Source organism: Salvelinus sp. IW2-2015, linkage group LG14 (genome assembly GCF_002910315.2).
Source record: "Salvelinus sp. IW2-2015 linkage group LG14, ASM291031v2, whole genome shotgun sequence".
NCBI lineage: Eukaryota > Metazoa > Chordata > Actinopteri > Salmoniformes > Salmonidae > Salvelinus > Salvelinus sp. IW2-2015.
The window spans coordinates 21,892,599-21,948,701 of record NC_036854.1 but is presented as its reverse complement, the minus strand read 5'-3'; the positions used below and the strand labels follow the sequence as shown (position 1 = coordinate 21,948,701).

Here is a 56,103-nt window from a genome sequence, read left to right as displayed (position 1 = left end):
AAGTTATTACAGGAATTATAACGCGTCGACTATTTCTCTCTAAACCATATACCTTTGACTAATCCGGAAACTATCACCTCGAAAACAAAACGTTTATTCCGTTCCGTATTTTATCTAACGGGTGGCATCCATGAGTCTAAATATTCCTGTTACATTGCACAACCTTCAATGTTATGTCATAATTACGTAAAATTCTGGCAAATTAGTTCGCAAAGAGCCAGGCGGCCCAAACTGTTGCATATACACTGACTCTGCGTGCAATGAACGCAAGAGAAATGACACAATTTCACCTGGTTAATATTGCCTGCTAACCTGGATTTCTTTTAGCTAAATATGCAGGTAAAAAATATATACTTGTGTATTGATTTTAAGAAAGACATTGATGTTTATGGTTAAGTACACATTGGAGCAATGACAGTCATTGATTGATTGTTTTTTATAAGATAAGTTTAATGCTAGCTAGCAACTTACCTTAGTTTACTGCATTCGCGTAACAGGCAGGCTCCTCGTGGAGTGCAATGTAATCAGGTGTTAGAGCATTGGACTAGTTAACTGTAAGGTTGCAAGATTGGATCCCCCGAGCTGACAAGGTTAAAAATCTGTTGTTCTGCCCCTGAAGAGGCAGAACGTTCCTAGGCCGTCATTGAAAATAAGAATGTGTTCTTAACTGACTAGTTAAATAAAGATTAAATAAAGGTGTTAAAATATATATATATATTWATTTTTTTATCAAATCGGCAAATCGGCGCCCAAAAATACTTGAAATCGGCCCTAATTAATCGGCCATTCCGATTAATCGGTCGACCTCTAGTCTACACCCGTTGTATTCAGTGCACTGACTTGCCTAGTTAAATAAAGGTTGAATACAAATAAAAAAATGTGATWGGGGCATAGAGGGACATTTCTGGGGGCTCAGACACACACACACACTCTCTCTCATTGAAGGGGATCGAGGCTGTGCTGGGCTGAGTGCAGGGGGTGGGGGTGATATGCTTTTATGTGGTGGCCTCAGGCACCATAGAGAGTGAGTTAAGATAACGGATGGGGATGGGAGGGGGAATGGGCTGTGGGTAGGGTTTGATGTGGTAAGGATGGGAGGGGTGATGGGGGGGAATTTAGTTCAAAGGTGAAAGGTTTAAATTCAGGATGAGTGTTTCATCGTTTAGGCCTCTGACACACATTAAGGCACACAAACTTACTGACATACACACACAAATAGACCTATATACATTTTCTAACTCTCACCAACACACATGCAAAAACCACAAATACTCATTCCATCCTCTAGAACAGACAAAAACCACAAATACTCATTCCATCCTCTAGAACAGACAAAAACCACAAATACTCATTCCATCCCTAGAACAGACAAAAAACCACCAAATACTCATTCCATTCCTCTAGAACAGACAAAAAACCACAAATACTCATCCCATTCCTCTAGAACAGACAAAAAAAACACAAATTACTCATTCCATTCCTCGAGAACAGACAAAAACCACAAATACTCTTGCCATCCTCTAGAACAGAAACAAAAACCACCAATTACTCATTCCATCCTCTAGAACAGACAAAAAACCACAAAAAATGACTCATTCATCCTCAGAAACAAAAGACAAAACCACAAATACTCATTCATCCTCTAAACAGACAACAAACCACAAATACCTCAATCCATCCTCTAGAAACAAGAACAACAACCCAAACTCTTGATGGAGGAATCATATCTTCAGTAATTATAAATATGTGCCTGAAATCACTGCTGCCAAACACCACCTGTAACCTTGGCAGTTAGTGACACACACACACACACACAACACACCCACACACACCACACACACACACACCACACACACACAACACACACACAACACACCACACACACACACACACACACACACACACCAGCATTGGGCTCAATTCCATTTAGTTTCCTGACGCTTTCTCAAAGGTTCAGTTTCAATACCGGACAGTTCCTTTTTCAATACCGGACAGTTCCTTTTCAATACCGGACAGTTCCTTTTCAATACCGGACAGTTCCTTTTCAATACCGGACAGTTCCTTTTCAATACCGGACAGTTCAGTTTCAATACCGGACAGTTCAGTTTCAATACCGGACAGTTCAGTTTCACCTTAAGACAACTCCTGACTTAAGTGGAACTGACCCTCATTCTACACAGAAGGAAACACCTGAAGTCTGAGAGTCCAACTCAAACAAATATAAACCTCCACTGAGGCAGAGAAAGAAAGAGGGGAAAAACTGCTGAAATAAAAAAGAGCCAGCTGACTCAGAGAAAAGCACAGTTTTTATTTTTAGTCAAACCCATTCTCATCCCACAGAATCAACCAAGGGGATAAAACATCTGGGAGACACAGAAAGTCTGGCCAAGTTCAAAAGACACACACACACACACACAAACAGCTGGTCATATCTCAAAGCTACGTGAGACAACTACTATACTTAAACCGCCAAAAATGAGACACGCCACTTTCACATATTGTCTAGCCTGGGTTTTTGGTGGAAACAGTTGTTGGTTACTTATTCTTGTTTTAACAAGCAACTCTTGCCTGTACTGAACACACCTCTCAAAATCAACAAATAGGAGCCATCACCCTAGAGCAACAGCACTTCACCACACCACTTTTCCACAGGTAAAGAATGAAAGCCCATTCTAATGCCTCTGTGCCATGCCATCCTCAGCAACATGCTGTAACAGGACTTGTACCAGGGCTTAAGTCCTGGAGATCAACAATACTCTGCTCTATAGAATCATATTCATAATTCCATCCACTGGCTCTGAAAATCCCCACTTAAGGCCTGGAAGGGCCCAGCTAAAGGATCTCACATATGGCCTACAGAAAAACAACAAGCTGTAGGGTAGCGCTGTGTGATTGACTGTGTAGACCCAACCTTCAGTGCACAATGAGGGAAAACATTTCCATTGTAGAGGAAGAACCATTTCGCTACTGCCTATTATGAATATGAACCAGCTAGCAGCATACACTTAACAGGATTTATTATGATACAGTAGACTTGAGACATTTTGTGAGTTATGACATGGATCACTGCATATGCAATGTGAGTTATTACGACACGGTCCTGCTCTGTAAATGCTGTGTGTGTGTGTGTGTGTGTGTGTGTGTGTGTGTGTGTGTGTGTGTGTGTGTGTGTGTGTTAGCCACGACAGTTCAGTATTATAACCACTATGTTTTCCTCTGCGGTTCTAAGCCTCCACGGTCCTTTATGGTCCCTTCATGTTTAATAAACTGCATCACAACCATAAACGTTCTCCGCTTACATCCTATAAAGTCCTGTTTCTGTGTGTCGTTGCCATTACAGGGAGCAGCAGGTGGTTTGGATTTTCCTCTTTCTTTTCCACACTCATCAACGACGTGTAGCGCGCTAAAGTTACGCGCCAGACACCAGGGCCTTAGCAGCAGAGAAGAGATTCACAGTGAGTATGTTACACACTCAGTAATTAGGGAAACTCCTAAACAAATACATTCAGTCATCTTCTAGCCATTTGGGCATGCAAGTAAAGACAGAATGAAGAGTTCTCTCTCTCATGTGGTTGTTGTAAAGAACAGGACAGGGGAAGCCTGAGAATAATGGAAGAAAGGAAAGAGAGAGAGAGAACGAGAGCAAGCAAGAAAGAGAGAGGATAGTGAACATCTGGTTGTAGTAAAGACCAGTGCTTGGATAGGGCGGACTGACAGACATCTGCTTTCATCGTCACATCACTCAGTCAGTAAACCCCTGCAGAGGAATGACCACTGATCTGGGGCCAGTTATGACAGCCAGACCTGCCAGAGACATGACATAACCATGGTCTCAGACCAGCTCCTACAGACACACATGCCAAACATAATGTAACATACTGGTCAATCCTGCCAGATTGTTAGGAGCTCAACAAGTCAAGCACATAGAGATCAAAACAAATCTCCAGATTTAATCAGACCGTTTTCTCTCTATTGTTGAGGTCAAGCTGTTTCTAGCTAAACATGCCAACAGGTCAAAATAATTCCTCTAGGTTTAAGCAGACTTCTTTTCTGTGGGTTAGCTGCCAACGTCATGAAAGCAATGTGCATGCTTCCATGGGGCAGAAGTCAGAGTGTTGTTGTGATTCTTGATGGCCAGATTACTAGCAAGATGGTATCAAGAACAAGATGAAACAATGTCTTGTTTTCAGGTGTTGACGGATTTCTTGTCAATGCTAATATGGCTCAAATTCACTAGCTAGCTAACCAACAACAGTAACAATCTACTCATTGAAAACAAAAATTCATTTGCACAATGAAAAAATTGGAGACAAAATATAGTTTACATGTCAACAATTTAAGCCAACCCCGTGTGTTTTGCCCCATAGCTGCGCACGCCTCGCCAACTCGTCTATGAGCAAGGTGCAGATTTGACATTGACAGAATGGTGCACTATGTCAGTGGCGTTGTAGAGAGAGACAGAGCTGGGTATGATACATGGGAAGCAGACAAGAAGCACACACAGAGATTCCTGTGTAGAGTATGTCATATAGCCCTATTCTCTCAGCAGAGATACGAGGTAATACACACTGGAGCGCACAGAGTTCTCAGTGTTCTGGGGGGGGGCATGATGGACGACAGGGACAGTTTCTGCCTCAGGCCAAGGAATTATCAACAAAAGAGTTGGAAACAAGTATTGTTTGACTCTATTTAGTGCAGTCAAAGCATATTGTAAACTGGATGGTTCGAGCCCTCAATGCCGATTGSCTGACAGCCGTGGTATATATTTCTTTACATTATTTTATTTTTGTTAACCTTTATTTAACTAGGTAAGTCAGTTAAGAACAAATTCTTATTTACAATGACGGCATACACCGGCCAAACCCGGATGACGCTGGGCCAATTGTGCACCGCCCTATGGGACTCCCAATCATGGCCAGTAGTGATACAGCCTGGATACGGACCAGGGTGTGTGTAGGTACGCCTCTAGCACTGAGATGCAGTGCCTTAGACCGCTGCGCCACTCGGGAGCCCAGTATAATAAACCGTATACCACAGGTAATGAAGTGTGCCTGGGAGATCTTGTGGTTTAACTTCAACTATTGATTACCAGCACTTTTATATAGCAGCTTAATCTATCCTGTTCTATATTGTCACCAATTTCCCTGTTCCATCCTCTCCTAGAACACGACAGCGTCCAGCTGCAGTCAAAGAGCTCCAAACAAAACACACTCCTCAACCCCTCCAGTATAACACACAGGCCAAGGAAACAGAGAGAGTGAGGCCAGTGAGATGGAAGAAAGAGAGAGAGAGAGAGAGAGAACAGAGGGAAACACTCACATAAAACAACACAGCAGAGAGAGAGAGAGAGAGAGCGAGAGAAAGAGAGAGAGAGAGGGAAACAGAGGGCAAGCTAGTATTTTATTTTTAGTCCAACCCATCCTGATCCCATAGAATAGAAAGCAAGGGAATAAAAAAGGTCTGAGACAGAAAGACAGGAACTGGCCAACAGAAATGCTGAAAGGGATCTCTCAAACGTTATCTCGCTCAAAACACACACACACACACACACACACACACACACACACACACACACACACACACACACAGCTGTGTTCTGTGTCAGAGAGGACCTCCGGAGGATGTTTTCCAGGAAGACTTGATAGTCAGTGAAGATGCTTTGCAGAGCTGCCAATACAAACCTATTACAATCCCTTTTAGTTATACTCCAGTCTTCCTCAACCCTAACACATTACTAACCCCATTGTATAACATTACAATTACATATACATTACAATGCGTTACTGCTCAAATTACCCAGTCCATGACGACACGACAGCCTACTCATCACTTTAGTGAATGAGAATCCATGACATGCACTGTTAACACAAAGGCAGGATCCCATAAAGCTATAGAGCCCTCAGCCCAATGCTGGTTTATGGTGTGAGGGCTGGCCTACTACTCTTCCTAACATCATGGCTGACCTGGAGAAGTGGAGGCATTCAGATCACACTGGGTGTTGTCCTGGTTGACACACAACCGTTTGGTGTGGGGACTGTTTAAACACACACACGGGTCTGGGAGAACACTCCACAACTACTAACCCCCTGGCACTGACTGTCATCATGTCATGTCACTACACGGGAAAAAGGGGGAGGTTATAATGTTACCCTCTCCCTCTGTGGCCAAAGAGGCCCATCTGACCCACTCATTGACAAGTCAGCGAGAGCTGAAATACCAAAGTTACGAGAGATGGAAAAACATACATTTTCAACCAGGAAGTTGATCACAGCTGAACCAATTCAGTAATATCAACGGAACACTGGAGCTCAAGCTCCAATGAAGTGAAGACTGAAGACTAAAGCATAGTTCAATAACGTGTACAAGAGGAGGAACTGGCCTTACAGCCTGTCCATAGACTGTGGTGTATGTAATGGTATTTCCTCTGACTGAGGGCACAGTAGGACGAGGCTCACTACAGTGTGTTTATACAGGCTCGAATGCGAATCATGAGGATATGATGTCTCTCTCTCTGTGTGTGTGTGTGTGTGTGTGTGTCAGAGTTTGAGGGAAAGAGGGTAGGGGGGGGTCATAGCACTAGCGACAGATGTGGCAGAAAATCCCTGTTTATTTATCCTGAGCCAGTCCTCATTCAGCAGTGTGTGTGGGTTGTCACGATACCAGTATCCCGATACTACAATCCCAGATTTTCCTTGGCAAAGCAGACTTAACTTCATGATCCTTTGAAAACCTACTTTATGTCAAATATTGTAGAGCTATACCTTGCAAAGGTAGCCTAGAGGTTAGAGAGGCGAGCCAGAAACTGAAGGGCTGTCTGTTCAAATCCCGGGTCTGATGGGAAAGATCTGGCAACCAGTGTTGCTGTTATCAAATCCTAGATGCCATTGCGCCCTTGAACAAGGCACTTAATCCCCCACAACTACTGCTCCATAGGCGCCCTGTGTGGCAGCCCAGTGCTCCAACCTGTACATGTAGGCGTGTCTTTCAGAGGGGTTGGGAAAAAGCTGTAGTCAAACTTCAGTTGGACCTTGTTTACAATTGAGGAATTAAGTGATAAGGCCCAACTAAATTAGGCCCAATGCAGCTGTTTTTATATCAATATAAACATATTTTCTGGGTAACAATTAAGTACCTTATTGTAATACGTTTCATTAAARAAATGGKCAAAAAAGGCTTTTTAGCTAAAAAAACTCTCTCAAGCAAGAATTTAGCTAGGACTGTCTGGGAGTGGTCAGATTTGGGAGGGTAAAACTGAAAACTAACTGTTATTGGCAGAGAGGTTTGGATCTCTTTGCTTTTGGTCTATTAACCAATTGACTGCATGTGGATATCACCATGGAAAGCCCAAACTCCCGCCCATGCAAACCTGCTGATCAGAAGGTCCTGTGTAGATTGTATTATTTTTATACCAGCAACTATCAGGAAATAACACTGATCAAATGTTTTCACACTTTTGTTTCATGAGCTGTTGTACAATATCACACAAAAGACAGGGATAGGGAATTGACTGCACTGGGCCTGAAATCTGAATAATAAACTAAATGTGACAACATAAGGCTGGTGTTTTCCAACATAAGGACTGTTTAGGACCTTCTTTACATCTCAATACTGGTATTGTGCCAACCCTAGTGTGTGTGGTGTACAGTAAGTTCCCTTGTACATCAAATCTGTAAAGTATAGAAGCTGGATGACAACAATAAGCTTTGTGTTTCCGTAAAATGAGCTTCCACCTGCTGTGTATGTGTGTGGGTGTGGTTGTGTGAAGAGGATCAATCACAGCAGGGTGTGGTCAGAGTCTAACCGTGTTTGCGCTTATTTAAAGGGTAACTTTATTAATAGCAGGGTAAGCACTTAGAGAGATAACACACAGACAGGACTACAGGTGCCAGTGTTTGGACTTCTGAGAGCACTGTTCACCTCCATGTGGTCAGCCTCTCTTTAACATRAACACAGGACAAATGAGCTACATCAGTAGTAGTGGGTATGGACAGAGGCACACACACTGGAGAAACAATAAATACAAGATGCAATGTCACAACACGACAACTCGGTGTGNGAGCTACATCAGTAGTAGTGGGTATGGACAGAGGCACACACACTGGAGAAACAATAAATACAAGATGCAATGTCACAACACGACAACTCGGTGTGGTCACTAATGGAGCAGCAATCCTCTGTGTGATACCATTATCAGCTGTCAGTCGTATTGTGGCTCTCGGTTTAAAGTCAAATGCTTTTATTCATATGACTGAACATGTTGTCGAGGAAACAGTACTTCTGTTATTTAGCTGCTTAGCAACAAAATAATGAAATCCCTATTTTCTGAACTGAGTTGTAGGCAGGACAATAGTGTTTTCTGTACAAACCAATGATACATACCATATATACACACACACACACACACACACACACACGACTTGTTGCTTTATCAGTGTATCTTAAAATCAGTAGGTATCATTTCCCTGATCCACTTGTCTATTCATGGGTGACAATCCTTTATCATATCTCATGTATTATGTACAGACCCTGGCCGTGACCCCGCTCTCCGACGGTGTCTCTGGGGGAGTTGGGACATGCAGGAAACACATTTCCAATTCACACATGCTTTTTAATACATACTTGTAGATGTGTGAAATCGGACAAATACTATACCAAGAAGTGCCCTTCTTTGCAAGCCATTGGAAAACCTCCCTGGTCTTTGTGGTTGAATCTGTGTTTGCAATTCACTGCTCGACTGAGGGACCTCATAGATAATTGTGTGGGTTACAGAGATGGGCAAGTCATTTAAAAATCCTGTTAAAACCCCATTAAATAAACACTGAGTGAGTCCATGCAAGTTGTGACTTAAGCACATTGTTACTCCTGAACTTATTTAGGCTTGCCATAACAAAAAGGGTTGAACAGGTACTGACTCAAGGCATTTCAGCTTTTCATTTTTTATTAAATTTGTAAAAATGTCTAAAAACAYATGACAATATGGGGTATTGTGTGTAGGCCAGTGATACAACATCTAAATGTAATCAGTTTTAAATACAGGCTGTAACACAACACAATGTGGAAAAAGTCCAGGTGTGTGAATACTTCCTGAAGGCACTGCTACAGAGCACAATGATGAATGAGTGAGCACTGAGTCAAGGCACCAATCAGCATCCCTCAACACCTTGAGACAGGTCACTGGTCCAGAAGAGAGCTCAGGGTCACAGCTATGGAAAAACACACTCATGTTGTCTTTGAGGGGAAATAAAAATGGAGGAACGTGGGCGAGTTTCAGCTGTAAAACAGTCGGTCACAATAGCCAGGGTTAAGAGGTGCTGAAACACATGCTGGTGGAAACAGGCGAACACACACACAGGCAAACACACACACCTAAGTTAGAGAACCTTTCCTGCTACCAAACGTCCACACCTGACAAACAAACAGCACCTGGCAGAGAGAAAGAGAGAGAAACAGTACATTCAGTGCCTGAACAGATGAAGGGGAGGGAAGAGTGTCCTGTTGTTATGTCTTTGTAGTGGCCAGAGTGGCTGTATCAGTTCTGACGTCAACGCKCCAGGCAGAGGGAGGGATGGACAGACACAGCTGAGACAGGCCTGGAAGCCAAATGAAAGAACAGGGAGAGGGGAAGAGAGGCTTCAAAACAGATCTGGATAGAGTAAAGAATAAATTAGATTTATTGACGATTGATGCACTTAAAAAAAAGGACACTACTGAAGAAAAGGAGAGTGTGTTATACACATTATACACTGTTGACGAACAACAGTCAAAATATTGTATTTACGGGAGCAGCATAGCAGTTATGTAATACAGCTATACACTTGAAACAATGTTCTTTCTACATTCTGGTATTTGTTTGTTTCTGTCTTCATCCCAAATGTTATCAATTTGAACATCTGGACATTTTGGTTTTTCTACTTGTGTCGGTTTCACTAAAAGACACTAGTTCTAGAAAAGGGATAAGAGAACAAAGTAGCCTGAACCCTTGGTGAACTAACACCAACCCTTCAATGAGCTGTGTGTGTGTGTGTGTGTGTGTGTGTGTGTGTGTGTGTGTGTGTGTGTGTGTGTGTGTGTGTGTGTGTGTGTGTGTGTGTGACAGTGAGTATGATAAACGCGAGAGAAAACATTGACGCTGTAGTGATTGTGGAGACATTTACATGTTAGTCATTTAGCAGACGCTCTTATCCAGAGTGACTTAAAGTAGTGCGTGCATACATTTACATACTGGTCCCCCGTGGGAATTGAACCCACAACCCTGGTGTTGCAAGCTCCATGCTCTACCAACTGAACTACACGGGACTAGATGGAAGTAGACCGACTCCCTCACTGGCTCCTACCCCAGGGACAGGCCGCCCTAGAGGGGATTAAATCATGCTCATCTCCCCTGGGCTGGGTAAAGCCCCAGATTACACACTGGTCAGCATCCCTTCTAGGTCTGTCAGCCTGGCTCTGGTACTCCAACCACGGATAGAACCAGGGATGAGTGTGTGTGTGTGTGGTGTGTTGTCCTGCCGGATGATGACACAATTTTGATGTGCACGCATCTGACTGGATGATGGCCAGAACACTTTGTTAAAGTTTGGCTGTTGTGTGGTGTGTGTGTGTGTGTGTGTGTGTGTGTGTGTGTGTGTGTGGTGTGTGTGTGTTATCCATAAAATGTGTGTAGGCACTACGTAATCTCTCACCGTAAAAGACCATCTCCTCACTGACAGAGTTTGACAAGACGACTTGGATCAGAAAGATACAGGAGAACGTTCAGGAGAGAGAACGTTCGTTCAGGAGAGAGAACGTTTTCCAGGAGAGAGAACGTTCGTTCAGAGAGAACGTTCGTTCAGGAGAGAGACGTTCGTTCAGGAGAGAACGTCAGTAGAAACAGCGATAGAAAGACATAGGCAAGGCACCTTCACTCTCTACACTATACATGTTTTAGATCCAACCCTTAATCCTACAGCTCTCACAGGCTTACCACTATACCTGTTTCTACTGACTGTCTCCACACACACACTAGGTTTAATACTTACATCAAAAAGAAGAAGGGGGGAAACGGCTTTCCGTTTACTTTAAGTCTTACAATACAGTACAGCGTCACGGTTCAGCCATTCCTCGTAGCCCATAAAATCAATTTCCGATGAGACAGATTAGGAGTTTTTTCCCGTTAGGAACAGGAAATGTCACATGACAAAGTCAAAAGATTAGCATGTGAAGTGAGAGAAAAAGTCATTGGGTCACTTCTCCCTTTTACCAGTGGTGACGGCTGGGTTTCTTTTCCACATTGTGACCCATTGTACACACACACCACACAACACACCAACACACACAACACACACACACCACACAACACAACACACACACACACACACACCACACACAGACACACAACACAGCACACACACACACCCACACCCCCACACACACAAACACACCTCTTTCTAACTCCATGTCTCCTGCCTCACTTCACTCCATGCTGTACATTGCTCTCTAATGGGACAAAAGACAGTCAGACCGTTTTGAGAATACACAAATCCTTCCCCACCGAATGGAATGTCAATGGAAGCAGCCAGACGGGTTCAATGCAACCATGGTCCAATGACAGAATGGAGGGAGCAGCAGAGCCATGGCTCTGGGGGCAGTGGGAGAAGAGTCATGTGGCATCTCACGCTACCTCAGACCCCCAGGGGGGTGAGAGAGGGATCCAGGCCATGCCAGGGCACAGAGGGGTGAGAGAGGGATCCAGGCCATGCCAGGGCACAGAGGGTGAGAGGGATGCCAGGCCATGCCAGCACGAGTGAGAGGGGATCCAGGCCATGCCAGGCACAGAGGGGTGAGAGAGGGATCCAGGCATGCCAGGGCACAGAGGGGTGAGAGAGGGATCCAGGCCATGCCAGGGCACAGAGGGGTGAGAGAGGGATCCAGGCAGTCGCCCATGCCAGGCACAGAGGGGGTGAGAGAGGATCCAGGCCATGCCATGCAGGCAAGAGGGTGAGAGAGGGATCCAGGCCATGCCATGCCAGGCACAGAGGGGTGAGAGAGGGATCCAGGATGCCAGGCACAGAGGGGTGAGAGAGGATCCAGGCCATGCCAGGGCACAGAGGGGTGAGAGAGGGATCCAGGCCATGCCAGGGCACAGAGGGTGAGAGAGGATCCAGGCCATGCATGCCAGGGTACAGAAGGGTGAGAGAGGGATCCAGCCATGCCAAGGGCACAGAGGGGTGAGAGAGGGATCCAGGCCATGCCAGGGCACAGAGAGGGTGAGAGAGGATCCAGCATGCCAGGGCACAGAGGGGTGAGAGAGGGTCCAGGCCATGCCAGGGCACAGAGGGGTGAGAGAGGATCCAGGCATGCCATGCCAGGGTACAGAGGGTGAGAGAGGGATCCAGCATGCCATGCCAGGTCAGAGGGTGAGAGAGGGATCAGGCCATGCCAGGGTACAGAAGGGTGAGAGAGGGATAACATCGACGAATTACCTCTGCTTCGTTTCCCAATACTGTAGGTCAACAGGAGAGAGAAGGAGCCCCTTAACCCTCGTTCTGGTCGCGTTTGTGTGTGTGTGTTGTGTGTGTGCTGTGTGTGTGTGTGTGTGTGTGTGTGTGTGTGTGTGTGGTGTGTGTGGTGTGTGGTTTGGAATGTGAAACCAGTTGGACAGGTGGGCGTACAGGACTATGAAAACAAGGTTCACAACATGAACAACAAATTAGAGCCACATCAGTGTTCCTCTCTACTATGTTATAACCATTACTTTAGAGAGCACTTTCATCTCAATCTATCAAAAACACTTACGTTATTATTACCATTAGGCAGGTATGTGTGTACTATAGGCCACAGTGTGTGCACACAGTAGAGACGCAGTACAGTAGCTGTCTAAACTTAGACTGAACCAGACTGAGCCCAGACCTGCTGTCATGTCCTTCAGCAAGAGTGATTCCATGACAAGAATCAGACACACAAAGGTCCTTGAGAAGCACACAGGCAGACACACGCACTCCACATGACAGCGTGTGAGAGATGAGAGGGGCGAACGAGCAAAGACATACACATCTATAAATATCAGATAGGGATAAGGGGAGGAATGTGACCGCTTTGGTGTGTGTGTGTGTGTGTGTGTGTATGTGTGTGTGAGATAGTTGTGATCAGCAGGGCATCTGAATATGTGTGTGTGTCTAGGCAGTCTAGTAGAGTGTGTGTGTGTGTCCTAAGCTATCTGAAAAGGGAGGCCCTAACACTGCCTACACTCCAATTAACCTTCAATACTGTTTGACACACTTTCCATATTAAAATAGCCCACACAACTCCCTACTCAAAGACAAACCCTCTATATTCGGCCGAGCCGTTTCTAACGAATGACAGAAATTGGCTTATTATGTGGTAGACTTAAAGGAGCTAGATGTAGAATTTTTGCATTGTAATTTCAGTAAATATCCATAATGTATCTGGAGTAATAGTAGAATTATTTTCTCACAAATAAAAATTATTTTGGACCAATGCAAAATCGCAATCTGAAAATGAAGACTTTAGATTTGACAACAAAAGCCATGCCAGCTTCTGTTATCAAGATGGGAAAACTGCACCCTCCCTCTATAACATGGGCTTCACTAACAGGCCTGGTCATCTCCTAACCGAGCACATCGAACAATGGCAGACCGGCGCAAGCGGCCAATGTAGACATCGCTCTGTCATTTCCTGGTTGCTAAAATTCTACACGCCTCGCTCAATTTCAGTTTATGTGAGAAAACAAGCACTGAATATTGTTGGGAATAATTGCACCATCTAAATCGATGTGAAATATCKTTTCAATAACAACAAMATCTTTTCAATAACAACAAATATTGTTAATATTCACAAATATTGTTTATATTCAACCTAAGTGTTGTTCAAATTTCCCTAGCTCCCACGTGGGTGAGACATTCTACATGTAGCGCCTTTAAAGAAATAGTTCTCCCTTAAATCACACTCAGAAGTCTCCATAAAAAGTAGTCTACGGTTAAGAGGAGTCCATTTCCCACGCCATCTGTGGTGTCGTTGATCTAGCTAGATGCATGAGGGGAATGAATGGGAAAGATATGCACTATTTAATTCCATCTAATTACATGGTGCCAATTTCAGCACAGCTCCAAAATAATTCCATGTTCATTAAGCAGATGCTTTTATCTTTACCCAACTTGGGCCTATAGATAACATATCATTGAGTATAGCCCATGTGGGAATTAATCCAACAACTCCATGTCTACTGAGCCATCAGAAGCGACAGAAGTTGTTATTGTGTTGGTTGAAGTTGAGGCGTGGCAGTGACCTGTTTGAAGGTTGAAGTTGAGGCGTGGCAGTGACCTGTTTGAAGGTTGAAGTTGAGGCGTGGCAGTGACCTGTTTGAAGGTTGAAGTTGGGCGTGGCAGTGACCTGTTTGAAGGTTGAAGTTGAGGCGTGGCAGTGACCTGTTTGAAGGTTGAAGTTGAGGCGTGGCAGTGACCTGTTTGAAGGTTGAAGTTGAGGCGTGGCAGTGACCTGTTTGAAGGTTGAAGTTGAGGCGTGGCAGTGACCTGTTTGAAGGTTGAAGTTGAGGCGTGGCAGTGACCTGTTTGAAGGTTGAAGTTGAGGCGTGGAGTGACTGTTTGAAGGTTGAAGTTGAGGCGTGGCAGTGACCTGTTTGAAGGTTGAAGTTGAGGCGTGGCAGTGACCTGTTTGAAGGTTGAGTTGAGGCGTGGCAGTGACCTGTTTGAAGGTTGAAGTTGAGGCGTGGCAGTGACTGTTTGAAGGTTGAAGTTGGGGTGGCAGTGACTGTTTGAAGGTTGAGTTGAGGCGTGGCAGTGACCTGTTTGAAGGTTGAAGTTGAGGCGTGGCAGTGACCTGTTTGAGGTTGAGTTGAGGCGTGGCAGTGACTGTTTGAAGGTTGAAGTTGAGGCGTGGCAGTGACCTGTTTGAAGGTTGAAGTTGAGGCGTGGCAGTGACCTGTTTGAAGGTTGAAGTTGATGGCGTGGCAGTGACCTGTTTGAAGGTTGAAGTTGAGGCGTGGCAGTGACCTGTTTGAAGGTTGAAGTTGAGGGCGTGGCAGTGACCTGTTTGAAGGTTGAAGTTGAGGCGTGGCAGTGACCTGTTTGAAGGTTGAAGTTGAGGCGTGGCAGTGACCTGTTTGAAGGTTGAAGTTGAGGCGTGGCAGTGGACCTGTATTGAAGGTTGAAGTTGAGGCGTGGCAGTGACCTGTTTGAAGGTTGAAGTTGAGGCGTGGCAGTGACCTGTTTGAAGGTTGAAGTGCTAACAGGTATAAACTACTTGACTTTGCTGAACCTAACTCTTGATTCACTCAGGTGTTTCCCTCCAGAAAGAGAGACAGAGGCTGACCACTGACCATGCCACTACAATGAACTCTGACCCTCAGACAAACTCAGGAGCACGTGTCCGCACGCACATACAAACACACATGCCCTTCCCTAAATGTCAAGCACCAAGCAGCTAGGGGCCCCGCTTGTTGCTATTCTATTGCGCCTGACGAGTAACATGATTCATTCCCATGCAGAGATTCTGTACGCAGACCTGCACCCAGAGCAGGGTATGGGCTAGCTTTAGCATAGCAACAGTGGCTTTGTGTCTTTACAAAATCATTCTCGTAGCATAAATGCCTACCTCAGCACTAAATGACTCTAGAGTTTCCTAGCGAGAGCACAGACTATGGTCAACTTTATTCAGTCTAATATTTCAATAATAAGAACTGTCATAACGAGCCTATTTTAATATATGTACAAAGTGTGTGTGTGTGGGNCCTAAGGCAGGCATTTAAAACATGCCAGTGCTTCTCTTGGACACTAAAGCTCCCCTATGTAACCACATTCCAGTCTTCTCTCTCACAGCTTGTCTAGAACTTCCTGGCTCAAACTAGAAAAGACCTGCACTGGCTTCACTAACCTCTTAGTTGGGCTTAAACMCCACCACAGGTAGACTGATGTAGGGCCAGGTGTTTTCCCATTAGGAGCGGCAGGTAGCTTAGACTAGTGTTTCCTAACTCCAGTCCTCCAGTACCCCCAACAGCACACATTGTTGATGTAGCTCTGGACAAGCTCAGCTGATTCACTGGAGGACTGGAGTTGGGAAACACTAGACTAAAGGATGGAAAGGGAGAGGCTGGCCAGCAACTGGAGGTGTTGTCAGACGCGGTTGGAATTCCAGGTTCTATGGGAAAATCTGTTGGGGATTGAGCTGCTAACAGGGGACTATAAGCCTCGCACCCTGGGAGAATGAGGTTGGGTTATAACTATAAACCTCCACCCTGGGAGAAATGAGGTTGGGTTATAACTATAAACTCCACCCCTGGGAGAATGAGGTTGGGTTTATAACTATAAACCTCCACCCTGGAGAATGAGGTTGGGTTATAACTATAAACTTCCCACCCTGGGAGAATGAGGTTGGGTTATAACTATAAACCTCCACCCTGGGAGAATGAGGTTGGGTTATAACTATAAACCTCACCCTGGGAGAATGAGGTTGGGTTATAACATATAAACCTCCACCCTGGGAGAATGAGGTTGGGTTATAACTATAAACCTCCACCCTGGGAGAATGAGGTTGGGTTATAACTATAAACCTCCACCCTGGGAGAATGAGGTTGGGTTATAACTATAAACCTCCACCCTGGGAGAGATGAGGTTGGGTTATAACTATAAAACCTCCACCCTGGGAGAATGAGGTTGGGTTAAACTATAAACCTCCACCCTGGGAGAATGAGGTTGGGTTATAACTATAAACCTCCACCCTGGGAGAATGAGGTTGGGTAATAACTATAAACCTCCACCCTGGGAGAATGAGGTTGGGTTTATAACTATAAACCTCCACCCTGGGAGAATGAGGTTGGGTTATAACTATAAAACCTCCACCCTGGGAGAATGAGGTTGGGTTATAACTATAAACCTCACCCTGGGAGAATGAGGTTGGGTTATAACTATAAACCTCCACCCTGGGAGAATGAGGTTGGTATAAACTATAAACCTCCACCCTGGGAGAATGAGGTTGGGTTTATAACTATAAAACCTCCACCCTGGGAGAATGAGGTTGGGGTAGATAACGTGGCTATGTGGTGGTATTTAGTATCATGTGGTATCTGAAGTTTATTAAAAGTGTCTCTCTGGTGTGTTGCCTTAACCAGTGAGTAGAGTATCTGGTATCACAGGCTGTGTAAAGTGTTAATAAGGTGGGGTATCTGATAGAGGTTTAATTAAGCAGGCTTTCTGACAACAAGTTGAATCTGGTCTTTGGTATTAGGGAGTGAATATGTTATATGTCAGTAGATTTATACCAGCTGGAGCACTTGCCTTTCAGTATCATTATGATGACTGATTCCATCAAGTTCAGCATGTAACCTACCGTCTGTTACTCATCATACATACTCTATAAACTGTCTAACTCGTGTGTGGTGTGTGTGTGTTACACTGGGGCGGAGGACACAGCAGAGCATTTTGAGGGGAAGCAGTAGGCTACAGTCAGTCTACAGCTGTTGGTGAATAAGTCCTCCTCAAAAGGAACGTGGTCATGATGTCTGGTGTTTCAGTAGATGAAGTCAGACAAAGAAAAGACTGTTAAACTGTACTTCCTCTTGACTAAGTTTTACACTGCTGGGAGGAAATTGAATTAGGATTCACCCGGGATTTTGGCATGGGATGTAGATTCAAACATAAAGAGGTGTGTGATGTGTAAAAGCCAGGAGGAAATTCATCAACCTGACAACGAATGTTTCCTGAAGTGGTCAACTCTGTTCCCCAACAAGCTGCTGAAGAAATGTAAATGAATCAAAATATTTGCCTTTTGGTAAAATAATATAAATACAAAACAGGGATACAGTTCCCTGGCAGATTCTAAAACATTTACACACTACTAGTAGGCAATCWATCAGGTAGTTTGCTGTGATTAAAAAGTAGTGTTACAGCAGTTTGTTTACTCAGTGGATTTCCTCCATATCGGTGCAGCAGGATGGCAAGTATCTTTGCAATCGTGACATAGCTGCCTGGCTGGCACAAGGCAGCAAAACATGCCAAAGTGAATGACAAGCATCAGCACGAAAAAGTACGAACATGTATGCACTCACTCAGTACCTTAAGTCGCTCTGGATACGAGCATATGCTATTTAAAAAAAATCGAAGATACAATTGAGTCAGCTTCAACATAAGTCCCTACCCTCAAAATAAGATAGTGTGTGGATTGTGGAGAGTCAACAATTAGGCTATCAAAAAGGGAATTGATTTCAAGTTCATCTTTGAGGACTAGAGACAGAAGGATTCGGCTTGTGTGAAGGTTGGTCGTTGCCGCTCCCGCCCCGAGGTCCAAATGTCGTTATGAAGCATGCTTTGAAGCCCCCACGCCACAGGCGCCCCAGCTCGCGCAGATGGCCAGTGCGTTGCTGGAAATCGATCACATATGACAGGACTCACGCCCGTAGAATAACGGTATTAGCATAACTTCAAACTTAACTCAAACACACGCCATGTGTTTACTCGACAGTGGCACGCCCTCCTCTTGTTTTTACCAATACTATGTGACAATCTGTTATTAATTCATTCAAATATGAACAAACCCGTTAGCTATCCTCAAGTAGCTTGCTGCGTTAAGAGTTTAAAGTAACACTTCCTCATGATTAATTAAAATACCTCGTTTTAATGGCTGCATTTTGTTACAAAACTATTATTATGATGCTGTACACACAGCATATGGATACACGTATTACTTTTGAACAATTAATCTAAACTACTATATACAAAGACTGACCAATTATTTAAACATCATTAGGACTGACTGGGTAGTCAAAAAAAAAATTGCTTCAACAACAAAAATATGTAGTGTCAAATGCACGACAACCAAAAAAAACATCACAATCACACTTACGGATTTTGATTTTCTTGTGATCGAACTTGATGACAGCATTGTGTAAAGTTTCCAGGCGCACTTGAATCCTGCAGGATCTTTGAAATACCATTCCAGCCTCCATCTCAATCCCCAGAAATATGTCGCTTGCATTTCGTGATAGGTCAGAAAGTTGGTGAAGTATGTTTATCATTGTATGAGAGCAAACCTCATCCAAGGCTGTAAATAAAACAGGCTTCCGAAGTTTGCGTCCATCCACCACTATGAAAGTCCCATCTTCTTCGCCCAAAGTTTTGCCATCCCTCCTGGGCAACCGAGACAAATGCCGCGGCTCCACGATTCTTTGGTGGAACGGCATTTTTACGAATTCCAGGGAAGACAAAACAATAAAACTTCGGTCACAAGGTCTCTACATTAAACCTCAAGAAACRGATTCAATGCTGCTATTGTTTGTGAAGCTACATGATCCTGACATCCCGCCATATTWTTCAAAGATGCGAAATTCCGCCGTACGGAGACGTTGCTCCCAAAGTCTATTCAAATCCAACGAGATCCAGCATAGAAAAACAACTCGCCGAGCAAAGTAGGGGGGAAGTACGAGTAAAGCACGGAAAAATACAACCACCTGTGGCAACTGGAGTCTGCTTTCTGTATCTGCGAGATGTGTAAGAAACGTTTACCTGCCTCCCCTGCTGCCAAAGCAGGACGGAAAATCCGGTCTGGATTCCCTGTACAATGTGAAGGACAACAGTATTTATTTTCCACGGAAATGTGCATTTGGTTTTTGCCCGTTTCAAAGATGAATGTGAAGATAGACATTGGACACTTGAAAAATTCTAAACATTCTCGGAACATTGTTTCACTCACATACTGTATGTCCAGGGCTATTGTAGGCAATATTCCTACCATCTGGTTTCCCTAGAAGGTTTAAGCCCAAACTCACATCCAACAATAATTCCAAGGCTATTGTTGATAAGAGTCATTCAGATTTGTCTGAGTCCACAGAAGAAGTAAAATATCTAGGTTGACTTTAGACAGGCAGCCCAATTCTGATATTTTTTTCCACTAATTGGTCTTTAAACCAATCATATCAGATTTTTTTCATATCAGATTTTTTTTCAGTGCAGATCTGATTGGTCAAAAGACCAATTAGTGAAAAAAATATAATAATTGGGCTTCCCGAGTAAACGCAGCCTCAACTGAGCAGCGCAATGTCCAGTTGGCAGTTGGCAATCATTCCTATCACTATTTAAACATGAGTTGTGTCCACCTCATCCGCCCCCTTGTGGTTTCAAGCAAACATAACAGCATAGAGAACCATCTTATTTTTGACTGGCACTATGGTAGATCAAGTTGCCATACTTGTTCATGGTATGTTGCCAAATGTCGACTTTAATTCTAAATCAACCAACAAACAATGTTCAATGCTGTGTCTTCAACATCAACATGACTAATTGTGCAAAAGTTGCCAACCCAACAAGACAGGATTTCACAGGAGGCTTACTCTGCACTTCTCTTTCCTGGTGACATTTCTATCTATGTAGCAATTTCCTAGTTGAATATGGAAAGGATGTCTGAATGGCTCTAATGTTAGTCACTTCCCCTCCTGTATCCTCCCTACAGTAAAGGAGGTTTAGCTGGAATACAGAATGTGGATGACGCATCTGTCACCGGACCAGAAACATGCTCCAAGGCCAAACCCAATGAGCGCCATAAAATACCAATGTACTGGGTGACAATTACACAACTCCAGTAGCCTCGTTTATAACCATTGCGTAAATTTAATACAACATATCTGCGTGCGCCATTTCTGTAAAAAACTGCGCAACCACAAAAATACCCATGTTTACCATTATAAATCAGACCTGTCGTAAAACTGCGCGAGTGAACGAGCATTATAACTCTGCCTGAAAAACGCCGATCATTCACCTTTTATGGTGACAATAACTCCCTTATTTGCTGTATACTTTGGAAGTATTGGAATTAGGCCAAGACAATATCTAAAGGATGGTGAACTTGATCAAATATCTGTGGAGGTGTTGGCAGAATGTTCTTTTGCAGTGACATTTGCTGTATCTGACAGTTTCTGAAAGACAAAATCAATTGCAGATTGTCGTGAACCTGTAAACAGATCGATTGAATGCAATGTTTTGCATTCACTTTTTCCTGAACCTAAACATGCTGCACTGCCTGAAACATTGTCTACTCGGGGGGGGGGGGGGGGGGTCAACTATTCTACAATGGTTGTGAAATACAGTCGTGGCCAAAAGATATCTTACAAATTTCCTTAAAAATAAGTTGAAATTGACCAAAGAATTTGTTCTCCACAATTCTTTATTTCACTGTTAATATTACAGAACCTTAGTTTTTGATTCAGAAGTTAATATATCAATTTAAAATCAGAAAATAAACAGAAATGGCATTGACAAAATGATTGACATCCTAGACTTAATATTTGGTAGCAGTCTTTGGTCAAAATAACTGCAATCAAGTGCTTCCTATAGCCATCGATGAGCTTTCTGCACCTCTTTACTGGCAGTTTGGCCCACTCCTCTTGTGCAAACTGCTCCAGATCTCCTATATTTGAAGGGTGCCTTCTCCCARCTGCCGTTCTCAGATCTCTCCACAAGTTTTCAATGGGATTTGGATCTGGACTCACTGCTGGCTACTTCAGAACAGTCCAGCATTTTGTCTTGAACCATTCCTGGGTTCTTTTTGAAGTGTGTTTGGGGTCATTGACCTGCTGAAAGACCCATGACCGTCAACGGAGAACAAACTTTCCAACATTGCGCTCCTAAAATCAAATTTCAAAATCAAATTTATTTATATAGCCCTTCTTACATCAGCTGATATATCAAAGTGCTGTACAGAAACCCAGCCTAAAACCCCAAACAGCAAGCAATGCAGGTGTTAGGCACGGTGGCTAGGAAAAACTCCCTAGAAAGGCCAAAACCTAGGAAGAAACCTAGAGAGGAACCAGGCTATGAGGGTGGCCAGTCCTCTTCAGGCTGTGCGGGTGGAGATTATAACAGAACATGGCCAAGATGTTCAAATGTTCATAAATGACCAGCATGGTCAAATAATAATAATTACAGTAGTTGTCGACAGTGCAACAAGTCAGACATCAGGAGTAAATGTCAGTTGGCTTTTCATAGCCGATCATTGAGAGTATCTCTACCGCTCCTGCTGTCTCTAAGGAGTTGAAAACAGCAGGTCTGGGACAGGTAGCACGTCCGGTGAACAGGTCAGGGTTCCATAGCCGCAGGCAGAACAGTTGAAACTGGAGCAGCAGCACGGCCAGGTGGACTGGGGAGAGCAAGGAGTCATCATGCCAGGTAGTCCTGAGGCATGGTCCTAGGGCTCAGGTCCTCCGAGAAAGAAAGAGAATTAGAGAGAGCATACTTAAATTCACACAGGACACCGGATAAGACAGGAGAAATACTCCAGATATAACAGACTGACCATAGCCCCCCGACACATAAACTACTGCAGCATAAATACTGGAGGCTGAGACAGGAGGGGTCAGGAGACACTGTGGCCCCATCYGATGATACCCCCGGACAGGGCCAAACAGGAAGGATATAACCCCATCCACTTTGCCAAAGCACAGCACCCACACCATTAGAGGGATACCTTCAACCACCAACTTACCATCCTGAGACAAGGCCGAGTATAGCCCACAAAGATCTCCGCCACGGCACAACCCAAGGGGGGGCACCAACCCCCTTGGTATTCTCCTGATTTCATGATGCCATTCACACTTTCAAGACACCCAGTGAGAGGAAGCAAAGCAACCCCAAAACATCACTGAACTGCCTCCATGTTTGACTGTAGGGAAGGTGTTCTTTTCTTTGAAGGCTTCATTTTGTTTTCTATAAACAGAGATGGTGTGCTTTACCAAAACCTCTATTTTGGCCTCATCTGTCCACAGGAAATTCTTCCAGAAGGATTTTGGCATGTTCAGGTGTGTTTTGGCAATTTGCAGTCAGGCTTTCTTATGTTTCTCTCTCAGCAGTGGGGTCCTCCTGGATCTCCTACCATATAACTCCCTTTCATTGAGTTGGCGACGGATGGTGCGAGTTGAAACGGTCGTACCTTCTGTCTGAAGGGCAGCTTKAAACTGTGTGGCTGTTGATCGCGGTGCTTTCTCCACCATTCGAACAATCCTTCGGTGCAATCTTCCATCAAGTTCTCTCTCGTGGCCACGTCCAGTGCGGCTGGCTACAGTGGCTTGGGCCTTAAACCTTTTGATAACATTACGTACGGTGGAAACAGGAACATCAAGGTCTCTGGTGATGTACTTGTAGCCTTGAGATTGCCCATGCTTGGCTACAATCTTGTGTCTGACCTCAGATAATCCTCTATTTTTCTTTCTTTCTCCATGCTCATTGCAGTRCACAGTGACACAAAACAGGAGAATGAGTCCTTTTCTCTGTTCWAACTGGTTGAATGAGTGATGTTTATATTGCAGGCACCAACTCACCACAGGTGAGATCAATTCCAAGGTAAAGGAGAATCACATGCTTGAAATCWAATTATTTCTAACTACTTCTAGAAGGTGCCAATAATATTGTCTGGGCCATTTTAGGATTTCTTTGTGGAATAAGCTAACATTTAGTCAGTTATTCCTATTTGTTTGGTTTAACTGCAAAGCTAAGACATACATATGTGGATACCCAAAGATTTTTTAATTTCAACAGTTCTGGAAGAAATGGGGCATTTATTTGAAAAAAAGTGCAAGGGTGCCAATATTTTTGGCCACGACTGCATATAGAATGCATATAAATTAAGAAATGTCACATTACATTATTCAGATGTAGCCTACAAATGTCAATGGAAAAGCTGAACCGTCTGGTCTACCATTAAACTGCACATAGATCAACAACAACAAAAAAAGCCTGCTTGAAATAGCTCATCTATTTACTGTGAAGTGGGTCACTTAAATGAGAGATCGGATACCATTTTTCCGAACTTGTAGACTATTTTTTAAAGTAGCCTATGAAACCATCTGTCAGAAAATGTGAGGAATTTATTCTGCAACGATCATGGAAATTAATTAGGAAATAATTCTAATTATTTTAGAACGCAAAGATAACTTTTTACTCTTCTCACTGATAGAAAGTTATTATATTTAGCTAGGCCTATCTGTTCTTTTGTTATAAATAGGAGTTTCATCCTGAATTCCCCATTTGCACAAGACTACTTTTGCCTTCTTGCAATGCAAGACCTGAACCACTAGAAACTATGCACATGCATTGTCTAAAGGGAGGATAAGCACATTCACCTCAAATTTCATTTTTATAAATGACACATTTTGCATGAAAACTGGCACACATGTTTTGGGACAGAGTGTACGCAACGTTTATAAAATGATAATTTCTAAAAGATTGCAAAAAAACCATCTGTAATGACACTGATGAAGGTCTACTACATAATCTTAACACCTGGACTGTAACAAAAAGTAGAACAAACTTACCTCTAAAATTTAACATTTACATTGTGTAAAAAAAAGAAAARAAAARAAGAGAGAAGACATTCAGGTAATAGAGATGAGCATAAATGTAATCAAGGTTAAATATATGCCCAGATTCTTCAAACTCATACAGATCAATACAGCTCATACAGTCAAAGCAATACAAAAATGGATGAGCATTTTTCCACATTTCATTGTCTTCCAGTTTACACTTGAGTTTGACTTTTTGGGGAAACAATATACATAATCTCATTCACCATACTACAGTGCATTACTTCTCAACCCATTGTCTTCCCCCCCTCCCCCATCTCTCGAACCCACACTTAAACTCCATTTATAATTATTTACATACAAGGCTCGAACAATCTGTATCATTAGGCTACTAGTTGGTGAGCAAAAGTACTTTAAACAAATGAACAAAACAACCAGGAGGAACACCCAACTAGGAGAGGGAGTTGTGATTAGAGTCAGGCCTACCGACAAGCCAAAGTCTGACCCCTGTACAACTCTCATTTGAAAGGAGACTTGGTAATCCATCAGAAACCAAACAGTATGATTCATCGAAAAGTCTTTCAAAAGAAGAACAACTCAACAAACCCTGGTGGCCATCTGACTTCAAGTGAAACACAAAGCATGCAGATGTAAGGTAGGTGAACAGTCTGAACAATACCAAATAATGCCAGCAAAATAAACTGAGAAACCATAAGAGTTAAAAAACACTTTGAGCTCAGTCTGAGCTCAATAACTAATTAGTCTGAACCAGAGACATGAATGACCAGAGAGCTAGACGTGATCAGAGTTCATTAGCGATAGTCCACAGCCATATTTGAGATGACAAATCAGAATCAATCCATCAAATTATGACATATAAATACAGCCAATATTGTGTTTGGCTGTGGACTTCTGAAAGATAGAATGCTGGAGATGTAACAGTGAAATGACCAAAACAAAAGGAAAAAATCTTATTGAATTGTTAGCTGTCAGCTCGTATGTATGAGTCAAATCAAATTAGTTAAAAACTCAACACACAGAAGGGTAAATAGGACAGTGTCCAGTCTCCCTCAGAATAGACATGCGGTATGTCCCAATACTCTTTACTGGCTTGCTTTCCTTGCTCTCTTATAGGGAAAGAAGAATAGGTTTCCATCCTTATTTTCACCTGTCATGTCCTGAGACCAGCGGCCATAAAGAAAAGCAAGCATCTAAAGCAGGGGTCCCTATTACATTCAGCCATTGGACAAGTTCTCCTTGAGCGGATGGTCGGGGGGCCGAACATAGTTAGAATTTGTACACTGCAAATTGACTGCAAGAATCCAAAACAGATAAAGTATTTGACAAACTGAATATTTTCAACCTTGATTACATTGGCATATGTGATCGTATCCCTTTCTATATTTGTGTGGGAATACTTGGGAACAGATTTCCTAAATTAAAAATCACTTTGAGCTGATTTCCTGGTGATTTTAGTCTTCTGTCCTACAGCAGAAAAACTTAGGGGACAAAATAAAAATCATCTGCAGGCCGCCTATTTGGGAACCCTGATCTAAAGACTAGAGACATGTCTCCTGAAGCAGGGAGGCGACTGGAGATGAAATACACCCAAATATTATACAGACAAAAAAATTTATCCTACTCTACAAGAATAGCAAGGGCAAATAAATAAATCATTTTTAGACAATCAAATTTTTTCAGCATTCCATTTCGATGCCCAAATTTACAAGGCCTCAACCATACTTTCCAATGTACATGTCATATCCCCTCTTCCACCACCAATACCCTTTCCACTTTTAACCCTATCCCCACTTCTCAATGATCCCTCGTTCAGTAGAATAGCGGCCAATCTACCCCTAGCCTCTTCTCCCTATGCACTTGTGGAGATGTGTACGGTTTGCACAGATAATAACAATACGATAACCTTGCTCTCTGATAGGCAAGCCGTATTGCTTATGCCTATAATCCAACCGTCTCAGATCCCAGAAGGGTGTAGATGGTAGGGGCTAGGCGTTCATGTGGATCTGGGTGTAGCTCTTTCCGCAGCAGTATTGCCACTACAGGAGCGATTGACTGTGTTCAGTTGAGTGTGTTACTCAGTGTTGGTCTATAAGGGACTCCTGCTATAGTACAAAGGCATGGTGCTGTAGTGTAGCGTGTCACTCTGTTCGGACTCTATTTGTCCATGACTTCCTCATTGGACAAAACCCTGTATGAACTTTAGCTCTGTGTTAACCCATGGTGGGCTTGAAAAAGGTAAACTCCGATTAAGAAGTGTCAGATAGATAGTCAGATAGAAGCACAGCCATAACAATGACATGACAGAACATAGACTGTGGGTTAGATGACGTTTGGGCAGGGAAGACAGACATTAATACAACAGAGTCCTAGAGGTGGCCTCTGAGAAAAGACAGGTCGGCAAATAGACTACAGCGTTAACTCCCTCCCAAACTCCGACAAGGTGTATGCAAACACGCACAGCACACAGATAGAAGTCCCATCTCCAAACTGAGTCTGACATGTCGCCCTCGGGTGGTCTTGTCCAGAACAGATCCTCTCACCCCCCCCCCTCCTCTCTTAACGTACAGACACACCCCACCCTCCCCAAGTCCATCTCCAGGCTTATCTGGTGTAGTAGACTCTGTAGTAGACGCTCTTGGACCTCCAGAGAGAGTAGGAGTTGTCGAACTTGAGCAGGTAGACACCACGGCCAGGGTATTGGTGACTGCCGGCGTAGACCTCCTCGTGACAGTCCCGCCGGTACACCGGCACGATCTCATCCACCTGGGGCTTCCCTGCCCCCTTCTTATGCTTCACCCCMTCCCTGGGAGGCTCCCCTGAAGATAGAGGGAACACAGACCGTCAGGAGGGCTGTCTGTAGCTACTGAATATTCATAATGTCTGAGGTGGCATTCAAGATGTGTGAAAGGAAAGGACCGTACACATCAACAATAAGGAGGAAACATACAAAAAGAACATGAGCCCTGACAAACAAGCAGGAATAACCCCATTAAGGTGAGGACTAACTAAATGGTTATATTAAGCTAGGACAATCATCTCAGTAGAAATGCATCCTGGGTCTCTCACTAAACAACACGTAACATCCTATTAGAACACAAGCAGCCTATCTAACAGTGCTCCACCTCACCTTCCTCATCCTCGTCTTCGTCGCTTGACTCGCTGACGTGCACGCTGACCGAGGCGTTGGTGGCATCAGTCCACTCGAAGAGGACTCCGAAGCCGATGTCGTAGTGGTCCGTGGCGAACTCCCAGAAAAGGTAGGAGCCCTCCTCGTGGGTGGGCACGCGTACCGTCACCACCTCGCCACGCCCCACCGTGATCACACTGTCCACGTCCTGTCGGATCTTCTCCTTGAAGTCCTTGATCTGGGGCCGCGTCCACATGGAGGGAGCCGCGATGACCGGGGGAGAGTCTGCTGGATGGAGAAGGGAAAGTGGGGGGAGGAAGGTATCAGAGGGGTGTGTAAATATAACAGGCAGATTGAGCACCATGTACATACATTTCTCAGGTAGAAATTTTCAGAAAAAGACCAATCTGATTCAGTGAGGATAAAAACATATAGTTTTAAAATTCTGCTTTTGAGTACTTCCAAATAAAACTTCCTTTCTCAAATAGAGTGGCATCTTAAGAAACTCGATGAGGCAGTAATGGCTTTCGGGCAACACTGGCATACTGTCTCCTTGTTCTATCCCGCATGAACAGAGTAGAAAGAGATACTCTGCTGTTACAGATTAATGAATTCCATGGCTTGATTCCAAACCAGAAATTGGCCTCCTCTGTCCTTGAGAACTCCATCAGAGACCTGAAAGAACTGTATCAATGAGAGCACAATGGGCAGGAACTCCTCTTAGCCAATCGGAGGGTTAGGGTGGAGTCATTCACCTATCCCTTACACCTATGCCTCCCTTTCTGATGCCCAAGGACAGAGTGTAAGGTATCACACATTTACAGGTTGAATGAAGCTATACCGGTTGGAATGAAGCTATACCGGTTGGAATGAAGCTATACCGGTTGGAATGAAGCTATACCGGTTGGAATGAAGCTATACCGGTTGGAATGAAGCTATACCGGTTGGTCTGTGGGGTGTGAGTGCTATGCATGGACAACACCAGGAAGGTCCAACCACACCTCACCCCTGCACCAAAATGTGTGGCTCCCACATCAGCTTTTACAGCCATCTGAAGACCCACAAATAGAAAAGCGCATTGAGGACAATCATACTCGACTCGAGTGATCGCTGATGATACCTGGCCGGTGTGTGTGCACGTGTGTGTTGGTACCTGGTCGATGCGTAAGTGTACCCATGGGCCCATTCTCAGTGAACTCATCGGCAGGCTGGAAAGGTTCTGGCTCTTTGTCCATGCTCTCAGAGTGGGAGTCTGACTGGCCGTTGAGCATGGGGACCTCTCTAGCCGGGGGCACTGCAGCTAAAGGCTCACTGGTGACCTCCAGGGTAGCCTGCACCACCGCATCCTCCTGCTGCTTCTGTAAGGCTGCCTGGAGGGGAAGGACGAGGGTCAATGACTTGGAAGACAACATGACAAAGACATTTCTGTATAATCTCTACATTGAATTCTCCTCATGAAAATAAAAAGGTAAACCCTGGTTGACATCTCTAATGAAAGACGTAAAGGAGCAACAACTTAATGAACACTTAAAATGGCTTAGTACTGCTTATTACCTTATATCTGAAAAATATGTGTTGAGATGTGGAGTGCATAGGACATTGTGGGGTGTGTGTGTACCTGTTGCTGAGCCAGCTGGACTTGGTAGAGCTGCTGCATGTACTGTTGGTAGTGTTGTTCCTGCAGCTGGCGTATGAGACCCAGCTGCTGCTCAGGGCTCTCTGGATACTGTTGGGCAGCATACTGCTGAAACTGCACCGCTGTCTGGGCATTCAATGCTGCCATGATCTGCTGTCTGCAGACAGGGAGGGGGAGGATGGAGGAGACCATCAATGCAGCACCATTCAACAAATAAAAAGCTTCCTACACACAGTAGATAGAGGTAAAGCTGAAGCTAGAGATCTAGATCGTGAGACTTATCACACACAGTACTCACTTATGCTGCTCCACCCGTAGCCTCTCCTCATCCAACTGTCTCCTTTCCTCCTCCTCCCTCTTCAGCCTCTCCTCCTCCTCAAGCCTCCGCCTCTCCTCCTCCTGTCTCTGTTGTTCCCGCTCTTCATCCTCCCGGCGCTGTCGTTCCTCCTCCTCCCTCCTGAGGTGAGATGAAGGAAAGAGACAAAAACAAGACAAACTTGAGAATTCCCTAAATCCTAAACTAGGGTAAAGTTCCCATCATGTCTGTCTCATGGGCAGAAATGTCTGTCTTCCTGGGCATCTTACCGTTTCCTTTCCTGCTCCTTCTTCTCTATTTGGTGGGAGGTGATGTAAGGAGCGAATAAATTACAGCATTTGTTCAACAGCTTGACAAACTCCACCATGGCCTCCTCCTTCTCCATGTTACCCAGAGCAGCCCACTCTTTCCTACAGAAGGAAGAGAGGTGGCGGCAATGGGACAATGACTTAGGACAAATAACAAGAAAAAAAAGTTCAGTCCAAGGTTTGCTTACGTGGTCTGCAGTAAGGGGTAAAGAGTTCAACCACTGAGCGTCAGCATGGGCCATCAATTATGCAGTAAGGGGTAAAGAGTTCAACCACTGAGCGTCAGCATGGGCCATCAATTGGTGCACATTTACAGTAAAGGCAGTAGATAAGTGTGTGTTGAGCTGTGAAAAAACTTGATAAAATGTAGGGAGGAAAAGATCTGTTCCACAATCTGTTCGCTCATATTTCCTGTTTACTGGAACACAGCAGCAGCACTAGGGCTGGAGCTGCTGCTGGAGTTCAAAGGTCATACACACACAATGGGGAGGGTGGGGGGGGGGCAGGGGGTTACCTGCGGTCATTGCCCAGGACGTCAAAGAAGCCCACCTCTGGAGAGGCGTCGAGGTTGTATGGCCCCAGTAACACCTGCTTGTGGAGGGCCACCAGACGAAGCTTCTCCTCATAGGTGGGGTGAAAGGCCTTCCCATCCTTATCTGAGGACAAACTAATAGTCTAGATTCCATACTGTAATACACTAGCAAGGCAAATACGTCATCTGTTGATCATTTAACCAATTATTCATTGCTAGACACTTAGGCCTATATTGGAAATGGCACTCTATAAAATGGATCATTAAAAATGAATGTTCTGTTTTGTTTTCCTCATTCCAGAATAGATTGTTGCTTGGTGTGTTGCTGGCGAATGATGACTGACAAATGTCCCTTTTATTGTGTACAGTCAGCGAAGGAGCTACTTAGCCATGTCTGAGCTTGGTCATAAAGCATGTTTTTCTACCTTCTCCGCCCCTTATATTGCAAATGCATGGAGAAATCAACAATGCATGCAATGCACAACTTCACTGAAGAATAGGAGGAGTCCAGTTTTAGAACCAGTTTGCACAATGCCCAGAGTCACCTGGAGGGCTCTCACAATAATCCAGCAGTAAAAATGGATTGGATGTTTGAAATGGTGGATGCAATTCAAAAATGTTTACTTAGCGAACACACCCATGTGGGAGAAATAAACTACTCTTTCAATGTTTCCTTATTCTTTCTCTTCCCTCTACATATCTAGGCTGCATTTCATTCCAGAAATGTATCCCATCCCCTCTGCCATTGTTCACTCCACAAGCGTAGATCTGAGATGATTGAGTAGGTGTGTAGGTAAGTAATAGCTTCACCTTGTTTCGGTCACACTGTTTTAGCTATTCAGTCCTGTCAGAGGAGCAGTGAATCAGGGCAGAATGCATTCATGTGTGCTTTAAAAATGTCAAATTATTGTTACTCAATTGAAGGTGTACATCTGAAGTGATGGTGATAGCATTTGCACAGACTCATTTCCAAACTAATCCATTGGCTGTGAAATGTGTGTGTAGTCTGCAGTCTATGGCCCATTAAAAGAAACCTAAGCACTTTATTTTGATGGAGCCACGTGCAGTTAATGCATGTGAATTCTGAAGATTGGAAGGCAGTCATCCTACAATTAAGCAGTACAAGTAAGTAAACTGCTTGCAAGCTGTGTACTTTAGCTGATGCCTGAATGACTCGTCTTGTCTGCTTTAGTTCAGTAATCAATAATTCAAGATCTCAGAAATGACAGGTGTCAACATGTGTGTATGCTGATCGCAATGTTTATTTAGTATGAATCACTAGCATAATGTAGTATTATGACGTCTACAAATCTGTGTCTATGAGCTGTATGCAAATCTGCCTCCCTGCCCGTAGCGAGAATAGATGTATTAATAACAGGGTGTGTGCTACATACCAGTCAAACTAGCTAGTTACTGGGTTGTCATTCACTAGAGTAACGTTAAACTGGCAGTTAGTAGCTACGTGGAGGAACCACATGACCATATCGACACATGACATGTCAAGTTAAATGTCGCCTCATCTAAACTAGACATAGCTACGCCGTTATTCTTTCGATGTCTGAATAACTATTCTGTCAACGAGAGACAACCTGAAAGAACATCCAGCAATCTTGCAGATATATAATTCGGAGATTCTGTTAAAATCTTCAAGTTGCTGTGGCATTTTGACAGCTAGCTAGGCATCATAGTTAAGCAAGTGGCTAGCTGGCTAACATTAGCTAGTTAGCTAATGTACCGCACAAAAAAATTAACTGGGATGAAACAGCTAGCTAGCCACATCATGTAATACCAAACCACAATTTCAATTCCATTACATTGTTAGCATCAAATACGAATAAATATAAAATACCTTTGAAGAATTTCAATGCTAGTCCGTATAGCTCCAGCAAACCAAAGCCCCATTTCCTCTCTATCGTGGTTTTGGCAGACTCGCCTTCCTGCCCATCGTCGGTGGCTTCGGCGGTGCTCTGGTCCTCGGTCTCCTGCTCCGCGGGCACGGGGTCCGGTTCAACGACTTGCTCCTGCTCGCCCTCGGGATCCGGACTGAGGGTGAGGCCATCGATTGAAACTTCGAGCCGGCTAGAACTGCCATTGTTGAGGTCGCCGCTCTGAACCTCTGTCGCCATCATGCAGAATATGAGCTGCCTGAAGCGGCCACGTACTTACTTCCGATTTAATTTAGCGGAAGTTCCTGGAGATTCGGGGTCGTCACTAGTTACCACAGACACAAAGTTATAAACCCCGCCCATTTCTTCAATTTCTCTTCTTAACTCTAAAATTAACCACACTGCTAACCTTATGCCTTACCTTAAAGTAAGACCAAAAAGCTCATTTTTGTTTTCAGGAATGTTTACTATATAGCCATTTTTTACTTTGTGGCTGTGGTGAATAGTGGAAAGAGATTCTCCCTTACGAAAAAAATATTGCAGAAAGAGTGCAGTATAACTGCAGTATGCTTCAAATATTGCGTCCAATATATATATATATAGATATATATATATATTTACTGCAGTAATTTTGAAGTGTAACTGCGCAGTTACAGTGAAGTATAACTGCAGTACACTGCCGTTACTGTGCAATTACTGCACCAAAAATAACACAATCGACTGCAGTTACTGCACTTTTACTGCAGTTTCAAAACTGCAATCTTTTTTTGTAAGGGCTTTTAGAAGATGTAAATAATAATGACGCAAGACCGGGTAGCTAAACAACAGGGCACTTGCCTTACTTTTTTAAATGATTTCTACCTGGGAACCTTGGGGCTATGAATTCGATTTCCCGCAACCAGACCTCCCAAATGTCCATCTCCATTCAAACTGGAAAGCGTAAACGACACAACACACACTTCCAGTTCTACGAATCCCCCGCCCCCCTACCCCAAAAGCAATAGGCATCCAAATTAACCCCATTCAAGAACTTTTGGATAAAATGACATCAACTGTCCTCTTTTGGTTGTACTGTTTTAGATCAAGAATTGCAGTGGCTACGAATCCTATCATCCTATGTCATCACCCACAGGTTACAGGCCTAAATAGAATAGACAACAGAACATCAAGATGCTTGACATTTCCTTGTAAATCTCTGTGGTCCATTTCCCAGTCTGTCTGGTGACAGGGTGTTAATGGGTCTATCTACAAAGGCTGCCTCCTATCACAGCTCAGCTGATCACTGCCTTGAGCATGATGCTCGGACCAGCCAGCCGCTCTCTGCTGTTTGATGTTTGAAAGAAAAAATAGTTAATCAACTTTCTCCAGCCTTTAATCTAATTTAACAGATCTTATCAGCAGTAGGGTCAGTGGCAGTCTTTGACTATGCTAGACATACAGTCAACAAGAAAGAACACAATTGTTAAATCTCCCTTCATGGGCCTCCTTTTTTTCATTACGAAACACTTTCACAACCTAATTAATGTATGACAGTTAGGTCTGTTGTGAATAGTTAGCCTACATATGGCTGTGGGGTCTACATCTGCATCAAAAGCAGACAAAGTATTTTAGCCTTGGGGTGTCTGACTCTTGCATGATGCAGAACACCAATTTTGTAATGTCTTGTGTAGGTACATTTTTGGGTATCTGAAATTTGAATTATTCAAAGATTTGCAAGCAAAAGAAACATGATCTGAGACGTTTTGAAACATCTGAGATATGTCCCTCACGAAGACTATAGATTATGCACAAGAAGAAGCCTGAGAACATTGACTCAGGCCATTACACAAAATCAGGAACCTCAACAGCCCAATGTTAGCATAACACTCTAGAGGCACACAGACAGACAGTAACCAAATGGAGTTGGAGCCCTCAGACAAAGCCTGGCTTGTGAAGTGTCGCCATATATAGGACTCGATCACCAGCAGATTTGAATCCAATGTCAAATCAATGTCTTGTCTGGGGGCCCAAGTGAGATGGATCAATAAATACATTTCAGAATACATGCATAATTATTTCAGATTTAGGGTAACTGCATTTGTAACAAAGTTGTTAAATACGTTCAATCATCTATTTCTGTACTGGTGCACATATATGGATGAGTGTGAGTTTGATGTTGACCTCTTGACTTGACCCCCTACTGCCCATGTGGAGGCAGGCCATTCACCTCAAACATACCCTCATGACCACCTTTGAACTGGGTTTGTGTATTGACATGCTCTTTGTTGATAGTTAGAGGTATGATTCATCATTATAATTCATAAGACCCACTGGGTCAACAGAAAGTAGGCCCACACATTTTACTATAGTGTATTTCCATGTAGGTCTGGTTTGAAACTGCCTCCATCACCATATGTCAATCTCTTAATTCAAAGACTCAATCATGGACATTCTTACTGACAGTTGTGGCTGCTTTGCGTGATGTATTGTTGTCTCTTCCTTTTTGCCCTTTGTGCTGTTGTCTATGCCCAATAATGTTTGTACCCTGTTTTGTGCTGCTACCATGTTGTTGTCATGTTGCGACCATGCTGTGTTATGTGTTGCTGCCATGCTGTTGTCTTAGGTCTCTCTTTATGTAGTGTTGTGTTGTCTCTCGTCATGTGTGTTTTKTTTTTCATCCCMGCCCCCCCCCCCCCCCTTGGTAGGCCATCATTGTWAATAARAATTTGTTCTTAATTAACCGACTTGCAGAGCTAAAGGTTAAATAAAAAATGTAATAACCTATATAATAATAGATTAAATAAATGGGCAAAAAAAAAAAAACATTTTAAAAGTGAACAAATGTTTGCAGCTACCGTTAAAATGGAATCATTGCTGAATATAGACGTATGGACTCATAATTATGGGCGGCAGGTAGCCTAGTGGTTAGATCGTTGGACTAACTAGTAACCGGAAAGTTGCAATATCGAATCCCAGAGCTGACAAGGTAAAATTCTGTCGTTCTACTCCTGAACAAGGCAGTTAATCCACTGTTCCTAGGCTGTCATTGAAAATAAGAATTTGTTCTTAACTGACTTGCCTAGTTAAATGAAGGTAAAAAATATTTTTCAGAAATTATATATAATGTGTATGCCCAGCATGGTGGAAGCCTTTCACATCCTCTCTTTGATGACTACTGCTCCATCACTGCTTCAGAAGGGGACCACCATTTCTTCAAAAAGCATATAAATGCTTTCTCAAGTTGTGTATTGGACATGTAGACCTTTTCAAGCGACCTTGTGCCCACTACCGTTCAGGGTGTCGCAGATTCACACCTTTCTCCAGCCATCAGACGCGCTAGGAACAATGTTCGTCTCCAGTGCCAGCCGTCGCTAATTGCCCGCGCAGTTCACACATTCCGACGTCACCTTTGATCACAAGGAGATGAGGGCGGATATAAAACCGGGGATCAGACGGTTGTGGTCAGTCAGATTCTGGGAATAGACTAGAGGAGTAATATGTCAGCCGTCCACGGAAAACTGAGGGTAGGAGACCTAACTCAATTCCCGATGTACCCCGACGGACACATGGAGAGGAATAGCATGCCGCATTCAGGTTGGTTACAGTGTAATTACGCACAAGTTTTAAGCGCAATCTCTGTCAATCTTACTGTCTACCTTCGTTACATTTTATATTCATGGCATCGCTCTTGGTTTTGACAGATTATAGTGCTGCGGATAGGGCAAACTACTTCAACTCCGCAAACGCCACCGGACAGAGAGCGGACAGCATGACCCATCGAAGGAAGAGAACCAACTTCACCCAGCAGCAGATTGGGGTGCTGGAGAAAGTATTCTCCGACACCAAATACCCCGACATATACCTTCGCGAGAGACTTGAGGCTCTCACCGGCCTACCAGAGTCCAGAATTCAGGTATGGCACCAGATTTACAAGTTTGCTAAGACACAAAACAGTGAGTTTCCATGATAAATCTTTGCAAACTGCTATGGGCAAAATGTTCTAGGCCTACCCACAAAAAAATTACTTGAAATGCGGAAAAAACGTTAAAGGCTCTAATACGTTATCTCCCACAGGTGTGGTTCCAGAACCGACGCGCAAAGTCCCGTCGCCTGGAAGGGTCGTCCATGTCTATGAAGCTCAATAGTGTTGCCGCCCCCGTGACCCCATTCGCGCAACTCCATCACCGAATGCACAACTTCAGACCATCACTCCACACCCGGACGGAAGAAACGCACGCCAAGACCACACTACCCACGAAAACTGGTAACTACGAACACTCAATTATCCCGTATGTTGACGATGCATCCATAAATGGGAATAGAAGAAAAATTGAGCAAATCGAACGAGATGAGTTGAGCGTTGCGGTTCCGTGCAACAACGTTCATCCGTATCACAAGGGAAATGGACTTTACATCAAGTCCCAGAGCAACATAAGCGGTAGTGCAGGTACAAAACATGTTCTGGTTGAATATGACAACTTTCCCCCAAACAAGACCATAGGTCCCGAGATGAAAGTTGTTATCCCTCCTATTCCTTCACAGAACAACTTAGGCAGGTCCTCTCCAAAGCATATCGCGTGCCAAGTACAGCATCCTCAGGTTAAGACAAGACCTGATAACTTTGGCCACTTCTCTCCCATTCGTGCCAGCAAGGCTCAAGAGTTTTCTGATTCGGATTCAGAGTGGGAAAATGGCGCCATGTCTGGCTTTGGTGACTTCATGTGAAATTGACTGATGGGTTCATCACTTCAAAATGAACAGATGTAAGTTTGTTATGAAGATACTTATTTATTGTATATTATTTTGATTGTCTTCGTTTTCAAACAGGCTACCAAATAAAATATTATATTTAATCTACCCCTGCTGTGCAATTTTTTTCCCTCACTGATCCGTATCAATTGTCACAAAATCATGAGTTTTCTTGGCTATGTGTTTAATATAAAATGAGAGCAAGGAATATTTACAAATTCCCATATACAGATTTACAAAACAAAGGTGAACTGGAGAAATTCTGGAAACAAACATTTATCACCTTAGTATTGTTTGAATTTAGGTTACATGTCGGTCTGATGCTTCAACAATACCCCATTCGAGGCTGCCAATCAATTTGCGTCAACTGCATCAAAAACCAGAATTATCATTTTACAAAAATACAAAAATCTCTTCAGTGCACACAATTACAAAAGCCATCTCCGAGTATGTTACAGAAATGTTAACGATAAATCAGAGTACTCAAAGGTATTGTACAAATATCTACAATAAACAATTTTACAAAACATTCTTTAGCCTACCCTGTGCTTACTACCAGTGGAGTAAAGGAACACAAAACATTGACTCACAAAGGGAAGCTCCAAATGGTAAATCTTGTTTTATCACCAACTCTTAAAAATAAATATGGATTATAATAGAAACTGCTGAAGTACTGTTTGGCACATGAGACCATAGAATAAATCTACAACAGAAATTGGGTTGTGAATTCTTGCAGTGACCAAAGTCTAGTCTATAGACTAGGGTCGGTTTGACATGACATTTTGTCTGTGTTCAATACAGTAAACAAGYCATTTTCAAAGACATATATACAATAAAATCAAACAGCTGTGAGAAAAGTAAGGATATTTCCTCAGAAACAGCCTACATGTTGAGCCAGATCATTTCAGTGGGGGCTTTTTGTTTGAAAGTCAGGGGAGCCACACACCGACCTCTTCTTTCAGTCACTCGAGATAGTGTGCATGTTCCACTTAGTTGATGCTGACCAGGCCGCTCTCTTTGTGTGTGTTCAGACCGTGTTGGTGTTGTTGGCTGCAAAGGCGTGTAGGTTTCCCAGCTGACTCAGACCACTCTGGATGTGGGCTACGTGAATCTCTACGTTGTTCTGGAAGCAACTGCACAGGCAGGACAAACATTAAGACCAGGTGAACATGCACCCACCATCTTCTATCCCTTCCTCTGAAGTCTTCCATCACAGTCATCCATCTCCCCTCATAGCACTAAATAGGATGAAATATTGGGCAGAATGGATGTGAACTGTAGAGGCACTCACCTGAGGTTGGAGGGGTCTATTGAGCTCTTTATGTCATTCAGAGAGTCAGTGAGCGATTTAAATTCAAAGGAGTTCAGGTCTCCTCCCTCAGCCAGACACTGGAACACAAACAAATACATGCTCAGGCAAACAAATAAATTGAGTAGTGCTGTGATGCTGTGTGCGCGCACCATACACTAACCTTGATCTGCAGCAGTAAGGCAGTGAGGCCTGAGATGAGGTGTGTGAGGCTGGCGTTGGAGACGCACTGCTGGTCGTCACGGAGGGTGTTGGTCTGCTGCACCATCTCCTTGGCCTCCTCCTCACAGCGCTGACGCAGCTCTGTGGGCCGGTCCACAGGAGCCATGCCCTGATCTGGGGCCAGCTGGAGAGGACAGAGGGACATACATTCTTGTATAAACTGTTCTGGGACCAGCCAAAGAGAAAGATGCTCATTTAAGCTTTGGAACCAAAATATGCAATTTATCGGTATAGAGTCATTAGACACCCTTCATTGATGATAATCTAAAAACGACTATTGGTGATGTTTTGCTCGTCTCATGTCTTCTTGCTAAGTACACTCCTAGGAGGTAAGGCGATCTGTTACACGTCTAGCTGCAAGAAAATCAAATATAGCCCTTTTACTGAGATAAGACCGAAAGATGTGCCAGTGTGTCCTCACCTCGTAGCAGAACTGCTGGACCTCGTGCAGCACCTTGTTCAGGTCTTTATTGAGCTGCTCCAGCTCCAGTACTGTGGTGGCATAACGCTTCTGGAACTCTAGGCCTATAGGCATCGAGCACGACTTCTACAAACACACAACACAATTTAATGTTAAGTTGTATATATTTACAATTTCTATGATGGAATACACTGTTAGGAACATATGCTGTCATAATACGGTTTTAGTATTTTCTGGGACTCTACCAGTTTTTCAGCTTCTGCGTTCATATCCTTTAAGTGCTTGACGTGTTCTTTCTTGATCATGAGGATCTTGGAGAGCCTCGTCTAGGAGGGAGAGATTCTTAGTGGGACATTTACCTTCACATTATGCTATATTATCCTAGAAGCAGAGCCAAGACAGGAAGACTGACCACTTGGACGAGGAACTTGACAGGGAACCCTCCAAGCGTGTCCCCGTCCGCTCCAGGGAGTTTGTTTTTCCATGGAGACTGGCTGATGAGGGGATCATTGTCCTGTCACAGGAATATGTGTAAATTCCAATGGCAAATAAGCAAAGCAATATTGAATTCAATTGAGAGACAAAGGGTCAGTCATAATCATGTTATAGCAATTGAAGTACATGTACCATTCACAGTGATCTCAAATTATCACAAATAACACTGTAAAGACAATACCTAACCAGTATCCCAGATTACATCATTCAGAAATGAATGATTAGAAGTGATGAAACTATAGTACCAGTCAAAAGTTGACACCTACTCATTCAAGGGTTTTTCTTTATTTTTACTATTTTCTACATTGTAGAATAATAGTGAAGACATCAAACTATGAAATAACACATATGGAATCATGTAGTAACCAAAAAAAGTATTTAACGAAGTCAAAAGTATTACATTTTTTATTTAACCTTTATTTAAACCAGGTAGGCTAGTTGAGAACAAGTTCTCATTTGTAACTGCGATCTGGCCAAGATAAAGCAAAGCAGTTCGACACATACAGAGTTACACATGGAATAAACAAACATACAATCAATAATACAGTAGAAAAAGTCTATATACAGCATGTGCAAATGAGGTAGGATAAGAGAGGTAAGGCAATAAATAGGCCATGGTGGCGAAGTAATTACAATATAGCAATTAAACACGAATGGTAGAATGTGCAGAAGATGAATGTGCAAGTAGAGATACTGGGGTGCAAAGGAGCAAGATAAATAAATACAATATGGGGATGAGGTAGTTGGATGGGCTATGTACAGGTGCAGTGATCTGCTCTGACAGCTGGTGCTTAAAGCTAGTGAGGGAGATATGAGTCTCCAGCCTCAGTGTTTTTTGCAGTTCGTTCCAGTCATTGGCAGCAGAGAACTGGAAGGAAAGGCGGCCAAAGGAATTGGCTTTGGGTGTGACCAGTGAGATATACCTGCTGGAGCGCATGCTACGGGTGGGTGCTGCTATGGTGACCAGTGAGCTGAGATAAGGCAGGGCTTTACCTAGCATAGACTTGTAGATGAACTGGAGCCAGTGGGTTTGGTGACGAGTATGAAGCGAGGGCCAGCCAACGAGAGCATACAGGTCGCAGTGGTGGGTAGTATATGGGGCTTTGGTGTCAAAACGGATGGCACTGTGATAGACCGCATCCAATTTGTTGAGTAGAGTGTTGGAGGCTATTTTATAGATGACATAGCCGAAGTCAAGGATCGGTAGGATAGTCAGTTTTACGAGGGTATGTTTGGCAGCATGAGTGAAGGATGCTTTGTTGCGAAATAGGAAGCCGATTCTAGATTTAATTTTGGATTGGAGATGTTTAACGTTAGTCTGGAAGGAGAGTTTAGTCTAACCAGACACCTAGGTATTTGTAGTTGTCCACATACTCTAAGTCAGAACTGTCCAGAGTAGTGATGCTGGACGGGCGGGCAGCGATCGGTTGAAGAGCATGCATTTAGTTTTACTTGCATTTAAGAGCAGTTGGAGGCCACGGAAGGAGAGTTGTATGGCATTGAAGTTTGTCTGGAGGTTAGTTAACAGTGTCCAAAGAAGGGCCAGAGGTGTACAGAATGGTGTCGTCTGCGTAGAGGTGGATCAAAGAATCACCAGCAGCAAGAGCGACATCATTGATGTATACAGAGAAGAGAGTCGGCCCAAGAAATGAACCCTGTGGCACCCCCATAGAGACTGCCAGAGGTCCGGACAACAGGCCCTCCGATTTGACACACTGAACTCTGTCTGAGAAGTAGTTGGTGAACCAGGCAAGACAATCATTTAAGAAACCAAGGCTGTTGAGTCTGCCAATAAGATTGTTGTGATTGACAGAGTCGAAAGCCTTAGGCAGGTCGATGAATACGGCTGCACAGTAAGGGTCTCTTATCGATGGCAGTTATATCGTTAAGGACCTTGAGCGTGGCTGAGGTTCACCCATGACCAAATCAAAATATATTTTATATTCTTCAAAGTATCTACCCGTTTCCTTGATGACTGCTTTGCACTCTCAACCAGCTTCACGAGGAATGCTTTTCCAACAGTCTTGAAGGAGTTCCCACATATGCTACGCACTTGTTGGCTGCTTTTCCTTCACTCTGCAGTCCAACTCATCCCAAACCATCTCAATTTGGTTGAGGCCAGGTGATTGTGGAGGCCATGTCATCTGATACAGCACTCCATCACCTTCATTCTTGGGCAAATAGCCCTTACATTGCCTGGAGGTGTGTTGGGTCATTGTCCTGTTGAAAAACAAATAATAGTCCCACTAAGCGCAAACCAGATGGGATGGCGTATTGCTGCAGAATGCTTTGGAGCCATGCTGGTTAAGTGTGCCTTGAATTCTAAATAAAATCACAGTGTCACCAGCAAAGCACCCCCACACCATAACATCTCCTCCTCCATGCTTTACGGTGGGAAATACACATGGAGATCATCCGTTCACCCACACCACGTCTCACGAAGCCATGGTGGTTGGAACCAAAAATGTCAAATTTGGACTCCAGACCCAAGGATAACTTTCTACCCGTCTAATGTAAATTGCTTGTGTTTCTTGGACCAAGCAAGTATCTTCTTATTTCTGTCCTTTACTAGTGGTTTCTTCGCAGCAATTCAACCATGAAGGCCTGATTCACACAGTCTCCTTTGAACAGTTGATGTTGAGATGTGTCTGTTACTTGAACTCTGTGAAGCGTTTATCAATTTCTGAGTCTAGTAACTCTCCTCTGCAGCAGAGGTAACTCGGGGTCTTCCTTTCCTGTGGCGGTCCTCATGAGAGCCAGTTTCATCATAGCGCTTGATTGGTTTTTGAGACAGCACTGGAAGAAATATTCAAAGTTCTTGACATTTTCCAGATTGACTGACCTTCATGTCTTAAAGTAAAGATGGAATGTCATTTCTCTTTGCTTATTTGAACTGTTCTTGCCATAATATGGATTTGGTCTTTTACCAAATAGGGCTGTCTTATGTATACCACCCCTACCTTGTCACAACAACTGATTGGATCAAACTCATTAAGGGAAGAAATTCCACAAATTAACTTTTAAAAGGCACACCTATTAATTGAAATGCATTCCAACAACCTCATGAACAGGGATGCAAACTGGTGAGGGCCCAAAAAGGCAACTTTTTGTTGTTGTACTGAAACATGCAAAAAAAAAWAATAATAATCATCTCTGCTAGGGTGAAATGCAGGTTAACTAATTAAACAACAAAGAATAGGATCTACATGATCAGTCTGTGTGTAAAATAAAGTGGTTAACGTGAACCTAACTCACAGCTACATTGTTTTTAAAGAAAGCAATCCAATGTTATTTGTTGCCTAGACTGCAAATGACACTCAAGTCTTGAGAAAAAAACAATACACTAATATTGCAGTTAGCCATGACAGCCTTTATAATAGAACGCTTGTGACCACACACCTAAATATTGCACTTGTGAAAAAAAATATCTTAAAGTAGAAATTATCCAGGCATTCTATTTTTGCTCTATTATAGTTGCCACTATAGTAGATGTCGATCAAGTGCACAAGGCTACATGTGTGCAAAAATAATGTTCACAGAGTAAAACATTTAATAATCCCCCCTCACAGTGTTACTGTCAAGTTCAACACAACAAAAACATATTTGGGCTACAATGCACATTACATCGTACACTTTCTGCCTTTGGACTTTATTCTACAATGTGCCAGAGAGCAAGATACCCTTTGTTGGCATAATTAATGTCTTTCAGGCAGAGAGTACACCTGGCATACCCTTTTTATCCACTGTATTGACAAAGTGAGAAAGAGGGAAAGTGTTTGGTGTTCCATTCAACTCTATAGTGGCATCCAGCTTAAGCCAGGCCCAGCTCCAGCTCCACTTCATCACTGAATCCACAAGCAACGCCTCATTTTCACCAAATTCTCTAATTCTGAAAATTAACCACATACTGTAGAGGGAAAACAGTTTACAGATAGTTCGCTAACATGACCAAATTTCATACATATTGCCAGGGTCCAGTATGCAACTAACACGTTATAACTTGAGGAACGTGTTGGGCCGAAAATCTCCCCCAGCCTACATTTTACTCCCTCCTCTGTTTAACATAACTCACATACATTAGTTATTAATTTCAGTTGCCTATCCTGACGTGCAGTTTGTTCGATAGAAAGTATTTGACTGAGTGTAATGGCTGTGCTCAATGTAATGACACTTATAAATGTAGATACTTCAAACACCCCCAAACAGGGAAACAAATCCCAATCAAAGGTGTAATAACGTGCTCCACTAAGGTAGTTATTTATCTTATAACTTGTCCTTGTGGTAAAAATTATGTGGGTAAAACAAAGCGCGAATTAAAAGTACATATCTCGGAGCATCGTAGCACCATTCGTTGCAAAAACTCTACTTACCCAGTTGCGGCCCACTTTTTGGAAGAAAACCACTCGATTTCGTCTCTACGTTATATTGGCATCGATCATGTCACCCTCCCTAGGAAAGGGGGTGACCTCGACAATTTATTGTTAAAACGAGAGGCTGCTTGGATCTTTAATTTAAAGACCCTTGCTCCCTTCAGTCTCCACGTAGACTTTGATCTGAAGTCATTCTTGTGATTTTGCTATTGTAAATGTTTGTAGGCGTATATAGCCAAATTGTATCTATGATCGTACGCTGTCCATTTGTTTTTTGTATGCTATTTCAATATGAGAATTAACCAATGATATCAGACCACACCCGGCCATGATTAGACACCTGTGTGTCTTTTGACACTATATAAATGAGTCATCCCGCAGTGTTTTTCATTATACCCTGATGATGACAGCTTGTCTGTCGAAACGCTGGACATAAATATATTTGCATCTGAGCTCCTAGTGTGCGGCTCTCCTTTATTTTTTTTAAGCGTTCCACTCCGCTAGCCATCACCTCACCTAAATAGGTGTGCGTTTCTTTCCCCTCTAAACAATACTTGTTCCGCCACACTTTCTCCCTCAGCTCAAACTTTCCAAATGCCAGGTGTTTTTCGGTTACAGCGAATGAAGTACGGTTCATCACCTTCTCACTCCCCATCTCGGTGGTCAGGCTTCTCACCTACCTCTTATCGTTCAGGGGAAGCGCTGCTGTAGCTGGTAAATTGCCATTCCACTCTCCGCTCTTTCAGCGTGCGCTGATGCCGTAACTAGCACATTGGTTGTCGCGTCTCTCACGCAGTAGCGTGCTGCATTCTATTGTTATGTGAACGATTGGCTGAACCTTGGATACAGCCAGTATTGCTCCAAAGGCGAATCACTCGTTCGCTTACAGCCAGTAGTGATCCAAAGCACCCCCGCACAAACTTTTCTCATCGGATCTACACGAATCACGTAGGTCACCTATTTTGAGGCGAACTTCACCGAAAGGTGACTAGTTTGTATCCCTGCATGAAGCTAGTTGAGAGAATGCCAAGAGTGTGAAAATCTGTCATCAAGGCAAAGGGTGGCTATTTGAAGAATCTCAAATAAAATATTTTGATTTGTTWRACACTTTTTTGGTTACTAAAGTATTCCATATGTATTATTTCATAGTTTTGATGTCTTCACTATTCTATAATGTAGAAAATAGTAAAAATAAAGAAAAACCCTGTATTGAGTAGGTGTGTCAAATTTTGACTGGTGCTGTACAATGTGCACCATTTCCTTCTTACCATGAGGACTGGTGTGGTGGCAGAGGGGTAGGTCACTCTGGGAGGGGTCATGAAGTTCTGGAAGCGGGAGGGTCTCAGTTTCTGTGCGAAGGTTGAGATGGGCATGGTCTCGTTGGGCTCATTACTCTGGAGGGGGAAAAAGCAACATAATTAAATCAACCATATCGTTGGTAATACAGCAGGAAGTAATTTATTGGCATCGTCTTTTTCTTGTTCCCTTGTGAATTCCTACTGATTTCCATGTAGCATGTGTGTGATTGAAGGATTTTTCTAAATGTTTTGCTTTTTAAGTTGATAACAGCACTGCTGGTAATGGACAGACTCCGGTTTCTCTGTGTGTTTGATGTTTGCCGAGGTCAGAATCCCTCATTCTAACATGTCAATGCTGAATGAGTAATGAAGACCAGGCGTACCAGCACTTCGTAATCAGGCACGGTGTGTGTGCCCAGCCCATTCCGGTCAAAGGTCACACGGTAAGTGGCAGCGCCCGTATCCACGGCATCGATCTGCCCAGTGAACAGGCCGTCATGGACTCCCCTAAGACGAGCTGGAACACACAGAATCCATCTAATCTGGAGCTTTAAAAGGGGACTTTGGGTGCTATGACTACAGGTTTGCTGATAGCTACTTTTAGGGTAGGGGCTGCTGGTATTTAACAAGTCATTTTGGTTGCCATCACTACAGTGTTTTACCGGTGACTTTGGTTCCTATGACGAGCGGCAAGGGGATCTCGTCGGGGAGGTCTTTGCAGTGTGCCACGTCGAAAAACTTCCTCTGCTGCAGCATACGCATCTTCTGCCTCTTCTGTCTCAGCGCAGTCCGCTCCTCAGCAAAGAACGCAGACGAACACCTAAAGGGGAACATTTAACTAAGTCAATTAGACACAAAAAGTTGGTATACTTGGTGTGCGTGAAAGACAACCAAGGAAGGTTTCTTTAATTAACATTCCAGGATATTTCCCTGAGAATCCATGGTGTCCATAAGATGTGTATCATTGGTGTCTCGAAATAATTAAAAACAAAGGGATATTCATGGGGACAATCTATTCACTTCAAAAGGAAACAGAAAAATAAATAAATGCAAACCAGATTTGGAAGGTCAGTCTTTAAAAAGAGAATGTGCTGTAATAATGAACAATACCGTCTGGGTTTCCCCATCAGTCTCCTGATTGTACCCCACTCCACACGGGTCAACTTCCTGGTCTTCAGGTTGGGGAAGGATTCTTTCAGGCACAGGCAGAAGTCATTGTCACCTTCAAATAACGGTCTGGGTGGAGGAAAAGGTGTCAGAGGTCAAAGGAATTACACACTGGGAGTGTGTGTAAGTTATACAGCTGTCGTGGTAGTGTAGCTTACCCGTCTATGTTAGAATAGAACCACTCGTAGATGCACCATTTGTGTGCTTTAGGAAGCTTGAGAAGGTTTCTCAACCTCAGCCCGATTCTCTGAGACACTTTCTTATCTGGGGTCGTCACATTAGCAAACTTCTGAAAGAAAACAATCAAAACAAATTAACAATAATGAAGTCACCAAATAGTTTACAAAAGCACATCTGGGTTATCCTGAGCATTAGAAGTTGATCTATAGGAGGCAATGCTGTCACCTCTGGGTTGAAAGAAAGCAGTGTATTTGCAAAGAGGGGGATAGGACAACGATGCTGGCCAAAAGGAAGGCATTTATTTTACAGAAGCAACAGGGTTTGCTTTGCCCAGCTGTGTGAGCCGGAGCTATACCTGGGGTACAGAGGTGACCCTCTGGCTCCTTCTAGGGGATCTGGATGGGAGGCGCTGCTCCTCCTCCTCTCTGAACAGTCTGCTCCTCTTGGAGCTCCGTGTGGGCTAGACAGAGGGACAGCATATCGGTGAGAATAATGTCAATGCTTAATAAAAATGTTTCTCAAAATGTGCAGATAGTATTGCTTATGGCACACACCTACCCCATCTATGATGAAACAGGGGCACTGATTTGTTTAGAACAAAAATGAAGTGTCAAGGTAGAACTGATTGTGCAAATCAGAACATTGAGGGTAACTTGGACAAACTGTTCATGGGAAGTGCTGATAAGAGTATCAGTGTCCACTTAATTAACAGTGATTGAATCACCAGATAAATCAATAGGAGACATTGAGTTTCAAAGGATAGATGTGATGAAGGGCTAGATTGGCCATCTCACCGTTTCCATGGACACCAAGGTGTGTCTTCCTCTCGTGTTGTGAGCTTTTGTTTGCTTCTCATTCAAAGTATTTGACAGACTGCCCTCTGGAGATGCACAAAATGTGGCGTTATCAAAAATAGATTAAACTTGCATCTTACAAATCACCACTGCTCTCTCATTGTCTATTTCACAAAACTCAGAAATATCTTCCTTTCCTAGTATCCTTACTTCATGACCATACAGGGCTCAAAATTAACACTTGTCCCCTTGGCCAGGAAAAGTTATTAAATTGTCAGACAAAAACAATGCAATATGGTTGTCCAAATGGACAAGTAAAAATTCCAAATCACGCAACAAAAAAACGTGAAAAAAATGACATGTGGCTACTTCAATCAGAATTGGATCAGTATCCTCTGGAAGCAATGTGTTGCACACTGCCCTCCCAATCTCTGCAAATTGCATCGGAGCATAATTACTGTAGGCCTCCCTACATTGACAGGCATGGGCGGTCTTTCAATCATGCAGTCGCGAGATGCGTTTGAGATCAAAGTGTGTGCACATTTGTTGATATCCATTGCTAATTAGTGAGTTATTTGCCCAGTTATAGCACATTTTTGGTCAGCAATGAAAATCCTGGTGTGCGCCAGTGGGCAGTTGCCAGAGGAGAGGGAGAGCCATTTGTGTAGCAGGTAAAATAATGACAGACTCAACTAATGGCCAATTCAAAACATTGTATAGTTGGTTCTCACTAGTTAACTATTAGTATGTATCGATGTCATTGTCATGTCCGATATCCTAAAATAACTTTCCACCGGCACTCTTGTATATCCGCAAACGGCACAGTTGATGAAACCATTGCTTCTTACTCCAGTTGTAAAACTGTTCCTCAAGCGCTCAAAATTGGCTGTGATTCTCCTCTATTCAATACTGGGCATGTAATTCTGCCAAAGTATTGTACAGGGCTTAAAATGCCCCACATTTATTCATAAGTCCTCTGGACTTCTGTATTTACATAGCATCCGCTATGGGGATTCCTAAGTAACGTTACTTGTTAGCATTTTGTAAAAATACGGTTAAGTGACCTTTTTGGGTCTTTTTTTTTTTTACATTTGAAAAAATATACAAAAATAGCACCCCTATGGTATTACTACCATTAATAACGTATATCCCAGGGTGGCAAAAGGCACGGTATGAAGGTATGGATAGTGCCCAACTCTATTGACAAGTAACTCCTATGCTGTCAATATCTTCCCTGAACACTGAACATTTTAACCTTACAAATAGATAAACATCTCAGTTCGCTTCCTCGCCCACCATAGCCATTTGATCCCTGGTTCATTGAATGAGGGAATTATTTTATTAAATACATAAAAAGTAATGTTGCAGGGTGGCCAACCATCCTCCAGGAGATTCCAGGAGAGCTACTGGGTGTGCAGGCTTTTACGCCAACCCTGCTAGAAAAAAACATATTGTAAAAATGTTTTTAATCAGCTGCTCAACAGGACTTTGATAAGCTGACTGGTGTGTTTGAGTAGGGTTGGAGCCAAAGCCTGCACACCTGGTAGCTCTCCAGATGGAGAGTTGACAGATTATCAGTGCAGTATTTTATGGGGGGGTTAAGCGCCTTGCTCAAGACCACATAACCAGGAGATACTGTATTATACATGGGATCAGAGACCAGCAGCCTTCCATTGTCAATAATAATGAATGTTATTGTGAAGTGGTTCCTTGTATCATACAACACCATTTTCTGTCACATTTTTGGCCCATGGTGTGACTTGAGGTTTCGGACAAGTAAAAAACTAAAATCAGTCCTACTTGTCCAAAGGACTAATGGCTAAAAAAAGTTAATGTCAAGCCCTGCCATAGGTGAAAGGACTGGTCTCCATATTATTGTTTTCTCCTATTAAGTCTTCTACAATCAGTAGTCTTACAGGACAGGAGAGTTAACTACTTAGAACTACATACTTACCACATCACACAATGACATCAGTGAATAAAGCGCATTGATGGTCTAAGACTATCACAATTGACAAATTAAGAGTTCAAATGGGCTTAGTTCCGAGTCTGACATCACCTGTGTATTGCATTTTTAAGCTTGTAATTAGACTTTTAAAGACTCCTAATCCAATGAGGGACTGACATCTCCAACCTTTTGGGAAAAACACAGTCAACATGGGCATGCACTATATGCAATACATAGGTTACATACACAGACAGGGATAATAAATGCACAGACAGGGATAATAAATGCAATGTGTTAAGCTACAGTACCTTTCAGACTGACTAGCGCCTCTGCTGAAGAGCCTGCAATCAAGAGAAGAGGGGGAATTATCCTAGACTGTCATGGAATTTGTCCTCCACTTTAAAAAAATCCTGCATTCCTATTCATCCTTTCTCTCATTTGATGGGGTTTGAGGCTTGAGTGACTTCATTCATGATTTTGGATTTATTATTAGGTACACCCCAGTCACAAAAATGGTTCACTCCTACAGACAGTGAGTCAGGTGACCATGGCTTGCTATATACAGCAGGCAGATGTTCAACCAAACAGTAACTGGATGCCTGTTACAATGGGCAAACCGAGTGACTTAAGAGACTGAGCGTGTATGGTGGTCAGTGGCAGGTGCGCCAGTATCTCAGAAATGGCTGGCCTCCGGGCTTTCACGCACGACAGTGTCTAGAGTTTACCGAGAATGGTGCGACAATCAAAAAAAACGCCAGTCAGCGGCAGTCTTGTGGACGAAAACAGCATGTTGATGAGCAAGGTTGAAGGAGAAGGGCAATAATCTTGCAAGCTAACAGGCGGGCGACAAACAGGCATATAACGGCGCAGTATGGCATCTCAGAACGCACAACTCATCCTTCCTTGTCCCGGATGGCTATTGCAGCAGAAAACCATACCGGGTTTCATTCCTATCAGCTAAAAACTAGAAGCGGCTCAAGTGGGCACATGATCAACACAATTGAGGAGTGGAAAAACATTGCCTGGGCCAACGAATCCCGTTGAGTCATGCTGATGGCAGGATTTGGCATAAGCAGCATGAGTCCATGGCCCCATCCTAAATGGTGTCGACGGTACAGGCTGGTAGCGATGGTGTAATCACGTGGGAAACATTTCTGCCACACTTTAGGTCCCTTGATACCAACTGAGAAACATTTGAAAGTCATACTTTGTAGAATCCATTCCCAGAAGAATTCTAGCTGACCTTTTTATTCCACCGTAGCTTTGGCTGTGTGCATCGGGTCATTGTGATGTCATGCTGAAAAGGTGAACTTCCATCCCAGTTTCAACTTTATTGCGGATGGCAGCAGGTTTTCCCTCAAGGACTTTTCTGTACATCGCTCGATTCATTTTTCCTTTCATCCTGATAAACGTAACGCTTTGCATTTCAATTGTAGTTTCGTCAGACCACAACACTTTGACATCCCTCTAGTGGTGTGGGGGCTGTGCTTTGGCAAAGTGGGTGGGGTTATATCCTGCCTGTTTGGCCCTATCGTCAGATGGGGCCACAGTGTCTCCCGACCACTCCTGTCTCAGCCGCCAGTATTTATGCTGCAGTAGTTTGTGTCGGGGGGCTAGGCCAAGTCTGTTATATCTGGAGTATTTCTCCTGTCTTATCCGGTGTGAATTTAAGTATGCTCTCTCTAACTCTCTCTTTCTTTCAGAGGACCTGAGCCCTAGGACCATGCCTCAGGACTATCTGGCCTGATGACTCCTTGCTGTCCCCAGTCCACCTGGCCGTGCTGCTGCTCCAGTTTCAACTGCTCTGCCTGCAGCTATGGAACCCTGACCTGTTCACCGGACGTGCTACCTGTCCCAGACCTGCTGTTTTCAACTCTCTAGAGACAGCAGGAGCGGTAGAGATTAGAGGTCGACCGATTATGATTTTTCAACGCCGATACCGATTATTGGAGGACAAAAAAGCCGATACAGATTAATCGGACGATTAAAAAAAWATATATATATGTATTTATATTGTATTATTATATACTAAAGTGCCTATAAGAACATCCAATAGTCAAAGGTATATGAAATACAAATGGTAGAGAGAGAAATAGTCCTATAATTCCTACAACCTAAAACTTCTTACCTGGGAATATTGAAGACTCATGTTAAAAGGAACCACCAGCTTTCATATGTTCTGAGCAAGGAACTTAAACGTTAGCTTTTTTACATGGCACATATTGCACTTTTACTTTCTTCTCCAACAATTTGTTTTTGCATTTTTTAAACCAATTTGAACATTTATGATTATTTATTTGAGGCTAAATTGATTTTATTGATGTATTATATTAAGTTAAAATAAGTGTTCATTCAGTATTGTTGTAATTGTCATTATTACAAATAATTGTTTATTATTATTAGTATTATTATTTTTTTTTTATATTTTTTTTAAATCGGCCGATTAATTGGTATCGGCTTTTTTTGGTTCTCCAATAATCGGTATTGGCGGAAAAAAAAGAAAAAAAAATCACAAATCGGTCAACCTCTAATCCACTGTGATTATTATTATTTGACCCTGCTGGTCACCTATGAACATCTTGGCCATGTTCTGTTATAATCTCCACCCGGCACAGCCAGAATAGGACTGGCCACCCCTCATAGCCTGGTTCCGGCCTTTCTAGGGAGTTTTTCCTAGCCACCGTGCTTCGACACCTGCATTGCTTGCTGTTTGGGGTTTTAGGCTGGGTTTCTGTACAGCACTTTGATATATCAGCTGATGTAAGAAGGGCTTTATAAATAAATTTGATTTGAAAACAGGATTCAAGGTGGGCTTTCTTGAGTAATGGCTTCATTCTTGCCACCCCGCGCCTCTCTGATTCAGAGGAGTTAGGTTAAATTGTGTTCAACACATTTCGGTTGAATGCATTATGCAACTGACTAGGGTATCCCCTTTCCCTTTTTTTTTTTACAGACTTTGACCAGTTTTTTGCCATAAAAGCCTGTAGCTCTTTCAAAGTTGCCTTTGGACTCTTGGCAGCCTCTCTGACCAGTCTCCTACTTGCTCAGTCATCCAGTTTAGAAGGAAAGCCTGATCTAGGTAGGGTCTTGGCGATGCCATACACCTTCCACTTAATAAAATCATCTCGACCGTGCTCCAAGGGATATTTTTTAGGACTTTTTTGATATTTTTATACCCATCCCCTGATCTGTGCCTTTCTACAACTTTGTCCTGGAGTTCTTTTCAAAGCTCATTGGTGCTCATGGTTAAGTGTTTGCTCTGCAATGTCCAACCCAGCAGAGGGAACATACAGGAACTGCTGAATTTATCCTGAAATCATCCTGAAATCACATGAATAACTACAATTTAACACAGGTAGAGGCTAATTAACTTGGTGTGCGATTTTGAAGGTGATTGGTTACACCTGAGCTAATTTAAGATTCAACCCATCTATGAGTTTGATTTTCTAAAACATTCCAGGATATTTCTCTCACTTGGAAGTTGTGTGGTAGGATGTGTAGATCAATGGGGGTGGAAATGTATTTTTTTCAAGCTATAATTCAACAAAAGGTGAACATTTTATTTTGAAAGGGGGGCAGGGGGTGTAGGCTTTCTACAGGCACTATATAAGAAAACCCATAGGTCAAATAAAATGTCATATTTGTGAAAATCCAAAATGTGGTGTGTCATAGTGAGGAGGAGATGAGCTCCAGTCAGCAGTCCCCATATAGCCCAGGGGCATCTGTATATGCAAATACTAAAAGTGTTGTGACAAAACAATGCTCATTGGAGAGAATTTAATCTCTATTAACCCAATAACCCAAGGTCAATTATTGAGAAAGGCTACTTTGTTAGACAAAGGTAGTTAGCTAGGTACAAATAGAAAGAATAGCAGGTGGTCGGACAGTTTTCATATTTCAACTCTCTACAATCGATGTTTGTTATATACCTAGGAAATTGGCAGTTATTGTGGCTAGAACAGTTACCAGAAAAATATGACAGCTAGCCGRCAGTATGACCCCTCACATCTCCCATTAGAGGGCTGTTCTGTCAGTGTCTTGACAGATAAGACTGCTGAATAGGCAATTTGTTTTTAAACAGCAAGACACCTACACGAATGATTTATTTTAGGGAACAGTGTTTAATGTATGTAACTCGCTAACAGTTAGCTAAATGTAGCTAAGTAAGTTAGATACAAATATTCAGAAATCAAGTAAACAAACAAAGCTCAGCTAGCTAACGTTAGAATTCTGGGTTGTTAGCTAACGGGCAACAAGCCTGCTAACCTTTAGTTAGCCATAATGACAATCGTCTAATTATTTTTAGAGCAGCTAGCTGGCGTACTAATGTGAGCTAACGCTTGTTAGCTCGGTAAGCAGCTAGCTTCCCAAGCTAACTTGCTAACAAGCGTTAGCTCACTAGCTTTTGCGTCTAGAAAACGAGTTTACAAACACTTCAGGGAAAAAGTGCGACAAGTATTCAGTTAATAACAGTTACACATACAAGGTTCTAAAGTAAACATTTCCTCACATAATTATATTGGTAGTTTAAAAGTCTTGTTAAATTCGTGTTGTTACTTACTCTCGTCTAGCTGGTCCATCTCCGCCATCTTGAATTAGCCGCGCTGCTTTTTTCAAAGACCATATTGTCAAGATGCATTCTGGGACAGTATGTCTGCGGGGCAATTTTTTATGGACTGAATTTATGTTAACACCTTGATAATAAACAGGTACATTATTATTATCATGTAAACTGTTTATGGAAAGGGATGCTTAAATTGGGTAGCAATCAAATACATGCATTTAGTTATCTAAGCCAATGGAAATGGTAGAGGGTGAGGGTAGGAAACAACACATACACCATGCTGACCCTCAACACTGGGGCCCTCAGGGGTGCGTGCTTAGTCCCCTCCTGTACTCCCTGTTCACCCTCGACTGCGTGGCAGCACATGACTCTAACACTCATTCCACATAGCTATTATGCTGCATGAGGCAAATGCCCGGCCCTGGCCAAATGCTCTGTTAAAATGCAAATATACCTCATATGAGCAATATATATTTTCTTTAAATACAAAATATACACTTACTTTACGGAGTTTATCAAAATTGCACCAGGAAATATTGAATGGAATGGTAGAATGGAAATACGAGGGCAAGATGAGGATGTATCGTAGCCGATGCTGTGTCAAAACAAGGCCTGGTGCAACTTTGCTAAACTACGTACAAGTACACTAAGTTTATCTTTGTATTTGAAATATTTGTTCTCGCTTATATAAAAGTTACGTTCCAAAGGTTTCCAAAACTGTATCGCAAGTGAGGATTAATAACGTTTCTAAATGTTAAACAGAGCGTCAAGATTGTAGTTCACATGGAGCCAGCTGTGGTCCATACCTTCAGCTGAGAACCCTAGAGGGGAACTGGCTGTAAGCCCCCTTGGAGTTCTCGAGAGCTAACCTTAAACATGCTGTCTGAAGGGGAAAAAACTCCATAGATATCCCTGTATAATTAACCTTGACAAGACAATAATACATTCATGAGAGGGCTTCATGAGTTACTGGACCATGCAGAAGCTCATCAACCATAGCTGTGGGAAGTAGGGATGCTTAGGGTGCTGCAGCACCCCCTGAAAAATCAGAATAAAAAAATTAAAACGTAAAAAAAKATATWTTTTTCACAAAAGTAGGCCTTTACTAGTATTGGCCAGTGGTGTAAAGTACTTAAGTAAAAAATACTTTAAAGAACTACTTAAGTCGTTTTTTGGGGTATCTGTACATTATTATTTATGTTTTGGGCAACATTTACTTTACTACATTCCTAAAAAAAAGAACACACTTTTCACTCCCTACATTTTCCCTGACACCCAAACGTTACATTTTGAATGCTTAGCAGGACAGGAAAATGGTCCAATTCACACACTTATCAAAAGAAAATCCCTTGTCATCCCTACTGCCTCTGAACTGGCGGACTTGTCTGAGTGTTGGAGTGTGCCCCTGGCTATCCGTACATTTTAAAAACAAGAAAATGGTGCCATCTGCTTTGCTTAATATAAGTCATTTGAAATAATTTATACTTTTACTTTTGATACTTAAGTATATTTAGAACCAAATACTTTGACTTTTACTCAAGTAGTATTTTACAGGTTGACTTACCTTAATAGAAAATGACTCAAGTAAAAGTGTATCTATACTTTTACTCAAGTATGACAATTGGGTACTTTTTCCACCACTGGTATTAGCGGACCGATATAGAAGTCAGTAGTGCAGGCAAAAAAAAAATTCAGCATCTCAGCTTTGGCATGCTTTGTATAATTAAGAACAGTATCTTGCAGAATTCAGTTGTTGGAATTGAAAGAGTCGTTGTCCCATCCCTTTCTCTGCAACTGTCATTCTAATGGAATACAGAAATAACAAAACCCTGTACTCAAACATTTACATCAAAAGGTGCAAAGTTATGGTCAAAGACACAAAACATGCACATCAATATATATWTTTTTTAATCAAATAACATGGAAAACAAACACTTTTTGTGCAGTATTAATTTTCCATCCTTACAAACCACTTAATGTAATACATTACTGTATTGTACATTGCCTGGTCATCTAGGTTTGTACCTGTAGGCTTTCCATCACTGAAAAAAACCTATGCAAAAACAGTAATTGAGCAATCAAATGGTTTGTGATGTAGCTCAGTTGGTAGAGCATGGTGCTTGCAATGCTAAGGTTATGGGTTTGATTCCAAGGGGGGACCCATATGAAAAAGTATGACATTATGCATTCACTACTGTAAGTTGCTCTGGATAAGAGTATCTACTAAAATGGAAAAGGAATGAACAGACCATTTCAGTTCTCACATAGAAATAAGTTAATTTCAAGACACTTGAAAATATAAAGCAAGTATTTTTATATTCCACAATTATCGGATTAACTGTTTTGTACAGATAATTATCAGACTCAAGTTACAAATGCACAAAAGTAGTGCACTGGGCCTTTACTAGTCCTTTATTAGCAGCAGAGCAACGAGCAGAAGAAAACAAATCTGCCCCCCTCCCCTTTGTAACACAGGGCTCAGAGGA

The 56,103-nt window shown here is 42.9% G+C and overlaps 3 protein-coding genes across 5 annotated transcripts; 1 reads left to right on the top strand and 2 right to left on the bottom strand.

Moving 5' to 3' along the window:
• Positions 1 to 26,238: 26,238 nt before the first annotated feature.
• LOC111972694 (Golgi resident protein GCP60) lies at positions 26,239 to 32,414 on the bottom strand. 2 transcript variants are annotated; one of them, XM_023999734.2, is made up of 8 exons: positions 32,085 to 32,414; positions 30,218 to 30,359; positions 29,665 to 29,805; positions 29,378 to 29,536; positions 29,062 to 29,236; positions 28,597 to 28,813; positions 27,444 to 27,728; positions 26,239 to 27,132 (listed from the first exon to the last, which is right to left on the bottom strand). In XM_023999734.2, exons 1-8 carry the CDS (start codon positions 32,362 to 32,364, stop codon positions 26,918 to 26,920), a joined length of 1,614 nt encoding a protein of 537 aa, XP_023855502.1. In that variant the 5' UTR covers positions 32,365 to 32,414; the 3' UTR covers positions 26,239 to 26,917. The 2 variants fall into 2 exon arrangements, with proteins under 2 accessions (XP_023855502.1, XP_023855501.1); XM_023999733.2 differs by having other exon boundaries at positions 27,444 to 27,731; positions 32,085 to 32,413.
• A 3,122-nt stretch (positions 32,415 to 35,536) lies between these two features.
• Positions 35,537 to 36,910, top strand: mixl1 (Mix paired-like homeobox). Its single transcript, XM_024000427.2, has 3 exons — positions 35,537 to 35,694; positions 35,802 to 36,013; positions 36,175 to 36,910. The coding sequence occupies exons 1-3, from the start codon at positions 35,598 to 35,600 to the stop codon at positions 36,823 to 36,825; spliced, it is 960 nt and encodes a 319-aa protein (XP_023856195.1). The 5' UTR covers positions 35,537 to 35,597; the 3' UTR covers positions 36,826 to 36,910.
• Positions 36,911 to 37,453: 543 nt separating this feature from the next.
• lin9 (lin-9 DREAM MuvB core complex component) lies at positions 37,454 to 53,691 on the bottom strand. 2 transcript variants are annotated; one of them, XM_024000425.2, is made up of 15 exons: positions 53,615 to 53,691; positions 49,362 to 49,394; positions 47,106 to 47,191; positions 46,667 to 46,771; positions 46,290 to 46,420; positions 46,075 to 46,200; positions 45,627 to 45,784; positions 45,348 to 45,481; positions 44,935 to 45,060; positions 39,214 to 39,315; positions 39,047 to 39,127; positions 38,802 to 38,927; positions 38,322 to 38,504; positions 38,141 to 38,238; positions 37,454 to 37,982 (listed from the first exon to the last, which is right to left on the bottom strand). In XM_024000425.2, exons 1-15 carry the CDS (start codon positions 53,640 to 53,642, stop codon positions 37,877 to 37,879), a joined length of 1,623 nt encoding a protein of 540 aa, XP_023856193.1. In that variant the 5' UTR covers positions 53,643 to 53,691; the 3' UTR covers positions 37,454 to 37,876. The 2 variants fall into 2 exon arrangements, with proteins under 2 accessions (XP_023856193.1, XP_023856194.1); XM_024000426.2 differs by having other exon boundaries at positions 46,290 to 46,417.
• Between the last annotated feature and the right edge of the window lie 2,412 nt (positions 53,692 to 56,103).

What these genes read in the sequence shown, in the direction of transcription:
- mixl1 (XM_024000427.2), top strand. Translation starts at nt 35,598, where the DNA reads ATGTCAGCCGTCCACGGAAAACTGAGGGTAGGAGACCTAACTCAATTC. An exon ending in GAATAGCATGCCGCATTCAG is followed by an intron (nt 35,695 to 35,801) that starts GTTGGTTACAGT and finishes TGGTTTTGACAG; the next exon opens with ATTATAGTGCTGCGGATAGG. An exon ending in TACCAGAGTCCAGAATTCAG is followed by an intron (nt 36,014 to 36,174) that starts GTATGGCACCAG and finishes TATCTCCCACAG; the next exon opens with GTGTGGTTCCAGAACCGACG.
- lin9 (XM_024000425.2), bottom strand. Translation starts at nt 53,642, where the DNA reads ATGGCGGAGATGGACCAGCTAGACGAGA. An exon ending in CCTTGGTGTCCATGGAAACG is followed by an intron (nt 46,772 to 47,105) that starts GTGAGATGGCCA and finishes CCCTCTGTCTAG; the next exon opens with CCCACACGGAGCTCCAAGAG. An exon ending in TTCTATTCTAACATAGACGG is followed by an intron (nt 46,201 to 46,289) that starts GTAAGCTACACT and finishes TCCTCCACCCAG; the next exon opens with ACCGTTATTTGAAGGTGACA.